The following is a 51,736-nucleotide window of genomic DNA, read 5'->3' on the forward strand; positions in this document are numbered from 1 at the left end:
AATAAATAATTTTCTAAATACAATGCGTTATGGACACAACAAAGAGCTGGTGGCATAGCTCATGTCATTACATCCAATATCAGAAGACTATGTTATGGTAATATTCTGTGGTTGTGCATATGATGCGGATGTTAGCAACTAAGCTGTAGGGAAGCAGAACCTGGTTGTATAGAAGCATGCATTTTGAGAGAATTAAACGAGGTTGTCTACTTTTTGTTTAAAGCTTTCGTGACTGCAGGGATTCATATTCGTGGTTCTTTCGGTAAAGTCACGTAGAAGGAAAACAATTAAATAATACAAATATAACACAATAAAATTATCCCAACGTTTTGACTGCAACACAAGCAATCATCATCAGGTGTGAAAACCACAGCAAGAAAATTTGAAAAAAGTGGCGTTTTTTTAACGTTAGCACCACGGAGAGCGATTTGGCAGTTATTCAGATGGACGAGTCCATCTATGTTCGGAAAAGAGGAGGGGGGAGACGAAAATAATGGATGCGATCTGAAAGCCACCGTAAGCGTGAACAATCAATTAAGACCTGAAATGGTTTATCAAATCCTTTCAATGATTGCTAAGCCAGAATCCATCTTCTCGGTTTAAATTGTCTGTTTGTATATGTGGATAGCCTCATGAACGAATCTCTCATGGTAGCCAGATGGCTTGCAGAGAACCTGTCTTGGAGAAGTCAATGTCATGTGAGCCTACTGAATTATAAGTGATCTGCCACGGCCGAGGTGTCGGTCCTACCGTGTTTTAGGTCTGCTTTGTGTTCACAGATGCGGTCCGAGACAACTCGTTTGGTTTCTCCAATGTAACTACTACCACAGAGGCAACTTAGTTTGTAGACGCCAGGGTACTGTATATCCGGAATCACATCTTTTACAGACGGAACCAGATCACGGATTTTATGTAATGTGTTTAATCGGACCTGGATCTTGTGTTTATTAAAGATTTTGGAGATCTTTTTTGTGAACCCCGCAATGTAGGGTAAAGTGATGGTTTTGAATGGCTCAAGAGGGTCCTTTTTCATGGTTGGAGTGATGGCTTTGCGGATTGTGAAGTCGGAGTAACCATTAGCCTTAAGAGCTTGGTGTACGTGCTTGAGTTCACTGGCTATGTGTTCCTAGTCGGATATGCATTGGGCTCTATGGTGCAGATTCTTGATGAGGAAATTCTTCTGGGATGGATGGTGGTGGGAATCCGGTTTCAGGTAAGCATCCGTATGGGTAGCTTTCCTGTAGACAGAGTGGCTCATTGAACCATCAGGTCTCTTTTTTATTAGGACATCCAAACAAGGTAGCTTGCCATCTTTTTCAACTTCCATGGTAAATCTGATGGCTGGGTGTATGGAATTGATGTGTTCGAATAATTGGTCTAAAGCAGGCCAGCCATGTAGCCAGATGACAAAAGTGTCATCCACGTACCTCTTACATAAGGTTGGGCGCAGAGTGGCAGTCTGGATGGCGTCAGTCTCAAATTTCTCCATGAAAATGTTGGCTACAACCGGAGATAGGGGGGGGCCCATTAGGGTGCCCTCAGTTTGTTTGTAGAAAGTTCCAGTCCCAGTAATGTTTTCTGAAAAGCTGACTAGTCCATTCAAGCAGGTACACAAACAGACACGCAGACTGGCATATGAAAGAGGTGCATGACCTTTGTTACGAAATTTTATTTGTGAAATTGCTGGAAAGCGTATTATACAAATGTACAAAAACACTGCCAAATAGTCAATCAACAGCGATGACCTCGTGAGCTCACAGGGAATTGCCCCGACCAGTTCATGCCTTCACACCGTCATCAGCATCTGCCAAGTGCCCAAGGTTGACACCATTCAATGATGTGGGAAGCCGGTTTGAGGTGGGGCTGCAATTACAGAACATTGGACATCGCTGTCATATATACAAATGGTTATCCATCTGATCCAGAATGAGAAAGAGACAAGTTGACATAAGGAGTGGCACAAGTCAATGTATTGTGCTTTGAGGATTTGCAGTTGCACGTTATCTGTGTGAAGCATCTATCATGAGGAATTGTTAGTTGTCACAAAATGACTCGCATTTTTTCCATTGGTAATCTCAGTTTTAATATGCTGTATTGACCTGTTTAAGAGTGCCGAGTTTATTATACATTCCGGATGTAATAAAGTCACATTTATTTTCTCGGATTAAAATGTGTTAATCTGTAAGACAAATTTCAAAATTAAATGGTCATTGATTCTCATCTCCTAACCCAACCTCCTTAACCCCAAAAGCACCAAAAAATGTAGAGGCATCCCAAATAACCTATATGCTAGTCCTGGGCTGCACAACACGAGTTTTAAACTTTGCTGATGAGAAGGGACTTAGAAGTGACTTTCAGGTACGTTGCCCAGGTAATCTATTAATGCCACTTCCAAAAATGTGAATGCCACTGCAGTGACTACATTAGGATGCAACAGCTGTGCTTCAATTCAGTCGAAAGGTTTTTTTTTTCAACCTCAAATCGGCATCCTGGGACAGACAGCCTAGAAGTTACAAGAGTTATTGGTGTTTTGGGTAGCCTTATTTTGTGTGTAAAGTGGTTCTAACATGAATACAAAAGGGACTCAAGGCTTGCAAAACCTTTAAACCACTATTGGAAAACTGCTTTTCAAGCGTTTGGCAGGATAAGCTTGGCAGTAGACTTTTGAATGTCAGTGAAAGCTTGCATCGAATTGGCATTTAGTTTCTGGCAGGCATGTAATGATGGATACTTTATAATAGATACTTATGCTCATCATACATGCATCAAATTGGGCACTTGCCCAGTTGGTTAGCTGCGATTCATAAAATTACTATGCATATGATATGCTGATACATTTAGTCTAAGAAAATAAAACTACACAATATAAGAATACAAATAATACAAAACAGGATCAATTATAATCGTATGGATAAGGCTGTATTTCAAATTACATGATGCATCCTCTCAACAGCACTCCTCGCTACAGTTAATATGCAGTCTCAATGTGACTTACAGCCTCGCCTTTCTCATGCCCTCGTAATTCCCTTTCAAAGTTGAGGGGGAGGTGTATGGCGTCACTTGAAGAAATGTAGTATTCCACTTTCCAGCAGATTGTACATGCTTGAACATTTTACAGATGTATACATTTCTAACCATTAAGGGCAGTTGAAAGACATTTCAGATTGAAATAGTTTGCATATATAACCAACCCTTGATTTACCAAACATGTGGTTCAACAGCCGTTCATTTTATCTACGTATTTCTTAAATTATCTCAAGCATGTGATGGATGCATCCTAAATTAATAGCAACATTACTTGTAAAAAAAACTGTTTATATATGATAACTCAAGGTACATGCCAAAAAAAATCCTAATCGCAACTAGTGACCTAAAGTTAACATATTTCGGCTTATTTTGGAATGGGGTAGGGAGAGGTGTCATATTTGATTATGCAACAAGCACCACAATATGCTGCTCAATTGACAAATGCAAATTTTGGTCCAAACTATACATGGACGACCAAATTAGAAAAATAAAAGATACACGAGAATAACCAACATGCAATGACTCCAAGTAAGAAATGTAATACACGATACATTGATAAATGAATAAAGTAGCTACATTATCGAACAAATTAAAGAATGTTCTTGTTGAAAGTTTTTTTTGGTAGCCGAGTCAAACACTGGTGAAGACACCACTGCATTTGGCTATGAAAACCATAAAAAAATCACTGGAAAACACACCACTCTGGAATACAGGAGTACTCAATTACCACGTAACTTCGTAAAGCAACTCGCCCTGCTGGTTAAAGGCGCTCTATAAATGTAAGCAATGGTGGTGGTGGAAAAGGCAGTGATAAATTAATGTTCCAGGCTGGTTTATGCTCTAAAGTTTGATGCCACGTTCTCAAAAGGTAAAGGTGTAGATGTAGCATTGCTAGGCTGAATTCACAATGTAGCGACAAAAGCCCCACCTCTATGTCCAGCACTGACCACATTCAATTATGTACGAAGCCACTGTACATATTATATTAAGACTCATGACAACGCATAAGACCAACTTGCATTTAGGAAGGTGCCAACATGGAACATGAAATAACTAGTAGCTCAATTAATCATACTGAATGGAGACTTAGAGATGGTATTTTCAGTAAGGAAGGAATGGGAATATCATTAACAAGGCCTGTTACGACGTGAACATTTCAGAGCCCCACAATTTAAGTTCACGGAAATCAGATGAAATTTGATGAGATTGTGTTTACATAAAATATACATACACGTATACCTGTTTTGCAATTTAAAACTATTGAATGAGGTCATAATTATGCCATTTCATTACAATACATGCACTTCTGCTTCATCACAGGAGTAACACATTACAAAGGTTTTGTTTTTGAAACAAAATAGCAGGATTTAGCATTCTAATTTGTACATAAGTTTTCGTAGGAGTGTTTTATATTTGTATTACCAGTGCTAACATGTGACATCACTGCTACAAGAACACCTGGACACAATAGTAAAGTCTTACCATGTTCATATTAAACCAAGTTATGAAGGCTGTTCTTAGGATACTTGATGGGATTACTTTGTCTACCCAAAGACTACTCTGAGAAAGTGACACGTGGTTTGCTGCCTAATGCACGACCTCTCATATTTGGACATGTGATGCGATTCTATATGGTTGACCCAGCCGAGCAGGTTCTCTTTATAAGGGTGCCTGCTAGGTGAAGGTGCCTCTTGGCTGCAGCGGATTAACAGCTACCGTTGATTGTCAGGGGATTGATACTGCCACTTATAGTTCAGATATACCATATTACTCACATTCTGTCCTCACTGCACTGGCCCATTATAAATTACAGAATCGACTTTGAGATTCTTCTCATGTTTAAGGCCTTGAATGCATTGCTCACATTTTATATTTCACTGCAAAACTTAGATCTGCTAATTCTGGTCTACTCAATATTCCACAGACCAGACATTGTTCTATGGGAGGTGGAGAGTTTTGCAGCCAGGCTCCACGATTGTAGAATTCTCTTCCTCAGTCCATTAGGGAATCTGAGTGTTACACTTTTTAAATCGTCTTAAAACTCACCTGTTTTTACAGACTTTCTCCATAAATTAAGCTTTATGTAATTCGCTTTGAAGCCTTGTGCGAATTGCGCGGTAGATTACCGAGTTCCTTATACAACTTGGATTAAACCAGTCATGTAAAAAGTTGCTCTAGTCTGAATGGAAGTTGTGATACAGCAATGTTTTTTTTTGGTGATAGTTTCATTGGAGGTTGCACATAACCAGGTTTACATACTACATGGTCTTGGATCTCAAAATGGTGTTTAAAATGCAATTTAATCAAAATCAGTTCTGTAGCATAATATACCTTATATTTATTGTAAGTAGCACTTGTAGTGCATCAGTGGAAGAAATTAAATCCGAAACAAAAGTATAAAAAGACATTGTAAGCGCATACATGTGGCATGTGTTTAAGGCACGGTGGGGCTCACAGTAATTTATGTTTTCATCAATGTACACGAGAACCTGTCATGGAACTAAACTTTTAAATTCTGCAATTAAAACAAAGACAACCGAAGGACTTTGATATGTGTATCATGTAATGATTTTTCTCAACCATTTTGCAGTCTCCTTTGAAAAACTGTTTTGATCCAAGACCTGCAGCATATGGTATAATTCATGGTCGTTCTATCATGAGTCTCAAAAGAAGCATGCATCACGCTGTGACTGAACCAAACCGGCATGTCAACCATCTGGCCATACCACCTGTAAATCACCAATTGCCACTCACTTGTTCTCAGGTCGATAACATAAAAAAGTTTCCTGTATGTATATTCGTAGCTTTAAAAAATATAAAATGGGACTTTATTCTTTGACGACTGTGATGGCTTCCAGATTAACAGTGGCCTCTTCCACAACCACCAGCATGGCCGTGGTGGTGTCCATTGTTCCCTCGGTCTCAGGATCAGTCTTAACGTCCACGGCTCCCTCGTACGCCTGCCTGTCTTCATTACTGCCTTTCCCAGCAACTTCAGACTCTGTCTGGGTAACCTCATGTTGCTGTGGGGCTATGTCACCACATGCCTCTAGAGTCTCCTTGTTCCTCGGCTCCTCCTCTTGTGTTACCGTCACAGCAGGCTCCTCCATCGTCATCAGCACAACCGGTGCTTCCTCCAAAGTAATTGGTTCCACGCCCTCAACGGTAACAGCTTCCACCCCCTTCAAAGTGACCGATTCCACACTCTCTATTACTGGTTCCATGCTCTCAATGGTGATGGATTCGATACTTTCCAGGGTGACAGATTTCACTATCTCCACGGTGACCGATTCCACACTTTCCACAGCGACAGATTCCACGCTTTCCATAGTAAGTGGTTTCACATCTTCTACAGCAACTGGTTCCATGTTGTCCATCAAGATTGTCACCTCTTCCTCATTACCCTCAACAGCCAGTTCCACATTTTCAGTTGAATCTGCTTTTATGCTCTCCTCCAGGACTGGTTCGAGATTCTCCACAGTGACTGGTTCCACATTCTCTAAAATGTCTGCTTCCAGGCTCTCTGCAGAGTCTGCTTCCACTGTCAACACAGTCATCGATTCCACATCAACTACCGTGTCAGGTTCCACCTTCTCTACAGTAACTGGTTCCATGCTCTCCACCGTGACTGGTTCAAGATTATCAACCGGATTAGTTTCCATATCTTCCAGGGAAACTGGTTCCTCATCCTCCACCGTCACCTGCACCACATTCTGCAAGATGACCCCCTCACAGCTACTGGTAGGGATGGAATTTGGGGCAGTGATTGGGGAAGGAGTATCAGTAGCTACCTTGATAGCGGTGGGTACGCTTTCCACACCTTTGCCATTATGCACATTCGCCATGGCCTCCAGCTTGGCACGGTATGCATCTGCCTCCTGCTCTTTCTCCAACAGCTGTTGACGGAACTCCTGTGCTTTACGGTTAGCCTCTGCTAGCTGTTTCTGCAGCAGCTCTTTGTCCAGGCTTGTTTGCATGGCCCCACTGGAACCTCCATGCTCCATCTCAGCCACCTTCTTGACACTCTGCTCAAGAGATTGATGTGGGAAAGTAAAGAAAGGTCAGCATGGAACTATTCACAGAGATCCCATCACTTAAGAGTAGTGTAACATTGCCCAGCACAGCCATACCAGTGGTTATAAAGTACCGGTCCATGTTTCTTCACACATACATAGTTATTATTTTAAACACGTTTAAAGACAATGAACATAGGTGATCCACCACCCCCTCGTGATTTAATGAAAGGCTGAAATTTGAGATCGTGATTTCATTCAATAGGCTGATTTTATTTGTCTGTGGTGAATGTAGCACCACTAATAGCTGCAAGATTTTCATGAACCAAATACATGAACATATGAAAAAGTCAAATTATATTGCACGAATAATCAATCATTATTCATGACTTATTTTAGAGTCAGATCGTATAAGGCAATGTGTCAAACCCTCCCGCACCTGACAGCCCAATTAAATAAAATTGTCACGTGAAAAAATGTGCTAATTTATTATTACTTTAGGATAGTCGTAGGTTGGACAGCAAACCACAACAGTGAACAATTTGGAAAGACTGTCACTGTCAGTTACAAACATGGTTAAGTCTGGGGCCTTAAACGGGTGGCGTAATGCCAGAAAGTCCATAACTGTTTTTTGGGTTAGATCGCGTAAATATATAAATGTGTCATTAAAACTCGCCACCACCCGACACAGCCAATTCGTCACTGGTACAGCACACCGGTGTGTTAGAGCTAAGCCACAACATTTACAATCTGAGTGGTGGCAGGTTTTAACGACACATTTATATATTTACACGATCTAACCCAAAAAACCTCTTATGGATGATATTGGTCGCGAAAGCCTACGTGTTAAAATGTCAGAATTAGTTTGATGTTAATGTATTGAGGTTAATGCATTTGTATTCATTATACCGTATGAAATTACAATGCATTGTAAAATGAATATATATTTTTGGTGACATAGGTTAGTAATAGTTAATTACTTACATTAAATTATTTATGTTATGCTGTTGGCTTCAGTTAAAGTAAATATTCCTATCAGATTTCGATTTAAAGCTTTCGTGACTGCAAGGATTCATCTTCTTTGGTTCTTATTCTTAGTTTTTTCGGTAAAGTCACGTTGAAGAGAAACAACAAAATAACACTCAAACCATGAAGAAGAACCCTCTTGAGGAGCCTTTCAAAACCATCACTTTACCCTACATTGCTGGGATCACAAAAAATATCTCCAAAATCTTGAATAAACACAAGATCCAGGTCCGTTTCAACACATTACATAAAATCCGTGATCTGGTTCCGTCTGTAAAAGATGTGATTCCGGACATACAATACCCTGGTGTCTACAAACTAAGTTGCCTCTGTGGTAGTAGTTACATTGGAGAAACCAAACGCCATGTCTCGGACCGCATTCGTGAACATAAAGCAGACCTTAAACACGGTAGGACCAACACCTCGGCCGTAGCAGATCATTGTTCTAATTCAGTAGGCTCACATGCCATTGACTTTTCCAAGACGGAGGTTCTTTGTAAGCCATCTGGCTTCCATGAGAGATTCGTTCATGAGGCTATCCACATATACAAGCACAGAGACAATTTCAACCGAGAAGATGGATTCTATCTTAGCAATCATTGGAAAGATTTGATAAATCATTTCAGTTCTTGATTGATTGTTCACGCTTACAGTGGCTTTCAGACAGCATACATTATAAAAAATTTCGTCTCCCCCCTCCTCTTTTCAAAAAAAAATAGATGGACTAGTCCTGGGCAAACTGCCAATCGCTACGCGTGACGCCAACGTTTTTTTTTATAAATACACCGTTTTAAAAATAAATTTATGCAAACCGACACACCTGATGATGACCGTTTGAGTTATGGTCGAAACGTCGTGAGAATTTTTTTTATTGTTTTATATATATTTTGTTATTTTGTTGTTTCTCTTCAACGTGACTTTACCGAAAAAACTAAGAATATGAATTACTGCAGTCACGAAAGCTTTAAATCAAAATTTCTTTGGTTCTTTCGGTAAAGTCACGTGTTGTGGCCGAAACGTCGTGAGAATTTTATTGTCTTATTTTATTTTATTATTTTATTCTCCTTCTACGTGACTTTACCAAAAGAACCAAAGAAGATATTCCTATCAGGTTGTGATGTCATTACTTAATGCATTTTCCAAGCCACACTCAGCATGTGTGAAGTCTTATTTTATTTCTCTCAATTTCAATAGACTAATTGGTCTTGGCCAATAATAGTTTTACATAGATTAACATCAAAAGAAATTGAATGTCCTTGTTGGCCGGCATGTTCCACAACTATGGCAATTGATGTTCCATTGGTGTTCTTTAAAATTGTGTGCTCATCTCTCATCCCTTCTGGCCAACATATCATTTGCTACGTGTAAGTAATGCAGTAAATTATTTATGTTTGTGTTTATGATAACAATCAGATTCAATGAATGAGGGTACCTACCTTCAAATTAAACAGTATACTCGACCAATCAATTTGAACATAAGACAATAGCAAATCATCAATTCCCAATAAGGAACAATATTTTATAAAACCAATGGCATCAAAACTACCTCCTCATATCTTAACTCTGAAAACTTGATTAACATAATGGAAGCTATCAAACGTAACCCTAATGAGATTGTGATTAGTTACGTGATTTTTCAAGGATTATCTAAATACATCCCACCATTGGTTGAACACCGCTTAAATATTATTATTTTTATGGAGAGATTTTCTTTTACAAAAAAAGGAGTGGAGATGGGTTCTCTGGTCTCCTGTTATTGCTAATTTATACGTGGAGACCTATAAAGCACAAGCGCTAGATTCAAGTGCACTAAAAACCTCGCATTAATTTAGATATTTGGATGTCACACCTGCTGTCTGGTCACATAGTATAAAAACACTTACTGAATTCCTAAATTACCTAAACCTGTCCTTTAAGTTTACCATGGAGGTGCAGGGAAACCCTCCCATTTCTGGATATTCTGATTGGACAAAACCCAAATTTAAAAAAGTGTTGAGAGAATATGCACACTGACACCTATCTTAATGCTCACTCACACCATCAACCACAACAAAAATCCTCCCATCAAGACACCCATACACACTGGGCAAAACAGCATCTGATGATGAACGAGATTAAACATTTCAAAACGCAAGATACAATAATCTATGATTAACAGATCATTAAGTGTAAAAAGCAAATAATATATTCTAAACAATGGAATTGAAAACAATTTTTAAAAACTCCCATATATTTCAGGAGTAACTGTTAAATTGGCGAGATTTTATGTAGAGAAAAAAATGTTTATAGAAATATTTGGCACTTGTGCTAAAGATAAACGCTCAAAATAAACAAAAGTTCACCGGATGAATTGCAGATATGGTAAATGCGATGTTGGCCAGACAGGAGGAAAGAAAGGCAAAATATTCAAAGAACACAAAAGGAACATCAAATAAACGAAGAAATTTGTCAGCTATGCAGAATATGCATGCCAATAAGGATATTAGATTGATTTTCATAATGCTATTGGCCAAAACTAATGATATAAACTATAAATTAAGTGGAATAAAAGATCATTTCAATCAACCGGCCAGTTAGAGGCTGAGTGTGGCTTGGAAATTAATTAATAAAGCACATCACAACCTCAACAAAAGTGTATTTAGAGCAAATGAAACTAACACCATATTAGTATAACACTAAGCATTTTGTATAACTAACTAACCTATGACCAACATGTATCGCCACAAATATTTTCACATTCACATTAGTGTAAAGTTTTCTAATATAAAAACATTTTATGCAACTATATTAACCTCTACACATGTATGTATGTAGTTTGCACCGTACGAAGCCAACCGTGTTAATACACTTCTTCTTTGGTTCTTTCGGTAAAGTCACGTAGAATAATAAAATAAAATAAAAAAATTAAATTCTCACGTTTCGGCCACAAAACAAATGGCCTTCTATCGTCTGTCGTCCCGACAGGTTTGTTCCTTTCACCTGAAGAAGTCCACTTGTGTTGTGGCCGAAACGTCGTGAGAATTTTATTGTTTTATTTTATTCTCATTCTACGTGACTTTACCGAAAGAACCAAAGAAGATTAATCCTTGCAGTCACGAAAGCTTTAAACCGTGCTAATACACAACTTCCTGCTGCTTCCAGCTCTCTTGTGGGGCACCTCGATAATATCACACGACCTAACTTAGACCCAAGCCTGGAGGGACATTTTCACAATTCTGGCAATTGGCTCATGATGCTGGCTGTAACTATTAGAAAAAGTATTCCCAACTTGCAAAATGTTGTGGATTGCTCTCCAACACAGAGCTGATTGGTCACCCTGTGCCCTTATAAATCTCAGCGTTCATCCCACAAAGTCCCACCATAAGGGAGACACAAAAAAAGAAAAAAACTTTTCCCTGTACAAGAATACGGGTAAATTATATGGGTTGACAGGTATGGGTGTGCTGAAGCAATAATACATTTGCACGTTTGTTCACGTGACTTAGGTATTTAGTTGTGTATAGTGTATGACACACAATGGCAATATTACTCGCATAATCTGACCCAAAAATCAATTAATCATATTGGTCACGAAAACCTACGTGTTGAATTCATAATAGTTTTAAACAATGACTTGATGCATTGTTACAAGCCTCAAATACACAATGTTATCAATATCCACAATTTCACTGACAAAGGACTAAGGAACATCTATTGTATATACTGGAATTTGATTCTGAATTCCAAAGAGTGTAAGTGGATCTGTAAAGAGTTAAAGGAATAGTTTTAAATGTGAAACAGCAATGTGGGTGAAGATGAGCTACACACAACAGATTGTGTAGTAAGAATGATGGCCCCTTCATTGCCCCCATCAAAATGCGGCCTGGAAGCTCTTCCCCAATTAAGTATGTGCGATTGCTCACACACTCAAAATGGTGAAACCAGCATAGAGGGTGAAATGGAACACATGATTGTTGCAGAATGGCTCCCATGCAAATATATGCCCACTTATACCCAAGATGTTTATTCTCTATCTATTGCATTCACTGCAAGATGAAAGCCGAGTAAATTCGTCATGAGCCTCTTATGAAGGCAAATAAATAGGAGACCAAGCCATCTTTATTTTTCCCCAGCTGTCATAACAATGTTTTGCAAAACTGAGGTTCATAAATTAACTTCTATTCTAAAATAAGGTGTCTACCAAACAAAGTCTAACCACTTGTGAACCTTACATTGAGTAAATTTCACAAATAAAATTTCATATCGATAACATTATTTAAAAGCTACAAACTTTTATTTTATCAATGAGGAAAATACTGTTTATGTTGTCTTTACGGTTTATCTTGTGGGATGAATGTGTAATTGTCACATGGGATGGTTTGGCTTGTGCACTCCTTGCCTTGGAAATGCCCGCTTTGTGGTTGTTTACAGGGGCAGTGCACAATTTCTTCATCAGTGGCTCCCTCGGCTCCTCACATGGTTCGTTGGTGGTCTCCGTTGTCATGTGTCCCGCAGGGACAGCCAATACTGCAACCACCCAAGTGTGCGAGGTGTTAAGGCAGGGTTAAGGCAGGGGTAGGGAACCATTTTCTTACCGAGGGCTGGATAGGACTTGCAAACATTGGAGGTCACACATTAAACATACAGTGGAGTCACTTTTGTAATATAAAGAAGCCCTTGCAAAGAGGGATGTGACCGAGCATGATAAAATTATAAAGTGTTGCCACGTTCAAAATATTGGCGTCTCGTCGCAAATTCGTGTCTAAGATGCTTGCAGTGACAAATAAATATTTGCAGGCCATTTTCTAGTGGCAGCCCTCATGACCATGGACCGTATAGGATGAAGTTGAGGGCCAAGCCATAGGCTCCCCACCTGAGTTAAGGTAATTATTTGACATTATTGGAAGACAAGCATTTAGCCCGTCCAAGGACGGGTGTATTGTAGTAAATCTGAAACTTCCAAGCGAAAACCACACCGCAACGTGATATTCGTTGCATGAATGCACATGCAATTTGTAAGGGCGTGGTGACACAGACCTATTTCATTTTAAGGTTATAATCCCTTGTTCATCATGACGTCCTTTTTACTTTGATGTCTCAATAGCGTTACGGAGATTGCGTGACGTGAGGGTTCTTCCTTTGTAATGAGGGTTGTAAGTTGACGCAGAGGAGGGGGGAGGAGGCGCATTGGCCCCCCATGTGGAGTGACGTCAGCCGCTAATTATTATGAATGGGGGGGGGGGATGTGTCCATTTGGAGGACGTCACCTGCTCATGAATATTAATGAGGGGGGCTGGTCGAAATGGAGTGCCGTCACGAGCATTAAGGACAGACATTCCTGGGTGATTATAGTAGGTGTTATACTCCAGGAAATAAATTCCAGTTGCACTGCTTTGTATTTATACACCACAAACATCCATGAAGCAAGTTCAAATCCCGTGCACATTTTAGCAGTGTCATGTCCACAAGAACAAAATTACATTTTAAATATCAAAACATTCTATCTTTTGGTAATGTTTCATCGCATCAAGTCCTGACCTTGCTGCCCATTGTGCATGGCTAGCAGGATAGGCTGGCCCATGCTGCCTCCACTAAGCGCCGCTTGTAGGTTGCCCAGCTGAACGCCATCCGCTAGGATGGTGATGACTCGCTGGCCTCCGACCCCTGACACCTGCTGTATGGCAGCATCCACCGCATCAGTTTCGGTGGTAACCACCTCCTCTGCCACTGCAGCCACAATCAGGCATGTGCAAGCATGAAAAATACACAAACATAAGATCATTCCAAACTAACCACAAGTCTCTTACCAATCTAGTAATGTTAAAAACACTGCAAAAACAATGTAATTACTGTACACTTCAGGTATGATTAAAATTATCTACTATAATCACCCCAAAAATGTCTGTCCGTCCCGCGCGTGACATCACTCCACATGAGCCCCACCCCCCTCATTAATATTCATGAGTGGGTGGACTTTTACACGAAGGTAGAGGAAGGTCAAGCTTAATTAAATAATGTATTACACAGTCGCTTCAAATAGGACATTCTTTACAGAAAGTGACAGTAAAATATAAATCTGTGAAGCAGTGCTACATCTGTGCATGACGTCACTGCAAAAGAGCCCCTCCCTCTTCATTAATATTCATGCCCGCGTGGAAATTTACACGAACGCACAAGGTCGCGTACTCCACATGCCGCACCTCTCCCCTCATTAATAATCATGAGCGGGTGACGTCACTACATGCCGCACTCCTCCCCAATAACCATTAGCGGGTGTCGTCACTCCACATGGGGCAAACCCCCCCCCTCATTAATAATCATGAGCTGAACAATTTTTCTATTGAATATTTAAGATTTACTGCAATATACACCCATCTTTGGACGGGCAAAAAAGCTAGTTCTCAAATGTTTACAATATTTCATTTATAAGACTAAATTCTGTATAATGCATGAACGATAAATATATTCAGGTATTACTGCACTGCACATTTAGGCCTAATTTTCATACCCAAATAAGACACGCCTTTTTGAATTTATCACTCTTCACAATTCCAAGGCAAATAAAGCCAATACCTGTTTCACACACCTGATGATTTGTAAACACAACCTGGTGGGTTGAGGACTGAAGTTTAAGCTCCTATCTAAATCCATCCCTTAATGGGTTTTTTTACATGCAGTAAACACCATTCTTATTTTTACGCTATGCATCTGTGCTTGCAAAAATATGGTACATCAAAAATTGTTCAATACTGAATTGAGGAACAAACGAGCCTGTGCCACACTTACCCACTCCCTGCTGCTTGTTGCCCCAATTAAGCGAGAGCTTCCCACCTTCACTGACTGTGAAGGTGGAGGTGCACCCGTCTGTGCCTACAGTCTGAGCCTGCGAGGCCACCAGGCCCTGGGATTCCAGCCACGTCCAAGTCTCCTGTGCCGATGACACCACTGCAGGAAGGTAGGAGTGGTAGAGAGGTGTTGGGGAAAAGGGGAGGATCAGGCAGTGGAATACATGTTTATGATAAACAATAGCGATTATAGCACTCACTTCATTGGCTAGGTGATGTAATGTGAGTATATAACCACCTCACGGTCCCAGGCAGACAAACAAAAGATTAAACTGATTGACAATGAAGACTGATCATTGTAGCAACACAAGTATATTATTTTATGAGAATAGGGTTTTTCCCCTTTTTTTGGCAACAAACCTGAAACCTTTTTACGAGGATTCATGTCTGCATTAACCACAATACCTGCAGTCAAAATGCAAACAAAAAACATAATATGAAAATATATGCATTGTCCTTGAAACTGATTGGTCCACACCAAGAGCTGTGTACGCCTTTTGGCGTCATCTGGTCGAGCACCAATTGGGTCAAGGTTCAAAAGAAAGCCATCCCTTGGTGTGGACCAATCAGTTTCAAGGACAATGCATACATTTTCATAGTATGTTTTTGTTTGCATTTTGACTGCAGGTATTGTGGTTAATGCAGACATGAATCCTTGTAAAAAGGTTTCAGTTATGTTGCCAAAAAAAGAGGAAAAACCCTATTCTCATATTTTGGTACTGGCAAAGGAGGTCTAATATATAATTTTATGTTATATCAATAATATCATTTTGCTATTCAATATTTGGGTGGTGAACCACTGGGCTCAGCTGTGATCATGTGTTTTTTTTACGTCATTTATTCACAAATAAAAGCTTCATTCAAGTTTAATGAAACTTAAGAGGTTGCTGCATTGAAATTTTTACCAATTCCTTTTCAATAACAATAATTCCACTTGTAATACACACACTATTCACTCACTTTCAAGAGAGAACAACTCGAAGGGACGAGGAACCGCACACAGGCAGGAAGGCAGCCTAGTGGGCAGCCAGCACCAACAATTGCCCAAGCTCTGCGGGTTCTCCATATATTTAGGTGTTATCAGTCAATTAATGAGTATTTAGATGTGGGATGAAACCAGAGCATGCAGAGAAAACCCGCGCGTGTGGGGGGGGCAACACAATCCAATACAGACTGAACAGGCGTAGTGGATATTACTGCACTACCTTTTAATGGCAAGCCCGGGTAAAGCACTGATACCCACGGGATGGGCGTTTCACAACATGTGTGTGATCCACCAACCCTTTCCTTCATAGTTTTAGATTACAGGAATGCACTTCCATTGCCCGTACAGTGGTGAGAGTGGAAACTGGAAGTGCAAACACCCCAAGTTCTGCACAGACAGGTTAGGAATTATCTTCTCCTGGCCACCTAACAAGCGAGCAGGTTTGAAAATGATCCACCAACCATTGCCTAGAAATTTCTGCACTCCAAGCATGTGCCAACTCATCAATGTCATATATGTACACTCTACAGCATATAAAGTTTTTTCGCTTGTGGAGGCCACATTTATTTGAAAAGTATGTTTTAAAACAAAGGTAATGCCTTAAAAATGGGCTTTGCAGGCATATGCTTTTGCAATCTGTCTCTGTAATGCTAACCCTACTTCAACTTTCTTCAACTACTTTGACATACACAAACCAATTAGCTTTGGTCAATAGGAAATTCAAAAACAACCAAGCAACCGGTCTTGAAGGAGCATGTTTATGCGGGTACTTAGATAAAGCAACCCCGTTGATAAAAATACGCAAATGTCAAATGGATTTCTTTTGAACAAAGAAAACACCACTCTCAAAGAACACCCACATGAGCTATGCAACCAAACTATCTGAATCATGGGTAGCTGCATTAAGAACAAAGGTGAAAATGCTGTAATTGTATTTCTTAAACCCCATGTGTTTTGTGGCAAATGGGCTGAGAAAGGCCTGCATAATGCATGCTGCGGAAGTCACAATGACGCACAATTTTGCGTAAAACATCTTTTAGTTTTCTGGTAAGTAGCTAAGTGCTCAAACTACAGCACCACCACACCCCATAAAAAATAATGCAGCCACTTTAGTACAAACTAAATGCGTTAACAGTAACAAAGTTGTACATAGCCCCCCACACACACATGACTAACCGTGTGGATTGTATTTATACATAATTTTCACAATAATTTGTATTCTGATGCTGACATGTACACTACAAATAATGACGATATTTGATGCATAAGGTGTTTAATAACTACAGGGTAAGTAAAGAATAAGGAGTACAATTTAAATATGTGTGGGACACGCAGGTGTTGTTGGCATGCTGTACCAGTTGTGTTGGGAGAACTCGTAAGCGGTGCGGAGGCCTCAGCTAGAGCTGCCAATGTAGCCAGCACCGATGTAGATGAGCTGCTGAACTGTACACTCTGGGATGCGCTTTCAGCTGAACCATACATGGGAGCACAACAACGTTAAAACAATCCATTATCTAGCCCCAACAAAAGCATTTGTTTTCATGTCATCATTTTGTTTATGTTTTTGCAAGTGCCTGAAGGCCTGTGGAGTTGCAATGATCCATGCGCATGCAAAATTAATTAAGTGTACAGTAAAACCTTGGATTGCGAGTAACTTGGTCTGCGAGTGCTTTGCAAGAAGAGCAAAAATATTAAATAAATAATTTGATAAAACGAGCGAGGTCTTGCAATACGAGTAGTACGTATACACTTTGTCTGCCGAGCGTCACGTGATCACAACTGATATACGAGTGCTTTGGATTACAAATACGTTTCCGGAACAAATTATGCTTGCAAGCCAATGTTTTATTGTATATATGTATGTTGAACTTCTTTCACACCGTACGTAGCCAACCATGATAATCGGAGATGCGGGAATCGGTGTACTAGATAGGTCAAGAAATGTACGGCTCTTTATCTTGTTTAAAATCAAATTATTTCATTCATCATCAATTGTCTTTCCACTGCTAAATAAAGGCTTCCCCAAAATTTCACTATCCCTCAATGCAAGAAACCCATCGCACTTCTCCCCAAGATCTGATCTCATCTCTGCAGCAGTTGTCTTCTCAGGCACATTTTATCCTTTGGATTAAATTTCATCACCAGTCTTTGCCTATCATCCTTCTCATGTGGCTTGGCAAAGCACACAAATCTATCCTAAACATAAATGACACCTGATTTGCATTTGTTCACTGATCCATGTGCTACTCCTTTCGTCTCTATGTAATTCTAAGAAGATATCTCAATGCTGTTTTGCACACTTCAGCTGTTGCTCCAGCTTTCAATCAGAGTGATGATAAATTGACAAGTATAAGCAACTTACTTTCCAGGTCACAAAAATAACACGACAAAAATCTCTGGGTAACCTTAGCCACAACCCCTTGGTGGTTACTTTCAAATACTGCAATAACTTGTATTGCTTTAATCTGAAATACATTTGCAAAAACTAGATTTATACACATTACCCATGATTTCTACCAAAACAGCCTGTAATTACTCAGTGCTTCAAAAATAGAACAGAAATGCTAAGTGTGACAAGAAAGGAGTTACACTAGCCTGCGTCAACTAATGATTTACACTGCCTGTTTGCTTCCAAATTAGTTTGTCGATATATTTTTCAAATCCACAGCAATGCAGGAAAACTGAGCATAACCAATGCTGTGCTATTTGCTGAAAATTGAAAGACTGCATGAGAACGTTCACATGAGTGTCATTGTGTTATAATATCAGAACTCGTATACATCAATTATTCACATCAAGTATTCACATCAACAACCAAAAATACAATTATGGTCCATCTTCCCTTAATATTACTGTTACACACACCTCCCTCTGGCATGAGAAATATGTAAAGACATTGATGGATGTAGAAACAGATACAGAAAAGATGGCAATTATGCTGGAATGTAACCCAGATACATCTTCACAACCCTACCAGCCACCTAGTGCAGACGTAACCAACCTTATCCATTATCCATTGCACAGTTAAGCGAGTGATGATCTACTAAAAAACTTACTGGCTGCTTTGGTGTTGGATGCAGACACAAGGCCTGCTATGTTCACCATCCCGCTGGGGCTGAAGATGATTTGTGGGGATGACACGGGAATGCCCATGCTGCCAGCACGCTCTAGTGGATTTGTATTCACCTGGTTGGCCATGGCCTCCTGCACAGAGAACACTAGTTACTTTGCAGCAGTTGATTTTGCCAAGTTTTTGCAGTAATTAAAAGGCGGCAAAGATAATTGAACTGTTGCCTTCTGGACAATTAACCACCCAACATATTCCAACCACGCGTAACACAAAAAATAGACACTTAGTTAAATGGCTGAAAATACCTGATCACCACACCAGGCTCTGAGTAGCCCAGCCCCCCCACACAAATCATATTGAATTTGAGCGGGGAACCGTATCGCCCAGCTCTGTTTTGCAAGAAATTCACTACAAAAGGCAAATATATTCTAGATTTGAAGCTTTCGTGACTGCAAGGATCCATACTCTTTGATTCTATTCGGTAAAGTCACGTAGGTAAAAATAAAATAACAAAAAATCACGACGTTTCGGCCACAACACAAGTGGCCTTCATCAGGTGAAGGGACTGGACTGTGCAGAGGACAGCGTTGGAGTGAAGACAGCAAGCCCAGGTTGCGTCCTTTAAGCTGTATATATTTGATGAAGATATTTATTTTTAGACGAACAACATTTAACAAACATTTAAACTGCAAAAACCTGAAATTCTTATGAGCTTTGGGAGATGAAAGCGCCTGACCTGCAGGATGGATAGAAGGTTGGCGTGCCCTCGGTCAGCGGCGATGTCAAGTGCTGTCTTGTCGAATTTGCTCAGTGTGTGCGTGTCAGCAGCGCCGCGCACTAGCGCCTCCACCACGGCACGATGGCCATGCTCCGCAGCCCAGTGAAGCGCCGTCATCTTCAGCATGTCCTTCGCATTCACCTCCGCCCCATTCTGGAAAGGAAGGATGGGTAGTCAGGCAGCGGTCATGGCTTTTGTGTTTTGAGAATAAAAGGGGCAGCAATGAAAATTGAATTTGCTGTATGCCAAATGAAAATAGAATGAAGATGTTGTAATTGTGGTTTTACACTTAAAAAGGTCTGTAGAGGCTGATTGTTGCTGACAAAGGTGATAGTATGGACATTGCATAGGGTGACTCAAGGCAATGTAAAAGTAATTGGTGCTCAAAAAGAAAAAAACTACAGGAAATTGTTCTGCTCTTCGAGTATAATGGCCATTTTTTTTGTATTGGTGCGTTTCCTAACTACGAAAAGCTGCACACCCATATACTATTCCATCCCAACATTGTATTTTCAGATTCATAAATCACAAGGTGGCTAATCAGACTTAAATTGTAGAGGAACATTAAAATTTAATTAAATAATAACTTCAATGTAATTTTCTGTGCCGATGAAGAAGAGATAAGTGTCATTAGCAGAGGTGATCATTTATGGTTTTTAACATTACTCGGGGTAACTTTGAAGGCACCTTGATGAGCAGCTCAACGATGTTAACGTGGCCCTCCGAGGCGGCCATGTGCAGTGGCGTCTTGTCCACCTTGGTGCGGGCATCACGGCTTACACCGGCACGCAGCAGCACCTCCGCCGTTGTGTAGTGTCCATACTGTGCCGCCAGGTGCAATGGCGATGTGCCCAACTGAAGCAAAATTCATTTGACACGATTAATTTATATGCTTGCTTTATGGATTACCGTATACTTTAACAGCTAGGAGAAAATCAAAATTAGTTTACTTGAAAACTGACGACACCAGAAAGACTGTTAGATTCTATGATTATAGTAATAATGATTGTGTTGGGGATATATATCTCAGGTGAATATTAAAAACAATCCACTCTGTAATTCAAATGTTATGTGGATTGGTAAACATTATTTTTTCTTAATTTTCCAACTTAACCATGTTATCGCATGATCAGCTTTGTGTATGTGCCTTTATGACACAAATGAAAATTATATAAACAATGATAATGAATAAAACCACAAATCCTGAGAGATGAAGCTATAAATCTATTTTACAAATGAAAGTGATCCAGAGATGTGACACCAACCCAGTCAGTAGTGAATGGCGCGCCATTTGTCATGAGGGAACGAACTTCATCGTCCTCCCCATTCCGTGCCGCCATGAGCAGGCGCTTGCCCAAGTCCACCAGCGACATCTGCGTTCAATCAGCATAATGCAGGTCACCAATCAGCAAACGTTTATAAGTCACTACACACTCCATTATTGTTGCACAAATGACAGCTCTTAATTGGTACACATGCCAGGATTTTATGACAAGCTGAAAAAATTGTACCACGAAACCTGCCATAACACTAATGAGATGTGGGCTGGTCTAAAAAAAAATCTTAAATAATTTTAACACACTTCTGTCCCATCCACTCAAGTTTCAGGAATTTAATGAGCAGAGAATGCAACAGTAAAAATTGTTTAACTTTTTTTTATGATTACCATACATTAGTTGACTTACATTTATGTATGCGTGATGCAAAATAATAATCCAGGTTTCAAAATACAATACAAGCCCAATATAATATAGTTCATTACACCGTCGGTCAAGTTTCTCGAATTTATTTTGTTACTTTATGTACGCAAGGAAACGTAGCAAATCGTACAAGTGTGTTCACCTGCATACACATGCGTGCTATGGAAAGATAGTTCCATTAAGCACTCGCGTTCAATCCACACACAATAATTACAAGGGATTGGCCGAATATCTCAATTTAGGCTTTCCTGAAAACTCAACTCTTACTACATGTTGAATGTTTGAAAGGACAGCAGCAATCACATGAGTAATAACAATCGAAGCGTTGTTGTATTATACGCCTGCAGAGGGCAGCAGAGCAAAGATTTCATTTGTAAATGAGTACTCTACCGATAAATACTGTACAACATACCTAAAGTCATTTTTTCAACTACAGGTATGTAAATTACAAGTTGGTGACAATGACGGGCTATTGGCACTTTAAATGGCTGTACACCATAAAGATACTTGTGCAATTCAGTAACTTTCTAGAGTTATCAATTATAACACGAGTAGCCGATAACGTGGATGTTATTCAGCACCGCATTATATCAGGCCTTACTGTCATATTGTTAATATACGTTTCTAAAAAGAAGAATTATTCAGCAGTGGCAAGGAAAGATACAATGTTATGCTGACCCCAAACCCGGACTGAAACACATCAGTGTCTACAGTAAAAAATTACCCACATCTGCTTATTAAAACCAGCAGATAATGAAACGAAAATCCTACTTGCTTGGGTAGGTATTTCTACGAGATAAACTGTATGCTGTGTAAAAAACACATGGAAGACATTTCTATTTTGTTTGGCCTGGAAGCACTCTGAATGATTACTGACAGTTATATCGTCTGGGTGACCACCAGGCCATTAGGTCTGGAAGGCTACCGCAACTATATCACAAACCTCAACACAGCCAGTGCAGAGAAAGAAATGTGTAGTGCCCTCCTGGCATTGTATAGGTGGATGTTGGGTGGCCGTCCAGAAAAGAATGCACAGACTGATGGTCAACCACCTGCCAGTAATTAATGTGTGTTATAACGGCCCATTAAAAGGAATATTTATGAAAGAATAACATCTTACATAATGCATACATTCACTGTTTGGACATTCACACTGCAACATAAATATAACACATGGCTTAAGTGATTTTGACTTAAAGCTTGCAGGCTACTGAAAGACCCAAAGAATATTAAGTATTTTTTTTGTAAAAGTGGAATCTACAATTCCTTCATAGGAAACATTGTCATTTGTTAAAATAAACATGACCTCTTGTGAAAATGCGAAAGGCACCCACTCGTGAGAGATAATTGGTAGAACGTAAATCAATTAAATGAAAACCAACAAATTTGGTACATGAAAGGTGAAGGTCAGCTCCAAATAGTGATTACACCACTACAGATGGAATGTCTCATTTTTTTTATGAAAGAATAAGATGTTATTCTTTCATAAATATGCCTTTTAATGGGCCGTTATAACACACATTAAATACTGGCAGGTGGTTGACCATCAGTCTGTGCATTCTTTTCTGGACGGCCACCCAACATCCACCTAAAATCAGGTCTCATTTTTACGGACGATTCTCACACTTATGATACTTTCATGTTTAACATATGCGGAAGCTCACCATCTCCTCACAAGCAATTTACCAATAAATTCCGTGTTGATTAGAAACTTGGCCAATGTCTAACCTAACATGGCTAGGAATTTAATTGGGTACCTTTGGATTCAATGCAGCTTTCCAGGCCCAACATGATTAAAATGTAATAAACAAATTAAGTGGATTTTTTTTACGGCTGCAATTTGCAATTACCTATGTGGCTGTTGAGAACTTGTTAAATACCGCATTTATTTTACCATCTGGGCAAATGTGTATATGATTTAAATCAACTGGAAATAGCACTCCACCATCTGTTGATTCATTCAATTAAAACAATGTCCACTAATGAAATAAACCATATTTCTTACTGGCGCCAGTCAAGTCAATGCAGTTGTCTTTTTGTACCAAAGTAACAATTACATCTTACAAAGAACTGATTTCATTCATATTACAACATGCGGTGGTGCAGCTGTGCATTGGGTAATACACTGCGCTGTGAGACTAGCTACCCGAGTTGATTTCCCAGCCATGGCTAAAATCCGTGGCAAATAAGATTTTAATTGGTCATAGGACCACTCCCGGGACCCCCTACATAAACTGTACTGATTAGCATGGCGAACTGTAGAAACACCCCCACAATGCATAACTGTCAACCCCGTATCAGTGCCTACCTTATTTCATACCAATTCAGACTCTATTGGCCAACCCGTGCCCTTATAAATCTCAACGTTCATCCTACAAAGTACCATCACAAGGGAGAAACACAAAGACAAAATGTGTGTTGTTGCCCGTATTGAAACGGCTGTAGCCGTATGGACCTGAAAACTCAATTTCCCTGTACAAAAATACGGGTATGATAATGAACGCGGCATGAGGAATTCTTCCGGCAATTGATTGTCAAGGGCCTATGAATTCTACATGTACTATACAGTATAAGCCAAGTACCCAGGCAAAAAAAGTGAACAAATCGCATTAAAAACACCACTGAAGTAAAAAATACTGCCATAACCCTGGTTTGTTTTAGCTTAAAAAAATGCTAACAAGGATAATAGCCAAATGTGTAAACGATGTCGGTAATGCTTTTATACTGTACATTTTTTACTCAACCGGCATTCCACATCGCCACATTTTTTTGTGTCTGGAACCCAAGGCTCATAAAAATAAGAGAAAAAGTCAACGGCAAAGACTGGAGTGTGTCCAAGTAAAATCAAGCACACAGCCTTACAGCATTTTTCTCAATGTTCCATGAGAACATTTATTTTCGTTGGCCATGTCTTGTACAGTCAGGGGAAAAAGTATTTGATCCCCTGTTGATTTTGTACGTTTGCCCACTGACAAAGAAATGATCAGTCTATAATTTTAATGGTAGGTTTATTTGAACAGTGAGAGACAGAATAACAAAAAAATCCAGACAAACGCATGTCAAAAATTTTACAAATTGAGGGAAGCAAACAATCAATCAGATTCCAAACTCTCCACCACGGCCAAGACCAAAGAGCTCTCCAAGGATGTCAGGGACAAGATTGTAGACCTACACAAGGCTGGAATGGGCTACAAGACCATTGCCAAGCAGCTTGGTGAGAAGGTGACAACAGTTGGTGCGATTATTCGCAAATGGAAGAAACACAAAAGAACTGTCTATCTCCCTCGGCCTGGGGCTCCATGCAAGATCTCACCTCGTGGAGTTGCAATGATCATGAGAACGGTGAGGAATCAGCCCAGAACTACACGGGAGGATCTTGTCAATGATCTCAAAGCAGCTGGGACCATAGTCACCAATAAAACAATTTTAACACACTACGCCATGAAGGACTGAAATCCTGCAGCGCCCGCAAGGTCCCCCTGCTCAAGAAAGCACGTATACATGCCCGTCTGAAGTTTGCCAATGAACATCTGAATGATTCAGAGGACAACTGGGTGAAAGTGTTGTGGTCAGATGAGACCAAAATGGAGCTCTTTGGCATCAACTCAACTCGCCGTGTTTGGAGGAGGAATGCTGCCTATGACCCCAAGAACACCATCCCCACCGTCAAACATGGAGGTGGAAACATTATGCTTTGGGGGTGTTTTTTCTGCTAAGGGGACAGGATAACTTCACCGCATCAAAGGGACGATGGACGGGGCCCATGTACCGTCAAACCTTGGGTGAGAACCTCCTTCCCTCAGCCAGGGCATTGAAAATGGGTCGTGGATGGGTATTCCAGCATGACAGTGACCCAAAACACATGGCCAAGGCAACAAAGGAGTGGCTCAAGAAGAAGCACATTAAGGTCCTGGAGTGGCCTAGCCAGTCTCCGGACCTTAATCCCATAGAAAATCTGTGGAGGGAGCTGACGGTTCGAATTGCCAAACGTCAGCCTCGAAACCTTAATGACTTGGAGAAGATCTGCAAAGAGGAGTGGGACAAAATCCCTCCTGAGATGTGTGCAAACCTTGTGGCCAACTACAAGAAACCTCTGACCTCTGTGATTGCCAACAAGGGTTTTGCCACCAAGTACTAAGTCATGTTTTGCAGAGGGGTCAAATACTTATTTCCCTCATTAAAATGCAAATCAAGTTATAACATTTTTGACATGCGTTTTTCTGGATTTTGTTGTTGTTATTCTGTCTCTCACTGTTGAAATAATCCTACCATTAAAATTATAGACTGATCATTTCTTTGTCAGTGGGCAAACGTAAAAAATCAGCAGGGGATCAAATACTTTTTTCCTCACTGTAAGGGGCCATACATTTAGTACGTACGCATGGAGGGGGGAGGTGAACACATCGGAAACGGGGGGGGAGGGGGGTGAAGCCTCGATAATATTAATGCAGCCGGCGGTGGACCATCTGTTTGCTTAAACACGTTAATTAATAGTTTCTGCGTGGATGAACTATCGGCCGTTCTATAGGATTCGGGGGGGTGCGTCAAGCGAACGTACGCAGGTGGGGGGGGGGGGTGTGAAAAGTACGCGTGCGTACAGGGAGGGGGGGAGGGGTCAAGTTAACATATTTTTGCATACCTACTAAATGGATGGCCCCTAATGCAAATGTGAGTGGCCCTGATAACGTTACAAGAACAAAGGTCCTATTCTCCTCATTATCGCTTCTTATTTGTCAAACCTCCCACCCCCTTTTGTACCACTATAAATGTTATTAAAAACACCATTGTCTTCGCCATTAATAGTAGATTTTCTGCCGAACTAGGTTAAAGTGTTGGCTGTCTTAATGGATGGGTGTTTTCATCTATGCTTGTAAATCAAAGGCAACAGTTTATATTAAATCCCCTAATACGGCGCAATTTTTATGAAATACGTAGATTGACAAAATCTGTTAATTACCGTACACATAAAACAATGCATTGATAACAGCATGCGGTGAGTATTGCCTGAGATTTTTTTTTATCATTCATCAAAGCGGTCGAAAAACTGTTACATTATTACTATATAAATTCAGAACCAAATCTAATCTGACAGTTAATTTGCGTAGCCATTGGTGACAGGGCTGACACTGCCGAGTCGCCAAAACTTAAGAGCCCAGCTGAATTAGGGTTGGGCAGCTGAAACCTGCATTGGAACGGAGGTGGACTTGGCTCAGCGTGATGAACTCTTGAGCCACCAACCACCTCGTGTGAAATTCGATCTAACTTGCCGATTGGTCACGTGTCGAGTGAAGGGCCCCCACCCCTCCCAATGCCCTCCAACCCCTCCCAATGCCCCCCAACCCCTCCCACCCAGCCGCGCATCTGGCCCGCGTCACGCGAAGCCTTCGGAGTTTCCTTAATGGAGGCACGACTCTCCTGCCGGCCAGCTCCACCAGTACAGACCGAGGCTCGACCCACCCGCTAGGCCTTGTCTACCCACACCCCCCCCCCATATATTTATGTGAATTATCGCCAATGTCGTGTATTTTGTTCCCCAACTTAATAGTAACAGTAATAGAGATAATTAAATATTTAAATAAACGCATGTTTTATACAACTGGTGACTATGCATTGTAGGGACACCCGACTGGGACGCCTGTCAGCAGGCCTTTAATTTACTTGACTGGAACCAGTTGACATCTTTACACACACGAAAATATAAGCTTGTTTTTACTAAATCCACTTAAGTAAACTATCTCCATGTCGCGGGTTTATATATTGCAACATTTTGGAAATGAGTAAAGTGCATTTCCAAAATATGATTACTTAATTTTGAAAAGGCCCTACACTGGGGTGGGCACTTCTGCATATGGTTCATAGAACTTGTGAAAACGTCACGGGGGAAATCTTAAATGAGTGGTGTGCGGTGACATTCTCCACTGCTGGATGAACCCCCCCCCCCCGCCGCCGCTAGTTAGTTGAAGGCCTCAAAGCTTCCGTCTGAAGACGTTTTCATGTTTACATGATGGGTAAATAAAAAAATAAAAGCACGCGCGAGTTGGGAGTCCACGGCCATGCATTAACAACAATCATCGAAGCAGCAGTGGCTGCTGGTGGGGATCGGCGGCCCCCTCATCTCTCCCCGGGCTCTCATCGTGCGCATCTCTAATTATGCATCTCCTCCCCCCACCGCCTCCGCCACCGTCCCCCCACCCTATGCGAGTGTTGTCCGCTCTCTCGCTCGCGCTCTCTCTCTTGATGAGCCTTTGTGCCTTTTCCGGGGGAAGTCGACAGATTTCTCGCCCCGCAGTTTAAGAAGAAGAAAAAAGCGGGCGACTTCCACATCCGGTGAGAGAGCGAGCGCGCGCGCGCGGCGACCATGACCTGGAATAACTTCGCCTCCTCGACAACAACAGCCGCGAGCGAGAGGGGCCCCCCTCCTCCCAAGCACGGCTCTTTCTTTCCCGCACGGCTCTTTCTTTCCCGCCCACCCGGCCTCGTCTCGACACTTTCCCGCCTTCGCCTCGCACCCATCGAACCTTCTCCGGCGGGGTGCGTTTTCCCGCCAACATTGCTTTTTTATTTACCCTTTACCTTCGCGAAGCGGCGGCGGCGGTGGTGGCCACTGTGAAGAAGACGACGTCTTGTGTTTTTACCCTCCCCCCCCTGCCCTCTCTGTTAAATGTATTATTTATGTAGGATCCCACGCTGTTAAGTTTTGTTAAAAATGTCCACAAAAAAACCCGTTGACGGCTTTTGTTGTCTTGCGTTCGATGCGTTATCCGTTCGCGTCTACGCCTTTACAATCCACCCCCCCCACTTCTCGTTATCGTTTTACCGAAGTAAGACCGCAGTCGTTTTCGACATATACGCGTTAATGTTTTCCCCTTTTTTAATGTTTAAAGACGATTAAGAATAAAAAAATCGAGAGACTTCGTCCGGAAGAGATTCCACCGGAAGCACATGGCGGCTGTGCGCGGCGTGGACGCGGTCGCCTTTATAATGCGTAGCGCGGATAAGAGCGGCGTCCAATCGCCTCACAGCGCGGTGCCTATGCGCGTTATGGAATCTAAACCCAGTGCTGCCTTTGCAACAATGTTTTTTTTATTTTACCACGGTGACTGAGCACAGGGCCCAAAATGCAAAGTGGCCAGCTGCAAACAAACTATATATAAAAACTATTTTTTAATACCATGTAAGGCCCACTGACCTCTTTTTCAGAAGCAACCTGGCAACAAGTGATAGCCCAATTAAGTGGCTTATGTGGAAATGTATAGCAACCTAATTCTCTCAAGGCATGTTTCTAAATGTGGAGGGGGAAAACCGGAGGACCCAGATAAAAAAGTCCACGCAGCTTCGGGGAGAACATGCAAACTCCAAACATCACTAAAGATAGCGGTTAACTACGTTTAATGAATTTACAAAGGTAAGAATTTGGAGAAAATCATGGGAGATTGAATTCCCAAAAACGCCAAGCGGCCAGCAACAAAAGAACACCAAAGCTGTAATAAAGGGAATTCCCAAGTCGAACAATGCGAGGGAAGAAACAGTGTGATCTGCAGTAGAGGACTTGAACGCAGTATGGATGAGACAAAAGTCAGTGGTTGTCCCTAGTCCTAAACATTGGAGGGTCAATGAGTTAAGTTTATGAAAACAGTAGCTATGATAGAAGCAATAGAAGAGTGATAAGGAAGCGGCTGACTGCTGGTAACCGAGTGACAGGAGTGTATTATTGAGTTCATCAACCTGACTGCTTTACATTGAATTGCTTCCAAGTACAGTGAAGTTTGAACCGGGAGAATTCCAACCTCGGTCGAATATTTGCAGAACTTTGTTCTGTATCGATAAAATAGAAAAAAAAAGCCATATTAACATCAGCTTGTTGGTTTTCCTCACCACTATTAATAAGTTGCAATATGAATCAAGAAAACTCTTCATTTGTTTAGATCATCTGGGTCTCATCAGCTAGCTTGGTAAACAAACGCCATTGCATTACCATAACATCTTGCCCAGATGTTATGGACAAGAGCACTTTAAATAATTATAGGAACGTTCAAAAAGCAATACCATACACAATGTAGACTGAACAATAAAATATTTGTATTTTGGCAACATAATTACATCTCAAGGAGGGTCATTGCCTGACATATTGCCGATTATATATACATTTCCTTTGCGGGCCGTGTTATTGACGAATTTGTTGATGTTTCATTTTGTGCTTGTGCATTTGCAAACGCATCAATAAATGTGTGATCGGCAATCTAAAGCGAGCGCTGCAGTCACTGCAAGAACAGCAAGAAGCCGCCAGCTGCGATGTAACAGTGGGATATCCACCCTTGCTTTTGTCTCCCTGCACATCTGTAGTTGAGAGCCGCTCGCTTCTGCCTCTGCGAGTTTGATTTGCTGGGAGGGATTGTGCAACTCGAAGCGCAATATGGTATTCATATTAAAACGTCTTCAACCCTGCAGTTGCCCTTAAAAGGGTAGCTGAAACCGAGCAACTCGTCTTTATATGTTGTAGCACAATCTTCATCTCAAGAACTTTCTGTAAAATCATAAACTCATTGCCTTAGATTAAGTTAATCGAGATCTTCCACTGTGTTGGCTCTTTATTTAGCATCTACTTAACTGAACTCTTCTATTAAGAGCATCACTGGTCACAAGGTATGCTGCTGTTGGATAAGCAATGCGATGACTTGACCACATCCAAATGAGTTGCTTGATATTTCAAACCCCGCATTTGGATCTGCATACAAAGTCTCAAAACAAAGATCCAAACGAACCTGCCAAATCAATGTTCGAGGCTGGGATGTACAGCAACCAAGGATACATACATAATCTGTTGATGCCTATAGGAGTGAGGTTACTCAAGTTACTCAGAGGAATTTCTCCAAGCTTCGCAGAAAGATTAGAACAGGGGAGCGGTGGGTCCATGGTTTTGAATTGTAGAATTTTTTTTTTGCTCAGACGTGGGCGCTTCGCAGTGGTTTGAGTGAAGTGGCTTGTCGGGTCGCCTGTTGACGCTGATGCGTGGCGAGGTTGGGTGGAGGCGGGGTGGACAAGGGGATGAGGAGGCGGTTCCACTCCTCCACATGATTAATCGGCTGTGAAAAATGTGTGCAGGACGTGACGACAATACGGCACGGTTCTTGAGAGAGTGTGTGTGTGTGCGCGCAATACATTGTTGCAGCGAAAGTTATGTTTTGATGATTGCTCGGTTTAAACTTGTCTTGCTGAAATAATGATTATTATCTTCAGTTAAAGATGCCAATAAAGGCTAACTGGCCCAAAGCAAATATATTTCACGACATATTTTCTGGAATATTAAGATAATTTTGTACTGTTTTAATCTGCAATACATAAAGTGCGTATGCCTATGGCCAATTCACCCGGAATACGACTCATCTCAACAAGATTATAGGCTGCGTTGTCTCGTGTGTGCGTAGCAGAAGGCAGTGTAGCTAAATAAAGAATTGTACGGTACTTTTATGCGACCCCCGCCTCCTACCTGCACTGACCAACGTGAATCAAGATCGCATTACCCCGGCGACTCACAAGACGTGAGAAGGCCCTTATCCAGCAGTGGAGTGACCTAAGGGATCAACATGTTAATGAAACGGCTTACAATGCTCTACAACCGTCGAATGTACAAAGGGGCCGTCCATAAATGACGTCACGCGATTTTGGACGATTTTTGACCCCCCCCACCCCTCGTCATGTCACAAAAAGTCAGACCCCCCCTCATATGACGTCACAAAGCTCTCCCCCTCCCCCAAAAAATAAAACGTGCTGCAAATCGCTTTGAACTATTGTCATTGTGCTTATTTAATGTGGTGCTACACTGATGTAGGAGAAAACATTAAAAAGTCTATTTAATTAAGTAGAACGTGTTGTCTATAAATTTCGATTTAAAGCTTTCGTGACTGCAATGATTCATCTTCTTTGGTTCTTTCGGTAAAGTCACGTAGAATGAGAATAAAATAATAAATTGATAAAATAAAATAACACAATAATATTCTCACGACGTTTCGGCCACAACACAAGCGGCCTTCATCAGGTGAAGGGGCGAGACTGGTAGGACAGCGCTGGAGTGAAAGAGCCACGTTCAGATCACGGCCTTTAAGTGCTGAAATTTGAGGCTTAAAGGCCGTGATCTGAGCGTGGCTCTTTCACTCCAGCGCTGTCCTACCAGACAGTCTCGCCCCTTCACCTGATGAAGGCCGCTTGTGTTGTGGCCGAAACGTCGTGAGAATATTATTGTGTTATTTTATTTTATCAATTTATTATTTTATTCCCATTCTACGTGACTTTACCGAAAGAACCAAAGAAGGTGTTGTCTATATTTAAAGTTGCGCATTTTGATGTGACGTCACATTTCTCAATCCCCCCTCGTCACAAATGTCTGACCCCCCCTAGGTGCGTGACGTCATTTATGGACGGCCCCAAAGAAATTGTGGAGAAAGCATTCGGTTTATGCGCGTCCACGAATTAGTGCCCGTGCACTCCGTGTACTCATTAGTCTTGAAATGGTTAATGATAAATGTAGCAATTAATGATTTGGTAGCAAACATAGCAAGGTTGGTAATTAAAATATATTGGTACACAGTTGTTTTGCTGGTGAACTGATCGTTTTATTTACTTCAATGACAATTAAGCCAAGTGTGCCGAGGTCTTGAAAATAAGCAATATTTCCATGGACCGTTCACGTAAATGCTGCGTGAACAGTCCATGCAATGAGGTGTTCAGAGCCACAGACGTATGATAGGAGCTGTGATTAATACAGCTGACGCCGTGTTCAAATCTAGATGCAAAATAATGGAAGGAGTGCATTCCTGAATGTTCAATAAAGACAACTTGCTCACTTACCCTGTTGTGCTTATTCACCTGTCATTTCCAGCCACCGGTCTTCGTGCATTTGACACTGGTTTTGTAACTGCTCAAGAGTTTGCAATGAAACGGTGCTAAGATGCACCCCTGGAAGAACGTGCAGCCAATGTGTCGGGTAATAGGGAAGGAGGCGCAATGTTCTAGATTTAAAGCTTTCGTGACTGCTAGGATCCATACTCTTTGGTTCTATTGGGTAAAGTCACGTAGGTGAAAATAAAATAACAAAAAATCACGACGTTTCGGCCACAACACAAGCGGCCTTCATCAGGTGAAGGGACGAGACTGTCTGGAGGACAGCGCTGGAGTGGGAGAAGCCACGCTTAGATCACGACCTTTAAGCTGTGTGAGAAGAAAAACACAAAGCGTCTTGACAAAGGAATTAGCATATAATTTAGCATTTAATTTGAACACGGCTTGTTAACATTACATCACACTTCATTTCGTATTTTAAAGAACAAGGGTCACCTGTTAATGAGGTACCGTATTGTATTTGTCTGGTAGTTTTATCCCCATAAAACGTGCTCAACACAGCGTTTTGAAATACAACCACGAATGACTCAATGTTACATTTAATTATTTAGTAACACGACAACCTCGGGGTATCTGTGTTGTAAAGCCCTAATAAATGTGTGAAGATTGCATGAGTTTTAATCGTTATTTGAAATCCTCATCCGTGCTTGGTAATTGTGTATCAATAATAAGCAAACAATGCCTCGTAAAGGGCAAATACAAGAGTACATCCTACATTTCTCGTCCAATACCATTCAATACCGTTGACAGGGCAGGTCTTAGAACGCTCAGTGTTGTTTACGGTTTTAGAATATGAATGATTAGCTCATCTGGCTGAGGCATTGTATTTGTTTAATATATTTAAAAAAATCTAAATGTTTATTTTTGAGTAGTAACACACGAGTCTGAAACACATTCCCACGTTTACTTTGCACCAGATGTTTTATTTTCATTTGTTTTTACGTGGGTGAACTGGCCCTGCCACTTTCTTCCTCCAACCCACATTGATCAACTCGAGGTATGGTCAAACCCCGATGACTGGACACGCCATGAAGCAGTAGAGACCTGTCTCGCAGTTGACTACCCTATATATTTTCACGTGAATGAAACATGCACGTAACTGTATGGGTCCTGTGTAACGCCCGAATCATCCGAGCTAATGGAACTGTCCACAACCCACATTATCCGACTTAACTTTCTGTTTGCACAGTCACATAGTCACTTTAAGATGTTTTTCTTGTTCGTGTTTTAGTTTTTTTTGTTTGTTGTGGTTGCACCCGATTCAAGAGCCGAATGGCTCACAGGGCTATACCAAAATAAATACACTGAAAAACTGAATAAAAAAAATAAACTAAATTGTCCACGACAATGCATAATTCATGTTTTACCAATGCAGTACTGTGCTGTGTTTATGGCGAGCTATTGCCGTTAAGTATACAACCAGGCTGCGTATGTATGCTACGCCTAACATTTGAACGGGCCAAGTGTTTGCCTTGCTGCTCGTGAATCGTCTGCTATTAATCGCTGGTGAAACGAACTCTTTGCTCAGCAATCGGCACAGATGGACCCAGCATGAAGCCCAGGGGCACGTGACGGCTGTTCACTGTCGACCTTTGAACCTTCGCCGGTTTCCGACGTCAATGACCAAAGAAAAACCACAAGACCGGATACGAAAACAAATATTATCTTTTGAGTTTTTACAATTTTATTTTAATACGCCTACGGGTCGTTAACAAGAAAATGCAAATCGTACGCGACCTACACCGTATTTTGCCGATTGAAGAAATAAAATACATTTTACGCGAGCGGGAAAAAAAAACAACCCCCAATTCCCCGAAGTTGACTTCCTGCGAGCGCTGATTGGTTCGATTCGAATCGTCGGCGCAACGGTCGCGGCATTTGAAACGCGGAGCGCCAAGACGAAGCGGAGGTGGCGGCGGCGGCGGTAACAACGGCGGCTCTTCTACACAACACCCCGACCATGTCGCGTCCCCTGTGAGTGCGCCTTGCCAATCGGCACGACAATGAGCTCCTTTCGCCGCGATTGTAGTTGGACTGAAAGTGCCCCTTGGAGGAACAAAGCTGACGGCGGCAAAGGCCGCCGCGGGCGAATGTGTTGCGCGACTTGGCTCCGGTCCGATGTCACGGGACTGCGAGGATTTTTTTTTTAAACATATAGTTATATTATTCGGCCGAATGTTTTATCGGAGGGGAAACAATATGCGTCTTCAAGCGGTGAAATGAATTGCGGCTTTTGTTGTCGCAATACGAGAAACGTATAAAGAGGTGCTGTTAACGTGTGTGAGGTGGTGATCAATTTGTATGCGGCATTCCTGCCGTGGCATGCTACTGACTCGTGTCCTATTGTCATTATCAACCATAACGTGTCTCTTTACTGTTATCAGCAAGTGGCAAGATCAACCAGTGTATAGCTGACCGCTAGCCTCTATCTCATTTGTGGCAACAATCTCATTAATCAGACTAGAGCTTACGACCAAAGTGTCTTATGAATTATCTCCATTATAAACTATTGTATGTGCTGTGAAATGGATGTTAAAGATCCTTGTACATGGGCATTCACAAGAGCAGGCGATTTTGTATTGGTGTTAAAAGTCCAAGTGTCACTAATACAGTACAGTATTTGGAAAATGTCCAACTGCTGTCGACATACCATTCGAAAGATTACATTAATTTATCATTAGGCAAGAGTACATTTTAACAAAGGTACCATGTGCTTCTGCATAAAAATAAATAATTGAATCTCAGTCAGCTGTTGTTTTGATGACGTTGAATTTTCTGTCTCCAAAATCCCCCAAAAGAGAAATGGTTTTCATAGCTGACGTTCGAGACAGCTATATCAAAAATGAAGGCAATATATTATAGAAATTGCGAAACATATTTTTTTATCTATGCAGTTATTTTAAAACTAATTGCGCAGGAGTATTTTGCAAGGAACACCTGAAAAAGCAGTTGTATTTTGACTTACAGCAGTCTTAAGTAACAGACAGGGTGATATTTGTTGTCTTTAAACGTGTAAAGATAATATCATTATTTATAACTTTACAATACTTGTAGTTTTTATTCAACAAAACTTGAGCTGAAAAATAATACAAACCTGTCCTCTAGAACACTGTGCGAACTTTTTATGGAATTCAGGTGTGAAATTCCACGTAAAGGTTTCAGGAAAAATGCAGTTGCAGTTTATCCATTCCTTTTGAGAATTTCTAGAGAACAAAACTAGAGTATAAACCGCTTGTATAGAAACACAATTACACATGTATGCGCATAATTCTACTGTAAGTGTGAACTCTTTACAAAGAAGAGACTCCAGTAATTTTTAAATATTCTTTTGTTTTAATCCAATGTAAAGTTTTACATAAAAAATACAAGCTTACTAACATGTTATACTTGTGCAATAAAATGCATATCTAAAGTCCGTTGTGTAACTGTAGACTTGTATGCCAGCAATGTGCAGGAGAAATTAATATGGAGTTGAGTAATTGCACCAACATCATATTATGAGAGCTGAATACGCAACGTTTGTGTTTACTTTTTATTGCAGACGACCTAAAACGCCAAAGAGGCCAGGCATGAAAAAATCTTCAAACTCAAAGCCCAGAGATCCCGTTGGGGCAAGTACCATTTCATATGTTTACACACTGTAATAATTATCAGAATACTAACCGATTACCAAAACCACCAATGATAATCCCCAGGAACATGCCTGATCTTGTCAGATCTCAAGCGCTTAGCAGGGTTGGGCCTGGATCGGCGATTGCCAAGCATAAAACGTGTTATGTTGTGCGCATCGTAATGAAGTGCAACCAATTCATTATGAAACTGCAATGCCCCCACATGTTCCATCTATACCAACCGACACTGTACGGTGAAACAACCTTCATTATCTAATTGTGCGGGGAGGTCCTCATTCAGCAGTGGCTTGAAAAAACGGATGCATGTAACGGTCAACATTGCCATAATTTGTATACATTGTAATTTTATGATATGTGACAACCAGCCTCATGGTAGCATATTACGCAGACATTATTATGGATGAATAAAAACATCTCTGTCCTGCTGGCTTGATCAGGTGTACTGCCGAGTGCGACCTCTGGGCGAGGATGATAAGGAATGCTGTGTGGAGGTGATCAGTGATACCATGGTACAGCTGCACCCACCGGAGGGGGCCCGGGCATTCCGCAACGGAGAGTACAAGGAGGTGGGATGGCTTTAATTATCATTGCTTCACAAAATGTCAGCCAGATAGAGCTATGCAGCAATTGGTACTTAATGTCATTTAACTTTGTTTTTAGACCCAGTACTCCTTCAAGAGGGTGTTTGGTGTGAATACAACACAGAAGGAGCTGTTCGATATTGTGGCGAAAACACTGGTGGATGATCTGGTTCAGGGGAAGAATGGTAAGTCTGTTGAAATGTTTTGCTTTTTAACTTTTATATGTAAAGATTTTTTTTTTTACCTTGGGGGAGGGATATGGAAGTGCCATTGGCGAATGATGTCTCATCTCGATACATTTGTATGGACCTTTTGTGTTTCTCAGGTCTGCTGTTCACATACGGAGTTACTGGCAGTGGAAAGACATTCAATATGACCGGCGCTCCTGGACAACCAGGCTTGCTCCCACGCAGCTTGGACATGTTGTTCAACACCATTTCCAAGTTTCAGGCTAAACGATATGTGAGTAAAACATTCGTGCCAGTTTGTGTTATTTAGCTTTTTGTCTTCGTGAAGAGAGTTTTGTTTCTCTAGCAGAATTTCTGTAAGTGTGCTAAACCAAAATCTATAATTACATTTGAATGCAGTTAAGTTATTAGTTTCACTATAATACATGTTCAAAATAATTTGCTATACGTGTGTAAGTTTGCGGTGCGCTATTATTTTTCAGAAAAGTCCTCTGGAATAATTGTTTAGTATACACATGAGAATCGTCCCGATATTTAGTGTTTGTAAAGCGACCTATGTAAACATGATTTTAACGAAGATATGTAATGTATAACATCTATACTGTCTCAGCATGTCCGTAATATAGAGCCTAACAGCTTATTGGACCCTTCCTGCTGAAATGACTAAAAACTATCTGGTTGTTCGTACTTATTAGCGTTCGTCGACCCAAGATGGTGAAGTTATTTTAATATTTGCTATGTATCCACGTAAACGTGAAGTTATTTTAACATAGTCGAACATTGGGACTTGTTTCAAAGCATGCTTTGTAGTGTAACGATACGTAGTTAATGTATGTATGTTGAACTTTTTTCGCACCGTATGTAACCAACCGTGCTAATTGGAGGTGCGAATAATACACTTAAAATCTTTATAAGTAGCTAAATTGTTCTTCTTTGGTTCTTTCGGTAAAGTCACGTAGAATGAGAATAAAATAATAAAATAAAATAAAACAATAAAATTCTCACGACGTTTCGGCCACAACACAAGTAGCCTTCTTCAGGTGAAAGAACAGAACTGTCGGGACGACAGAGCTTCAATTGAAGAAGGCTACTTGTGTTGTGGCCGAAACGTCGTGAGAATTTGATTGTCTTATTTTATTATTTTATTCTCATTCTACGTGACTTTACCGAAAGAACCAAAGAAGATGAATCCTTGCAGTCACGAAAGCTTTAAATCGAAAGCTAAATTGTTGTTTAAGACAGAGGTCCTAATTAAGGGCTGTTTCCCCTTGTAGGTGTTCAAGCTGGATGACAAAAATAGCTTGGAAGTGCAGTCAGAGGTGGACGCTCTTCTAGAACGGCAAAAACGAGATATCTTGCCTCCAGCCACTCCAAAATCGACCACGTCAAGGTGACGCCTAACATTTGGCAGTAGATTTACTTGCAGTAAACATTGTTTTGTGTTATACAGTGAAATTATTATCTAAAGCTATTTGGGAGACCGGTATTACTGTGTATGCAAAGAATCTCTTATCCACGAAGACAGCCCCTGATAAACACGGGACAATATTAGTGATTTATTCTACTTAAAGGTGACTTGTGTTGTCTGCAAATTAGCCATGAGTAATAGAAGCAATCTGTACATGGAAAATAGGGGTTTCTATGGATAGATTCTGGGCATGGATAACAAGAGTTGTGGATAAGATGAGTTCCACTGTATTCCAATTAAAATGCAGTTGTGGATTTGTTTTAAATCACGTTGTTTATTGCTGTTACATTGATGCTGGGTGAAGTTGAGGTCTGTGCTGAGCTTGTGCTGGTTTTGAATCTAGGCAGCTGTCCATGATACAACCAGATTCCCAAGTGCAGCAAGTTGATGTCTCAACCCCATTCACCAATGAATGCACTATAAAAAAAAACGAATTGAATTTGGTTCTACACTTAATTTTGATGAATTTATCTTTGAGAATTAAAAAATGTATTTCATCTTCGTGCGACGAACATTACTCTGGAGCAGGGTGGGTGGGAAAGTGCTCAACCTAGAACCTAGTGTGGATAAGAGATCACTTGAGATTGCAGAAGCATATCTGTGAACTCCTTCCATGGACCGTGCCGTTCTATGGGATGACACACTTCTGTGACAGTTCCAAGAAGACTTATGATGTGATGCCAATAGCACAATCGGAATACATTTTGGGAAAATATAACATTTTGACCTTGTTAGTTTTAAAAGAAATGTGTAGTGTAATAGACACAAAATACTAAAAAAAAACCTAAGCTGGGAAATGTTTTGTCTTTCTTAAAGGTCAAAAGTGGACACAGAGTTTGCAGAGATCATCACAGTGGAGGAACACTGCAAGGCAGAGGGGGTGGACGAAGACAGTGCTTACAGCGTCTTTGTCTCGTATATTGAGATATACAACAACTACATTTTTGATCTTTTGGAAGATGTAGTTGTGGATCCAATCCGACCCAAGTAAGCACTTGGATATGCGTGGTGTATACTTAGGCTTAATAATTCCTTTTTCCTAATGAGTCAGTTTCCAGGGTTTTCTTGTATATTGACATTTAGAAATATATACGTTATATAAATTTTCGCGCAACAAAACTAATTACTGCTATATAATTTCTCTGACCTGCGTGTAATAGTGTAATGCTTCCACTCCCGGGTGTTTCGTTGGACACAACTTTTGGGATCCTATGGCCGCTTGTTGCTTGGGGTGGGTCACACTGGTCATTGCTTTTCACCTCTCTGTCACATGTCCCTCTGTTAGGTGGACAACTTGTGCCACTCCCACAAGTGGGACGACGCGGAACCCAGAGTTCATGTATGTTCCGAGAGTTTGGTTGTTACTCAAATGCCCAGTGGCTGCTGTATGCACATTTGTCTTGCACAGCCTTTCTGTAGAGTAGTGCAATCTCCTTGGCATGCCAGATCCACATGCCTCAGCTGCCGTGTGGCTCTCTGCTCTTGGCCGTGCTGCACGCGCACGAGATGTCATTTATTCCCGAATTGTGTTTTTTAAAGCAAACATTCATTGCCATCATGGTGCATGAACATTCAAATCCTGTATTGCTGCTTTTCACATTGATTGCTTGCCTGTTCCTTCTGCTATAGTCTGCAGTACTTAAGAGCTTTCTGAAAATATTTGATCATGAATGACAATTTTTGATGTAAAAAATGTACATCATATATTCATTACCATTTTAAAAACTTCATCTAACCTATTAATTGCGCTTGGTAATCTTTAGTTTACGATTATACATTTACGATGTGTAATGCACAGTATTCTAGATTTAAAGCTTTCGTGACTGCAAGGATCCATACTCTTTGGTTCTATTCGGTAAAGTCACATAGGTCAAAAATAAAACAACAAAAAATCACGACGTTTCGGCCACAACACAAGCGGCCTTCATCAGGTGAAGGGATCAGGCTGTCTCGAGGACAGCGCTGGAGTGGAACACAGCCATGCTCAGACCGCGACCTTTAAGCTGTGTGTGAGGAAACAAGGTGCCTTGACAAAGGAATTAGCATAAAAAAATTATCATTTGATTGCTAATTTTTTATGCTAATTCCTTTGTCAAGGCACCTTGTTTCCTCACACACAGCTTAAAGGTCGCGGTCTGAGCGTGGCTGTGTTCCACTCCAGCGCTGTCCTCGAGACAGCCTGATCCCTTCACCTGATGAAGGCCGCTTGTGTTGTGGCCGAAACGTCGTGATTTTTTGTTGTTTTATTTTTTACCTATGTGACTTTACCGAATAGAACCAAAGAGTAATGCACAGTATGATATAGCCCTATGAGCGAGCACTTATGAACTGATTGCAATGATCTTCCCTTAGACCACCACAGTCAAAAATGTTGCGAGAGGACTCGAACCATAACATGTACGTGGTTGGCTGCACAGAGGTGGAGGTGAAGTCCACAGAAGAGGCATTTGAGATGTTTTGGAGAGGTACAGTTGGCACGTTTTCACTTCAACAATTGGATTCTTTTATTTGTTGACTATCCTATGATTTATTTCATTTTTGGGTCTTTTATCAAGAACGGGCAAAAGTAGACGCTATACCACATTTTGCAATACATCCTGTTATCTGTGCTGTAGGCGGTTCCAAGCGCCAAGTGATTCCTAAGCTGCTGTAATTGCTACCATTTACCTGCCGATGTGACTGACACGTTTCTGTCCTCAGGTCAGAAGAGACGGCGGGTGGCAAACACTACGCTAAACCGTGAATCGAGTCGCTCCCACAGCGTGTTCATCGTCAAGCTCGTGCAGGCGCCACTTGACTCGGACGGCGAGACGATACTCCAGGTAACCTCCTCGCAACGGATCGTACCGGCTCGCACAGATTGTACTTCTTCTACTTTATACAGGAGGGGCGTGCAACCGACTGCATGGGTGTAGTTTTTACCGGTGCATTGGTACCATGGGCACACTGTACAATGCAGTGGGTCGTTTACAACAAACAGGCTGCCACACCCACTTTTTTCTGTTAAAGTGATATCCTGTTCCAAAATTTTCCTCTTGATGCTCAGCCCATGGAGATCGAGGAGATTCCCAATGTGGTCCGCATTTGAAAGGGTTTGCAATTAATTTATTTGAAGTAAGATGGGACCCAGAAATTGAAACTACTGTAAATATGTAGACTGTGTCCCAGGCTGTCTGACATAACTTTGATGCTTCATTCGGGCAAAATGACTTAAAATATCTGTAAGGAATTCTATCAATGTGCACTTTACCATAACTGGTTTGTTTTCTCATTAATGAACCTACACATTCTACGTATATGTACACACAAAATGGGAGCTGTACATTTTTTGGGCTGTGTTTTTGTTATCCCTGTAATGACAATAAAATATTATTGCACAGGACAGGGAGCAGATCACAGTGAGCCAGCTGGCCCTTGTGGACTTGGCTGGCAGTGAGCGCACAAACAGGACGAAGGCTGAAGGCAATCGTCTCCGGGAGGCTGGTAATTATTCTCACTCGCCCATCTTTCTTTTTCAAGGAAACACCATTTAAAACAAAATATACTGTGCATTAACATTTCTGTATCTGTCACGAGAAAGTCAAGAGCAAGTAGGAAATTGTGAAGTCACATCTGGCAAAAATAACTGCTCCATTGTTTTATTCAATATTCATTTCATATTTATATTATTTAGTAATAAATTAGTGTGGACATGAGCAGCCACATCGATTAAGATGCATATATACAACACAAAATGGCAATAGCTCTCAGAGCACCATCTAAGGCATATTTGGGATATTTAAGGTTGAGTGTTGTTGGTCAATGTTGACAGTCAATAAGGCACCTTCATATAGTAAATATTAATTCCTGGATCTCAGCCAGTATGAAGAGTGGCATAACCATTGTAAAGCACCAAGTGAAATAATGTATAATATTCTTGTTTGCTCAAATTGCTTTTTTCCCCATGTATAGGAAACATCAATCAGTCTTTGATGACACTGAGGACGTGCATAGAAGTATTACGAGAAAACCAGATGCTTGGAACAAACAAGGTATGGTAGCAAAATGTTATTCATGCTATTTCATTGGTGATTTATTTAAATGTGTAGGGAGTTAAATGTCTTATATAGTACTGTGTTGAAATATAAGTATTTTAAAAACTATTGATTTAATTCTAAATGCATTATGCTTCCTTAACAGATGGTGCCATATCGAGACTCCAAGCTGACGCTCCTGTTCAAGAACTACTTTGATGGAGAAGGAAAAGTGCGGATGATTGTGTGCGTGAACCCCAAGGCAGATGACCATGAAGAGACACTGGTAGGAGGCCAATCTACATTTAGCTTGTGTGTTATTACATGCAAGCAACATCAATATTTTAATTGTATGCCATATCCCCTATCCGAGTCTTTTGGCGACATTGACTTCCATTCATATATATCTTGAACTAGTGAGACAACTGACTTTTTGTCTGATTGTAGGAATGGAGCCTTGTACTTTTGAAGGATGCCCGTGAAATTGGTGTGATAAGCATTAATAATGGCTTTGCAGCTGATGACAAATACATGACTAAATATTTTGTTTATTATAATAATACTTTCATTTTATATCGTGTTAATCATGCTAATAGCATCCCATAACGCTGTACATTATTGCAGATCACCAGGCTATTAAGATCTCTGATAAGTGTTGATGCATTTGAAAAATTCCTGCAGCACGTGATGCGATTTGCGGAGATGACCCAGGAGGTTGAAGTGGCGCGGCCAGCCGACAAACCCATATTCGGACTCACACCGGGACGGCGAAACCGCTACCATGAGCTACGCATGGAGCTGACTCGCAGGCTGGAGGAACGTGGAGGGCCTACTTTCTCCAGTTCAGGGGACTCAGGTGCATGGACACATCCCGATGCAGCTCTTAACAAAATCGAATTTAAGCAAATTGACAACACAGTAATAGCGCCCATTGGGCAATGAATATGGGTGCATAGCTCTACGATGTTTTCAAGTTGTACCGTGAGCTCTGCATGATGCCCAACTGTTGCGCTCGACGTTCTGGGAGTTTCAACACTGCAGCACGTATAAAAGTTGCCGTTACGTAGAGTAAGACGTTGAACATGTGCTACAACCTGAAAACACCATAGACCTGCACAGCACAATTGTGAAAACGTATGCAGTAAAACAGAGTGAATAGCTGGCAGTATAGTTTGCCATTTTTTGTTCATTTTGCATTAATTTGTAATCCTGTTGTTGCCTGCATAATAACTATCACTTTTCCCCAACTGTAATATTGATGACCTTATTTTTGGTGTTGTAGCAGAGACGCAAATTCTGTCACTGCAAAACTTCCCGCCATTCCCGTCGTTGGAGCTGATGGACGCGAGTGATGGACAGACGCTTTCGGTGCTTGTCAGCCACCTGGAGATGTGTATTCGCCAGAGGCAGAACATGCGGGACGAGTTGGCACGGGCTCGTAAGTGCTGCCAACAGGCACACACATGTATGCACGGCATCCACTATCAGATCTTAATGCGCAGCACATTTCATTATGTCGGGTAAAAGTGATAATTCAATTGTTGACTGTCAACAAATTTAGAAACATGCATTTAGATTATTTGGCTGCTATACATGTCCACATGATAATCCACTTCATTGAGCTATCATTAGTGGCCAGGTCACTTCTGAAAAAGAGCTATATAGCTCAGTAGACCGTACTTGGTGAAATTAACATAGTTTATTTTATTTAGCTATCTTATTGTTGTTGCTACCACTCTGCCACGTGATGGAATTGTTTGAAAGAATTATGGGTTTTTGCTTTCTCTGCTATTCCTCTGTTGGCGAGTAGAGGGTATCTTGCGAGCAGGCCTGCAGGAGCTGGACAGTAATGTGATGGGGCGTGAGAACTGGATCCAGACGCAGCAGGACAAGTTGGCAGAAAAGGACCGGCAGCTAGCAGCGCAGCGTGCAGAATTAGAGCGCATGGAGAAGAAGGCCAAGACGCTCGAGTACAAGGTATGTGTAGAACTCGCAATGACATTTCTGATTCGTTTTTTTTGTTGACTTTTTGACTAGAGGTGGCGAACATACAGCTCTCAAGCCAAATTTCCCTCAGGACTTCATTTCACATAGCCCATGGCCAATTGAGGCCTTGGACTTGCACATGATATGATAGATCTGTCACTGCAAGCATCAGAGCCACACTAATTGGCTACTAGAGGGGAATATTTTATAACTAGCAACACTATGAAATGTTATCATACTTAACCACCTCTGTCACTGTAACAGCCTCTTGTAGTCACAGAGGTGACTGATGCGTGTGATTAATTTGCAGCCTACAAATGGTATTTAAAATCCTATTTTGCAATCTACAAGGAAAATGCTCCCCACCCCCACTTTAGACAATGCTTAAGTGTTCTGAATTTGTGAAAAAAAAGCTAACTTACATTCTGCACAGTGTAGCCTCTCAAAAGTGTTTTCTATAATTGTGCTGTATGCACGTTTGCAGGTCGACGTACTGCAGAAAACCAACAACATTCACGAGGATGACAAACGGCTTCTGCAGCAACAAGTGGAGGAGAAGCGCAATGAGCTACAACGGCAGCTCGGTGACAAACAGCGCATGGAGATGCGAATGCACGGTGTTGTCAGTGAGACAAAGAACAAGTGGGAACGTGAATGTGTGAGTGTTCCCCACATGTCTTATCAAATTCACTTTTTTATGTTGAGATAAGTGCTGTTTTTTCGATGAAAAGTAGTTTGGGAAATCAATAGCAGGCGTTATCCATATCCAGCAACTCTGTTTTATACAAAAAAATATATCCTCCCAAAAAATATACCTTACTCAGAACCAGGAGAAAATGTCTACATTTATATATGTAAAATTCAGTAAATTACGAGAAATAAGCTGCAGATTATGAGTTACATCCAATAACAATGGTAATCAGGAAGTGTACTATAAAATTTCACAATTATATTGGTGCCTTTGGGCTGGTAAAACAATGGCTCAATCTCCGCAACTTAATATGTGTACTTTTTAGTAAAATAATGTAAGTAATTTCAGCTTCACAGTCATTTCTAACACTTACAGTGAGGGAAAAAAGTATTTGATCCCCAGCTGATTTTGTACGTTTGCCCACTGACAAAGAAATGATAAGTTATAATTTTAATGGTAGGTTTATTTGAACAGTGAGAGACAAATCCATAAAACGCATGTCAAAAATGTTATAAATTGATTTGCATTTTAATGAGGGAAATAAGTATTTGATACGTTTTGAGACGTGTGGGAAAATGTCAGAGATCCTGAGATCTCGTGGAAGAGCGTCCCAGAGACTGTGGGCTCCATGGCAACATCTCGGTTGCCCATTGACTTAAACCCCTTACAGTGAGGGAAAAAAGTATCTGATCCCCTGCTGATCTTGTACGTTTGCCCACTGACAAAGAAATGATCAGTCTATAATTTTAATGGTATGTTTATTTGAACAGTGAGAGACAGAATAACAACAAAATCCAGAAAAACGCATGTCAAAAATGTTATAAATTGATTTGCATTTAAATGAGGGAAATAAGTATTTGACCCCCTCTCAATCAGAAAGATTTCTGGCTCCCAGGTGTCTTTTATACAGGTAACGAGCTGAGATTAGGAGCACACTCTTAAAGGGAGTGCTCCTAATCTCAGCTTGTTACCTGTATAAAAGACACCTGTCCACAGAAGCAACCAATCATTCAGATTCCAAACTCTCCACCATGGCCAAGACCAAAGAGCTCTCCAAGGATGTCAGGGACAAGATTGTAGACCTACACAAGGCTGGAATGGGCTACAAGACCATTGCCAAGCAGCTTGGTAAGAAGTTGATAACAGGTTGTGCGATTATTCACAAATGGAAGAAACACAAAAGAACTGTCAATCTCCCTCGGCAGCGCCCGCAAGGTCCCCCTGCTCAAGAAAGCACGTATACATGCCCGTCTGAAGTTTGCCAATGAACATCTGAATGATTCAGAGGACAACTGGGTGAAAGTGTTGTGGTCAGATGAGACCAAAATGGAGCTCTCTGGCATCAACTCAACTCGCAGTGTTTGGAGGAGGAGGAATGCTGCCTATGACCCCAAGAACACCATCCCCACCGTTAAACATGGAGGTGTAAACATTATGCTTTGGGGGTGTTTTTCTGCTAAGGGGACAGGACAACTTCACCGCATCATAGGGACGATGGACGGGGCCATGTACCGTCAAATCTTGGGTGAGAACCTCCTTCCCTCAGCCAGGGCATTGAAAATGGGTCGTGGATGGGTATTCCAGCATGACAATGACCCAAAACACACGGCCAAGGCAACAAAGGAGTGGCTCAAGAAGAAGCACATTAAGGTCCTGGAGTGGCCTCGCCAGTCTCCAGACCTTAATCCCATAGAAAATCTGTGGAGGGAGCTGAAGGTTCGAGTTGCCAATCGTCAGCCTCGAAACCTTAATGACTTGGAGAAGATCTGCAAAGAGGAGTGGGACAAAATCCCTCCTGAGATGTGTTCAAACCTGGTAGCCAACTACAAATAACGTCTGACCTCTGTGATTGCCAACAAGGGTTTTGCCACCAAGTACTAAGTCATGTTTTGCAGAGGGGTCAAATACTTATTTCCCTCATTAAAATGCAAATCAATTTATAACATTCTTGACATGCGTTTTTCTGGATTTTTTTGTTATTCTGTCTCTCACTGTTCAAATAAACATACCATTAAAATTATAGACTGATCATTTCTTTGTCAGTGGGCAAACGTAAAAAAATCAGCAGGGGATCAAATACTTTTTTCCCTCACTGTATTGGATCCCACTGTTGGCTTGGACACTGCCTCGAGGCACAGTGTTATATTTTCAGCAAAGTCGTTAACAACTAGTTACATAGTCGTATTACATTGCCATATTTGCCATATGCTGGGCTAGGATCGGCGTGTGGCAGCCAAGCAGATGGAGATGCAGAACAAGCTGTGGGTGAAGGACGAAAAGCTGAAGCAGCTGAAGGCCATCGTGACAGAGACAAAAGTGCCGGAGCGGACGCCACGCGAGCGAGAGAGAGTGCCACCCCCTCGTAAAAAGCGTTCCGCCTCCCCTTCACCTGCACCGGTAATTACTTTTCTGAAGTTAACATTCGTACTGCACAACAGTTATGCATTCGATAGGAGTTGTACTGCAACACGAGGAAATGTTTGTGTAGATGCTATGAGTTTTGGGTAGACAAATCCGAGTTATAATTTAGGCTGACAGGTTCACAGCTGATTCACGTGTTATTTCACATTGTTTAACATGTGTTTACTGAGAGGATTGTGGGTGTTTTCATCGCTTTGCGTGCTTGTGGAATAGCCAACATCTGTCCACGTCTGCACGGGACCGCAGAGAGGGCCCGTGGCCTTGCCACGCAATGCCTTAACCAGCCGCCGTTCCAACTCCCACGACAACATTTCTGTCGCATCCTCCGTGAACGAGTGGGAAGGGAGGCTGGGGCCTGGTGAGGCGTGGATGGGTTTGCTAAAGCACCAACAAGGCAGGCAGGCAGGAAAGATGGCGGCCACTCCCACCCACATGGACAGGTGTTTGAGAAGGACCACAAGGAAAAATGAGGCTGCAGAAGAATGCTTATCAAGCAGTGAGGAACAAGAGAGGCAAGTGAGTAAGGATAGTGAAGGACAGCAGGCAAGCTAGAAACATCTCAATTACACAAGTGAGGAAATACAAAACTTAATTTCTTTGTAGCGTATATATTGCTGTGTGCACTGATATCATTAGCTCTGTATGTTTGCACTACTTTAGACGGCACCCCCAGTGCCACTGAGGCACAGGAGGTCGCATTCAGCTGGGCCGGAACGCTGGATCGACCACAAGCCAGCGACGAGTGTGGATACGGGTACGGTGATGCAGCCGTCGGTTACCAATGCCGTCACGGTGCTCATGCCGACAGAGCGTGCCCTTTCCAAGGCGGACAAGTACATGCTCACACATCAGGAGCTCGCCTCGGATGGAGAAATTGAAACTCGCCTCATCAAGGTGAAGTGAATAAGGAAGTCTTCATATTCTTGGTTCTTTCGGTAAAGTCACATAGAAGGGAAACAATAAAATAATAAAAATATAAAACAATAAAATTCTCACGACGTTTATTGTTTCCCTTCTACGTGACTTTACCGAAAGAACCAAGAATATGAATCTCTGCAGTCTCGAAAGCTTTAAATCAAAAGGAAGTCTTCATTGGTTAATCTTGGGTGTTTTTTATTATTTGTAGAAAGTGTTTGATGCATTCTCCTTTTGAATTTAGTTCTAAAAACAGTTTACTTTTGCATGGAAACATTTGCTGAATGGGTCATGCTTTGGGTTAATCTGGTATAGATTCCGCCTAAAATTATTTCAGAAAAGAATTGGCCAAAGGACTTGAAAAAGGCATTCTAGACTCAGCGAGCATGTCTTTTGTCTACTTTATATTCTCATAACAGGAATGCATGTCTGAAACTCTTAGTACGTTTTTTGTCTGCAGGGCCAAGTTTACAAGACACGAGGCGGTGGTCAGTCCGTACAGTTCACAGACATTGAGACCCTAAAGCAGGAGTCGCCCTCATCCAGGTACTGTACACTGTTTTTACAAGTTTTATTTTTTGTGGATTTTTACATTGCCTGCATTTACATATGTTCGTGAGAATGTTGGTATATTTCTTCTACGTTTTCTCATGATGTGCAATGCTGCACCGATTTTGACCTCTGTAGGAAGCGCAAGTCAGACCAGCGTGCGCCTGTGCAGAGATCAGATACACCTGACTCTGAGTGGACCGACGTGGAGACAAGAGTGAGGACAAAAGTGTTGTCGTTTCTCATTTTGAGTCTTGAAATAATAACAAATCCAGAAAACAAATTGCTCTTATTTTGTAAACAAATAACTTGGCTGTCCCAGGATGTGACGTGAGTTTGAAGCTTTGTTACTAGAAATACATTTAAGGTTGCAATCAAGCATGTCATGATGACACTCGTTATTTAAATTCATTTCTCTTTCTCTGCAGTGTGCTATTGCAGTCGAGATGAAAGCTGGCTCCACTGCTGGACCAGGCATTCAACACCATGCTCATCCGAAGTATGTATCACTAGTTGCATTGCAAAACGTTTTGTTTTGCATTTGTGCTTGAATGGGGGAAAAAATCTGACTGTAATATGTGACTTTTTCAACAGACGGACGAGGCCTTAAAAATACCAACGTCTGGACCTCGAATATACGATTTGGGATCCACGCACCTTTTAAATAATTGGAGCAACCAGTCGTGGCCTGCATTTTTTTTTATCAATAAACATTTAGGTTTGTCGAAAATTGCTTATGATAACTCTTTGTACGCATATGCAGGGCCGCTAAAACGTGTATTCATTGCTATTCAAACTTGTGATCTATGTTGAACTGAAATATGGAAAAAAGGAGTTTTACACCAAACTTCTAGACAGTACAATATAAAATGTTTAGTTTTAATGTGCACTTTACATTTCATTTGCTATGCTGTATTGTGTTCTTTAGTTCCTCAATAAATGTACTGTCACATACAGTATTGCTAAATGTATTTTTTGGCAGATTAAACACATTTACAAAATACAGAGCCGTAACAAAAAGTATTTTAAATAAACTTCGAGGATGTACAATTTTTGGTTCGGCCGTAGAATCCTCATTGTTGTCATTATTACTGTTACAACATAGGCAGTAGGTTAGTCTCCTTATTTTAAACATTAGCAGTCACTGCTTTAAATAGTAAATTTAGTTTTCGAATAAATGGTTTTAATGACAATGATGATTTATTTTTCAGCTGTTTTTTTGTTCAATGCCACAGCACACCCGTTATGTTTTTGTGATTATTTTTGGAATGTTGATGCAGTATTTTTTTAATTCATTAGTATTCTTGAATTCAAATACTGTGTGCTTACAGGTATATTTTTCAGTCTTCCATGAATTCCAGTTTTAATAAATCTTGAATAATTGTGACTGATGCTCTCACATTTTGTACTGTAAAATGTATTTTAACCATAAAAGTTGAATGCTTCTCACCTGTGCGCTTGTATTTATGCAACTCAACTAAAGTGTGTTATACTTGTAGTAATAATAAAAAAAGATGTAAACACTTTCTTTGTTCTTTAGTTTACTTGAATTCCATCTGCAATTAAAAGGTGGCGGTATATACCTACCATATGATACTCAACATGGATAGGTGAGCTGTTTAGTTGATAACTTGTGCTAGATACAATTTGTTTTCAATCAACTGTCCCCCCCCCCCAAGCCATGTTGCAAGAGTTAAAAGTAAAACTACACACCAACAATAACTGCGTGAAGCTCATGTTTTTGCACCCTGTGGATTACGGATTTATGCTGTGAAAGCAAATAGTAAGGTAAAGGTGCAACTGAAGATTATTGCTCACAGATGCCTCTGGAGGATATTTGGCCTACTCTTCCATACTGGCCAGACATCTTGGAAGAGGGACAATTACCCAACTGGTGTATCCGTTTAAAATTAGGAGGGATTTAAGAAAGTATGTTGTAACAGCTTACCAATACTAACAGCAATAGTGTTTGGGCAAGATTGATGATGTAATATGTTCACAAAGTGTTTATTTTCATTAGAAAATCAACATTCTGCAAATCATTGTAATTACCTCGTGAATGCTTAATTTTTGTGTTTCTGTACATTTCTTTGTCCGGTTGAATCTCCAATAACAGTGGAGGTTCATTTCAGATACTGACTTGCCAGAATATTTGTTTAACATATCCCGTAATATATACCCACTATACAACCGTGAAGCCATTGGGAGTCCGTTCACCCTGTATGACCGTTATCCCGATAACAAAATCAGCGTCTCATGTATCGGGTTTCCCTTCACTGCCACGCCGTCACGACGCCCTGACACTTCCATAGTACAGGTTTTTTTGTTAGATCGTATAAATATAAATGTGTCGTTAAATCCGCCACCACCCGACACAGCCAATTAGTAAGGTTTGCCAAGTAAACAACATTCCAATTCAGTTTTGTAAGGTTTGTCACGTAAATTATGTTTACGTTACTAATTAGTACGGTTTGTCGAGTAAACAGAACATGTAAATTGGCAATTCTGTTGATGCGACAAACCTTACTAATTGTCTGTGGCGGGGTTAACGACACATTTACACGATCTAACCCCAAAATAAGTAATAATTAAAAAACACGCTTTTATGAAATGTACTAGTAATGGCAGAACTCCACGACTCCAGGAAGTGGCCCCGAAGCTTGCCACAACGTAAGGGGACCGTGGTCAATTAGACCCAAGCCGAAACATAACATAAAAAAATAATGTTCAAAAATATATTTTGTATGATAGAATATAGTCTTGTCATCAGTATGACATAAGTATACCAAGTTTGCAGTCGATACCACATTGGGAAGTGTGTTAAAATTGAGTTACAAGATTTGAGGATACAACAACAACAGACAGCGAATTAATAAAAAGCGTGTAATAATTTAAAAACCTATATTATCGATATTGGTCGCGGAAGCAAACTTACTACGTGACACTTCCCTCCACATCCACAAGGGGGCCAAC

At 41.0% G+C, this 51,736-nt stretch overlaps 2 protein-coding genes across 9 annotated transcripts; one reads left to right on the forward strand and one right to left on the reverse strand.

Annotated features, from left to right (window-relative positions):
- Positions 1–1,636: 1,636 nt before the first annotated feature.
- On the reverse strand, positions 1,637–28,453 carry GABPB1 (GA binding protein transcription factor subunit beta 1). 4 transcript variants are annotated; one of them, XR_012941682.1, is made up of 11 exons: positions 27,997–28,453; positions 20,989–21,096; positions 20,411–20,578; positions 19,682–19,876; positions 18,932–19,079; positions 17,231–17,344; positions 14,832–14,990; positions 13,584–13,772; positions 12,445–12,572; positions 5,782–7,052; positions 1,637–1,863 (listed from the first exon to the last, which is right to left on the reverse strand). XR_012941682.1 is itself a non-coding variant. In XM_076067039.1 (11 exons), the coding sequence occupies exons 2-11, from the start codon at positions 21,094–21,096 to the stop codon at positions 1,832–1,834; spliced, it is 1,446 nt and encodes a 481-aa protein (XP_075923154.1). In that variant the 5' UTR covers positions 27,997–28,453; the 3' UTR covers positions 1,637–1,831. The 4 variants fall into 4 exon arrangements, 3 of the variants coding, with proteins under 3 accessions (XP_075923154.1, XP_032805014.1, XP_032805003.1); XM_076067039.1 differs by having other exon boundaries at positions 6,848–7,052; XM_032949123.2 differs by having other exon boundaries at positions 6,819–7,052.
- Positions 28,454–34,146: 5,693 nt separating this feature from the next.
- KIF23 (kinesin family member 23) lies at positions 34,147–50,287 on the forward strand. 5 transcript variants are annotated; one of them, XM_032949137.2, is made up of 24 exons: positions 34,147–34,293; positions 35,861–35,930; positions 36,389–36,517; positions 36,612–36,717; positions 36,858–36,994; positions 37,995–38,110; positions 39,005–39,175; positions 39,474–39,527; positions 40,541–40,653; positions 40,889–41,010; positions 41,569–41,671; positions 42,140–42,219; positions 42,368–42,487; positions 42,883–43,057; positions 43,484–43,639; positions 44,012–44,178; positions 44,672–44,845; positions 47,096–47,275; positions 47,513–47,815; positions 47,960–48,193; positions 48,675–48,760; positions 48,902–48,980; positions 49,192–49,262; positions 49,358–50,287. In XM_032949137.2, exons 1-24 carry the CDS (start codon positions 34,280–34,282, stop codon positions 49,371–49,373), a joined length of 2,976 nt encoding a protein of 991 aa, XP_032805028.1. In that variant the 5' UTR covers positions 34,147–34,279; the 3' UTR covers positions 49,374–50,287. The 5 variants fall into 5 exon arrangements, with proteins under 5 accessions (XP_032805028.1, XP_075923139.1, XP_032805038.1 ...); XM_076067024.1 differs by having other exon boundaries at positions 47,546–47,815; XM_032949147.2 differs by lacking the exon at positions 39,474–39,527 and having other exon boundaries at positions 34,148–34,293.
- Positions 50,288–51,736: the final 1,449 nt, after the last annotated feature.

Source organism: Petromyzon marinus, chromosome 1, assembly GCF_048934315.1.
Source record: "Petromyzon marinus isolate PM22_M1 ecotype Great Lakes invasive population chromosome 1, UKy_Petmar_22M1.pri1.0, whole genome shotgun sequence".
Classification (NCBI taxonomy): domain Eukaryota; kingdom Metazoa; phylum Chordata; class Hyperoartia; order Petromyzontiformes; family Petromyzontidae; genus Petromyzon; species Petromyzon marinus.

Bases quoted from the DNA above. Each gene is read 5' to 3' on its own strand.
- GABPB1 (XM_032949112.2), bottom strand. From the start codon at position 21,096: ATGTCGCTGGTGGACTTGGGCAAGCGCCTGCTCATGGCGGCACGGAAT. The intron at 17,345-18,931 runs GTAAGTTTTTTA...TGTATGGTTCAG, and splicing joins ATCCAACACCAAAGCAGCCA to CTGAAAGCGCATCCCAGAGT. The intron at 14,991-17,230 runs GTACAGCATGCC...ACCTTCCTGCAG, and splicing joins GAGTTCTCCCAACACAACTG to TGGTGTCATCGGCACAGGAG.
- KIF23 (XM_032949137.2), top strand. The intron at 42,220-42,367 runs GTATGGTAGCAA...CTTCCTTAACAG, and splicing joins AGATGCTTGGAACAAACAAG to ATGGTGCCATATCGAGACTC. The intron at 48,194-48,674 runs GTGAAGTGAATA...TTTTGTCTGCAG, and splicing joins TTGAAACTCGCCTCATCAAG to GGCCAAGTTTACAAGACACG.